The following is a 72089-nucleotide window of genomic DNA, read 5'->3' as shown; positions in this document are numbered from 1 at the left end:
TGTTTGTTGTTTAGGATGGTTTAATTTAAAATAAGGTCCTTTAATATTACAAGAGAAAAAATATGATGTATTCAACTGTTCAATTGTTCAGTGTTTGTCTGTTGACTACTCTCTGTTGCTGTGTGCTAAGAGTCAAGCCTGTGCATGGGGTTACAGAGAAACTGAAAGAAGCAGTAAGCATGAAAAAGCAGACATTTTTTATAAATTGTAATAAAGCAGCTGTTCACACACAGGACCTGGTGGGAGTCATCTCTGCAAATCTCCGAGGTACAAAACACAGTAGCCACAAATGACCCTGATTCCAATTAAGACTGCAATGTCCCACAATATTAGAATGGAACTTGAATATACTCCTAAAGCTCAAGCAGTTTTCAATGAAAGGAAACATTTTCTTGAACTGATTTTGAGCATAGTCATTGTGAACTATAACTTCAAAGTTTATTTGGTGGTGAAATTTTTGATTCTGAAACTACCAAGTATTTTATATTTTAATTTATTTAAGAATATAGGTTTTGACAGAACCTTGTAAAAGCGTTATTTTAGTGTTGTTGGTACTACTACAATTCTAGTACGGGCCATCTGCCACGTTATCTGAAGTAGAGTAACTTCACTACTTGGCAAGGCTGCCATTTTGTAGACAGAGGCTTAGTAGGTTGTAGTCACGCAGTTCTGTCCCACCCAGTTTAATGTATTTTCTCAGGTGAAGCAAGATACAGTAAAAGATGTGATAACCTCACAATTACGTTTGTCACTCCAGCTGACTCAAAAAGAGACAGACTCACTGGGATCAGGGAATTGTTTGATTTTTTAAAAAACAATGAGACTATTTTACTATTTTGCTTTAACAACTACCCTTGCACACGTGGACAGACGGTAAATTTACCCTTCAAATTATAAAGAAAAAGCATGTTGTGCCTTTAAAAAGGATATTTCAATTGATTTGAAATTGCCAAACTCAATTTCTTACCTAGTATAGCATGGTAAATACCATTGTATGCTTCTGGATCTTCTCTGCAATTGTACACGTACCAGGCTGACAACGCAATCCATCAAAGACTTTCGCTGAACTCAGTTAATGGAGCACAACTACTGAGCAATATAATACGGACTGTGCTGAAGGGCCTCTTGATAATTCACACTTAGACAGAGGATCAAACTGCATAATTTCTTCATATTTTTGCATCCAGGTTAAGACAAATTATTGTCCTTTAAATTGTACTAATCAATCTCCACTGTAACTTGTCCTGCACCAAGTGTATGAAATGGATTACCTTCGTTTGTATACTATGATGCTGACTGTTAAAGCGACCTAACACCCATGTGATCTCTGGCAGATTGAAATGTTTATGCTGGGTGCTATATAACTGATATTAACAACATATTAAAATGTATGTTCTCCACTCTTTCACATCTGGAAACTAATAAAATATTAAATAATGAAAGAAAAAAGAGGTGATCTTTCCCTTACTTGTTAAACAAAGATTGACATTGCAGCCCCGATCTTAGCTGGGGAGGGATTTATAAGCAGGATTGGGGAGAAGTCTTATTGATTTCCAAGAAAGCTGTGGAGTATTAAATCCTCGACACCTGTACCTTTATCCCCAACAGGATCCCTGCCCGAAAGCTAGCCTGATTGACAGATTTGATTTGTCAGGTGGAAATGTTGTGGCACCGGATACAGCCCAGGAGCAGGTCAGTTTCCTGCTGCTGAGGAGAGATCACAAGTGGGAGAAGTGTGGTACAGCATGGGTTGTAGGGCCAAGGGATCGAGGGCTGATGCTCCTGGTCTGAGGGTCGGTGATTATGGGATGGGGGGTTGCGGGTCACTGATGTCATGGAGTGATGGCATCTGATCGTGTAGAAGATGGGGACCGATTGGAGGGGATGGGTGAGTCTAGGACCACAGGGCATAATCTAGACAGAGGTGAGGAGGAATTTCTTCTATCAGAAGGTAGTGAACCTGTGGAATTCTTTACCGCAGAAGGTTGTAGAGGTTGGGTCATTAAGTATCTTCAAGGCTGAGAGAGACAGATTTTTAATTAGTATGGGAATCAAGGGTTATGAGGAAAAGGCAGGAAAGTGGAGTTGAGGATTATCCGATCAGCCATGATCTCATTGAATGGAGGAGCAGACTCGATGGGCCAAATGTCCTACTTCTGATCTTGCATCTTATGGTCTTATGGGTGGAAAGCACATTAGCATCCCATGAAAAAATAATTTAAAAAAATTTCTATAGTTCTACAGAATACAATCAATTTGCTCTCTATCATTTTTGCTTAATCACCACCATGTTTGCACCAAATAAGACTCCTAATTCACTCTATGCAATGTGATTTGATTCACATCATTTGGATCACCATCTTACTTGATAAAAGTAGATGGCAAAAGCATGATCTGTGGTTTTAGAGCCAGCTTAACTAAGGCACAGGTTCCCAAATAGTGACTTCTCAGTCTTGAAGGAGGTTTATTCAGTATTGTTATAGTCACAGATGTCAAGAAACGTCAGGATATTTCACCATTTATTAATGCGCGTGGAAAGAACTGAATCATTACTATTTCAATGGTATCATTCTTATTAAGAATGATGAATATGGCTTCACCAAATGCTTACACATAGTAGATGAAGAGCAACTAACTGGGGACTATATATTTTCTTTCTCCATAAGCATCAAAGGACCTGATTAACATATTAATAAATTTACTTTTAGTTAATCCGTTCACATGCAGAAAAATCGCTTCAGCCTTAATTGCTTTCTCCTCAAAGTACATAGTAATTATGAGAAATCAACCATCATTTTCCCCCTTTTTCCAACCTACACTCTGCTATTAGATACACAGTTCTCTTCCTTATCAGTATTTAAACAGTTGAGATGACTTACTGTTGAAATATGCCTGTAATCATAGGCCAGTTTGACACTTACTGTAATCTTCATACCATTTATTCTCTTCTATTATTTATTTTCACCATTCCTGCTTTACTTGTAATTTATTTTTGTGTAATTATGTTGCACAGCTTGGCCTACATTATTATTAATCATGCCAATCTTCATCTTGTAGCAAAGACCTCATTGTAACCCAGCTGTTCTCAGCTAAATTAAGATGCTTTCGGAAAAAAAATTAACACTATAGACCCAAATAAGTTTTAAAAACATAGATAATCACTGAATCTTGCAACAACATAATGTAAAATAGAATGTTCCCAAATTTGAATGAAATTCCAGTGTCAATCCTTAAAGAGTCATCAGTTTCCATACAAACGGAGATCCCTGACATTCAGACCTTATTACAATTTTACAAGTTGGCCGCTTGTGGGAATCTATAAGGATAAATAAATATTGATATATTCATGTATTATTCATCAGTCCTTCACTTGTTCATTTGTCTCTGACATTTTGTGCATCTCCTGCCCCTTTGTTCCACCTTTGGAGGTCATACTTTTCAGCAACTTAAGGGTGAATTTTAAAATTGAGGAACCTGTGAGTTTAGGTGCAGGTGAGGAGTTAAATTTGGTGAAAATGTCTCTATGTCTAGAAGCCAGCTCCAATGTGTGGATTTAATTCAGGGACCATTGGGCTGAGCCCAGGAGCCCCGAAAAATTTAAGGCTTGAGTGAGTTTTCTGAGTGTAAACAGATTTACTGAAATTAAGTTTATTAATATGTTAATTAGGTCCTTTGATGCTTTTAGAACACAAAAGGATATATATAATCCCCAGTTAGTTGTGCTTCATCTACCATGTGTAAGCATTGGGTGAAGCTATATTCATCACTCTTCTCATCATTGAAACCATGGCGGTTGAAGAACAGCAATTCTTGGAGGTCATGAAAAGTCAGGCATACGCTCAGTCTTCACAGTTGCATTCTTATCTTTCACTGGGAAAGGGTTTGTTGAGAGTAAAATCAGAAAACGCTAGAAATCTTCAGCAAATCTGCTGACATCTGTATAGAGAGAAAGGTCATCGACCTGAAATGTTAACCCTGTTTTTCTCTCTCCACAGATACTGCCTGACCTGTTGAGTCCAGCATTTTCTGTTTTCTCCAGCATCTGACACATTTTTTCTTTGTACTTGTTGGAATTACTTGTGTTGAGAGGCTAATTTCTGTACTTTGAAAGTATTGAGACTAGAGATCAGGATGGGTGGCATCATTGATACTTTAGATTAAACCTTGGAACAAGGATCATGATGACTATCAGCAGCAATAACAGCCTAACATGGAGATACCTTTAAGTGGTCAACTTCCATCTCCATGCAGGACCTCCTAACTCCCCCAAATTCCATCTTTGAACTGGCCGTTCATATTGCCCAGCTGAGATTACATCATGCGAACCACACACTTGAGGCCAAATCCAGAACTAATGCCATAGTTAGTTGACTTCATTAAAATGTCACAGACAGATACACTGAAAGTTCTTCTGGGTTTTCCATCTGATATTACACTCAGCTGCTCTAAAAATGACTCGGGGCCATTGTCGGACCCAAGACCACACATTCTGGAATTCCCTTCCTGAAGCCTATTGTCTCTCCACCTCCATCAAGTACTTTGCCTCTTCATCCTCCCCCCCTCCCCCCTCTTCTTTAAGACCCACTTTAAAACTCGCCTCTTTAACCAATTTATTTGTCACCTTTCCTTTTCTGGATCAATGGCCCTGTTTTCAATTGTGAAGCACTTGAGGTGTTTTTCAACATTAAAGGCACTATAAAAATGCAAGTTGTTCTCGTTTACATTTCTTGTATTGTCTCGAGTTTAGATGTTTGAGGGCTGCTATAACTGAAGTAATTTCAACGGTAAAGTGATTCTGTAGGATAATTACTAAGAAATTGTTTTCTTGTGATTAAACTGCAAAATAAGGAGGCACAATCTTAAAATTAGGACTAGGCCATTCAGAAGTGAAATTAGAAAGTACTTTTTCACACAAAATGTAATAGAAGTCTCGAACATTGGGTGGAATCTTATTGCCTTTGTAAATATTCTTCCATCGTGGAGAAATGAGGGTCCAGCTGTCCCCAGTGATTAATAAGAACTGCAACTGAAAGTGACCATTTAAAAAATTATTTTATGGGATGTCAGCGCCACTGGCAAGGTCAGGATTTGTCGCCCAACCCTAATTTCCCTTGAAGTGGTGAGCTGTCTTCTTGAACCATTGCAGTCCATCTCATGTAGGTACACCCACAATGCTGTTAGGAAGAGAGCTTCAGGATTTTGATCCAGTGTCAGTGAAGGAACGGCAATATAGTTCCAAGTCAGGATGGTGTGTGGCTTGGAGGGGAACTTGCAGGTGGTGGTGGTGTTCCCATGCATCTGCTGCCCTTGTCCTTCTAGGAGGTAGAGGTTGCAGTTTGGAAGGTGCTGGAGAGTTGCTGCAGCGCAATTTGTTTATGGGAAATGTTGTTGTCACTGTCCACTGTGTGGAGGGACTGAACGTTTAAATTGGTTGGTGGGGTGCCGATCGAGCGGGTTACATTGTCCTGGATGATGTTGAGCTTCTTGAGTGTTGTTGGAGCTGCACTCATCCAGGCAAATGGAGAGTATTCCATCACACTCCTGACTTGTGGCTTGTAGATAGTGGACAGGCTTTCAGGAGTTGGGAGGTGAATTACATGCCGCAGAATTCCCAGCTCCTGACTTGCTCTTTTAGAAACAGCATTTATATGGCTGGTCCAGTTCTTGTCAAAGTTAAACCAGGATGTTGATAGTGAGGGATTTAGCAATGTTATTGCCATTTAATTTCAAGGGGAGATCTTCAGATACTCACTTGTTAGAGACTGTTGTTGCCTAGCATGTTGGGTGGCACGAATGTTACTTGCCACTTAAAAGCCCAAGCCTGAAAGTGATTGAATCTTACTGCATTTGGACATGGGCTGTTTTGGTACCTGAAGAGTCGCGAATGGTGCTGAACATTGTGCAATCATCAGCGAACATCCCCACATCTGACCTTATGATGGTAGGGAAGTCATTGATGAAGCAGCTGAAGATGGTTTGGCCTAGCATATTACCCTGAGGAACTCCTGCAGCAATGTCCTGGGGCTGAAATGACTGGCCTCTAACAACCACAGCCATCTTCCTTTGTGCCAGGAATGACTCCAACCAGTGAGTGTTTTCCCAATGAAACTACTGATTCCCAATGACTTCAATTTTGCAAGGACTCCTTAATGCCACACTTGGTCAAATGTTGCTTGGATATCAAGGGCAGTCACTTTCACCTCACCTCTTGTGTTCAACTCTTTTGTTCATATTTGGACTAAGGCTGTAATGGGGTCAGGAGCTGAGTGCCCTGACAGAACCCAAACTGAGCATCAATGAGCAGGTCATTGCTATGTTTAATGCTTGATAGCACTGTCAACAACATCATCCATCACTTTGCTGATGATCGAAAGTAGACTTTTTGGGGTGGTAATTGGCCAGATTAGATATGTCCTGTTTTTTGTGGACAGGAAATATCCAGAATTTTCCACATTGCTGAATATAATGCCAGTGTTGCAGCTGTACTGGAACAGCTAGGCTAGGGCCAGGGCTAGTTCTTGAGTTCAAGTCTTCAGCACTATTGCTGAAGGCCCATTGCCTTTGCTGATACCAATCTCTTCAGCCATTTCTTGATATCACATGGAGTGGATTGAATTGGCTGAAGAGCTGGCAAGCCAGTAGGAGGCCAAGATGGATCAGCAACTCAGCACTTCAGGCTGAAGATGGCTGAAAATGCTTCAGCTTCCTCCTTTGCGCTGATGTGCTTGGATCGCCCATCATTGAGGATGGGGATATTTGTGGAGCATCTCCCATGATTAGCTATTTAATTATCCATTAGCATTCACAACTGGGTGTGGGAGGATTCCAGAGTTTAGATCTTATCTGTTGGTGGTTGGGTCACTTAACTTTGTCTATCACATTCTGCTTCCGCTGTTTGGAATGCAAGTAGTCCTGTGTTGTAGCTTCACCAGGTTGACACCTCATTATTAGGTATACCTGGTGCTGCCCTGAGCATGCACCCCCCCCACCCCCCCCAACCGCCCCCACCCCTGCACTCTTCATTAAACCACCCAGCTTACCACCCAGCTTGAAGGTAATGGTAGACTGGAGGATAAGCTGGGCTGTGAGGTTACAGATTAAGGTTGTATACCATTCTGCTGCTGCTGATGGCTACTGCACTTCATGGGTGCCCAGATTTGAGTTTCTAGATCCATTCAAAATCTATCCCATTTAGCACGGTGGTACTGCCACACAACATGATTGAGTGTATCCTCAATGTGGGAATTCGTTTTCACAAGGACTGTGCAGTGGTAACTCCTACCAATACTGTCATGAGCAGATGCATCCGTGACAGGTAGATCGGTGAGGATGAGGTCAAGTAGTTTTTTTCCCTCTTGTCGATTCCCTCACCGCCTGGTCTAGCATCTATGTCCTTCAGGACTTGGCTTACTCAGTCAATAGTTGTGTTACCGAGCCACAGCTCTCGGTGATGGACATTGAAGTTCCCCACCTAGAGTACATTCTGTGGCCTTGCCACCCTCAGTGCCTCTTCCAATTGCTGTTCAAGATGGAGAAGTACTGATTCATCAGCTGATGTGCGGGGAGGAGTACGGGTGGAAGTGGTGGAGGTGGTGGGGTGGTGGCTGAGGAGCAGGAAGTTTCCTTCCCATGTTTGACCTGATCCCATGAGACTTCATCAGGGCCAGTGTCAATATTGAGGACTCCTAGGGTAACTCCCTCCTGACTGTATACCACTTCCCACCACCTTGCTGGGTTTGTCCTGCTGGTGGGACAGGACAGGACACCCAAGGATGATAATGATGGTGTCTGGGACATTGTCTGGAAGGTATGATTTGGGGAGTAGTCAGGCTGGTGCTTGATAGTCTATGGGGCAGCTCTCCCAACTTTGGCACAAGCCCTAGATGTTAGTAAGGAGGACTTTGCAGGGTTGATAGGGCCAGGTGTGCTGTTGTCATTTCTTGTTCCTGGGTGGATAGCAGGTAGTCTGTCCAGTTTTATTCCTTTTTGACTTTTCTGTAGTAGTTTGGTACAGCTGAGTGTTCTGCTAGGTCATTTCAGAGGTCAACTACATTGCTCTGGATCTGGAGTCACATGTAGCCCAGTCCAGGTAAGGATGGCAGTTCATTTTCCCTAGTGGACAGAAGTGAGCCTGGCAGGTTTTTGCAACTATCGATGATAGTTTCATGGAACTATTACTAAAACTAGGAATTTTGAGTTTGGCGATCAGGCACAGTTAGCGGACCCGGGATCGGCTGGGAAATAGGCTAATGCCTACGATTGACCCCTGGCCACGATTTCAGGCTGGCAGGCCTAAACGCGGCTCCCCACTGGTCGGGAAGGGCCAAGTGAGGGCGGAGGCCTGTCGGCCACCCAGTCAAATGGTGACCCAGCGGCCGGTTTTAAAATGGCACAGGTAATCTCTGGAAGGTGCCACAGAAGAACGTCTGTTCTGCATTAGCAAACTCGAGCATGGCTGGAGACATGGTGGGAGGGCAGGCCGGGTGGACACGCGGCCCTCCGCTTTTTGAATGAGTGCCTCGCGATCCTCCTGGAGGAGGTGGCTGCCAAGAGGGACAACCTTGTCCCCAGAGATGGCAGGAGGAGGCTCCCACACCTCACAAAGAGGGCATGGGAGGAGGCTGCAGCACTGGTTAGCAGCCGTGACGTGGTGTGGCACACATGCGTGCAGTGCTGGAAGAGGTTCAATGACCTGCTGCGCTCAGGGAGAGTGAGTACCATGCTGGCATGGGTCAGTGTGTAGAAGTATTAAGGTGTGGCCGTTCCCCCCGTGGACCTCAGGGGTGTTAGAGTCTAAATGCAAACTGTCAATGATGCTGGAGCTGGCCAAGGGGGTGAGCCCTGGCTGCTTGGACTGAGTGCCTTGCGGCTTGAGGGCCACGACTCGGATGTGCCCTGGAAGGTGTTCCTCAGCTTCAGTCGGCCAGGCTGCAATATCACTGCAGGTAGAGAGTGGACTAATCAATGCTCCTCTGCCCTTTCAGGAGAAGACAAGCCATAACCAATATAACCAATCAGAGAAGTCACGTACAAGCAGAGGTCCGCCCAACCTGCTGCTGTTCACCAGGTTCAAGCAGGACGCCCTTGAGCTGAAGAGCCGGCAAACTCCACATGCAACCAGGCGTGGAGAGGCAGGGGTGCCAGACGAAGGTAAGAACGCAGTGCACAGAGGTGAGAGTTTCAGATTGTGCAACCATTTTAGTGTAACCTCTTCATTAATGGGAGCCTCAAATTTGGAGTCCCCACTGATCATTGAAAGACGAGGGCACCATGATGCAGGTCTCCATTGTCTCACCAGGGCACCTGGCATGCACAGTGACAGTGTGATGACTTTAACTAATGACACGTTCTTGCTCTCCCTTAGATTTGCCATCATGCACTTGCTCTCTGGACCCTGAAGGGCCACCCCTGACACCGGAGGACCACTGGGCTTCATTTGCACCTGTGTCACACCCGCTCTCTGAATCAGACTCCAGTCAGCCGAGTCAGCAGGCTGTCTCTAATGCTGGTGCCAGTGAGGGGAGGGATCACACCAAGACATAGCACTCGGAAACGTAAAGTAAAGGCACCATGAGCACAAGAGGGTCAGTTCACGGGTGGTTTTCTGTTCATTTCTGTTTGATTTACATGTCTGCTGGTGTGGACATCAACACCAATAATGATAATGTCATTATGCATTCAACGTGACAATAACATTGAATCAGCTTTGGTTCTGATGTCCTGAGTATGCTTCACCTTTTTTCTTTCTGGTGCAAGGTACGCCAGTATGTAATGCTGGACCTGAGTGGCTGGATACTTTATTGCACAGGCTCTGAGTGGACTTTGGGTGCAAATGAAAGGGCCATTTCAGACATCCAGAATGGAGGCAGCAGCGCTGGAATGAGGTGGAGGCAGATCTTTGGTAGCCTAGATGAAGGAGCTAGATCAAGGATCAAGGCATCCCTACCTCCCTGGAATTTACAGAGGTCTACCTCCACGCCCTCAGTGTTCTCCTCACCATGCTCCTCTTCTGACTCACTACTGGATTCATCATCTGCGGCCTGTGTAGCTGCGCCAAGTTCCTATTCCTCTCGTGAGTGCCTCCTTGCCAGTGTCAGATTGTGGAGAGCGCAGCATGCAACCACTATCAGTGACACCTGCTCTGGGGGTATTGTTGTCCTCTCTACCACAACCCTTGTGGAGGCATGACTCCTTTTGTAACGCTGCTCTGCCTCTGATCTTGGGTGGCGGAGAAGCATCATAAGCCACCTTTTGAGGGGATAGCCCTTGTCACCCAGCAGCCATCCATCCAGTCGGGCTGGAACACTGAAGAGCCTTGGCACCTGGGAGTCTCTCAGGATGTAAGCATCATGGGAGCTTCCAGGGTACCTTGCACAGACTTGCAGAATCTGCATCCTGTGGTCACACACTATCTGCACGTCCATGGGGTGAATCCCTTCCTGTTGACGAAGGCACCCGGCTGACCAGCTGGTGCCTTGATGGCCACGTTTGTGCAGTTGATGGCACACTGGATGCGGGGAACCCAGCAATCACTGCAAAGCCTCTGGCTCGCTCAGCCTGGCTGGCCTTGTCCGTACGGTAAAGAATAAAGGTCAGTTCCTGCCTGAACAGAGCTTCTGTCACCAGCTTCATGCAACTGTGGACAGCTGATTGGGAGACTCCACACAGATCCCCCACTGAGCCCTGGAAAGAGCCGGCTGTCCAATGGGGTGTGCAGGAGGATCTGGCGGAGATCCATGAGGGTTTGTGTGCCACGGTCTCCGTTGTGGAGGAGTCCATGCAGAGCATGAGCACTGCGTTGACCCTCATGCCAAGTGCACTGCCTCCTCCATTGAGAGAGTGGCGACTCTTGTGGACAGGCAGCTCCAGGGACAGAATCAGGGGTTCCTGGGGTTGCACTCAGACATGCAAGCCCTCACACAGGCACTGACTTAAGGTGGTATAGACGTTGAGGGCAACTGTGACCTTCAAAGCCACTGGCATTGGGTATCCACCCGCATAGTTGGAGCTGATCTCAGGCCCAATCATCTGACAAATGGAGGTCACTGTCTCCCTTGAGAGATGGAGCCTCCTTAAGCATTACACCTCAGACATATTGTTGTAGCTGCGTTGCCGCCTGCGAACCCTGGCAGCCGGATAGTGGCGTCTTCTGTGGCTCCTTCCGCCTTGGACTTCTTGCTGCCCTGTCCCCCTTGTACCTGCGCCTCTCCTCCCACAGATCCCTACTCTGGAAGCAGCATTGGGACACCGGACCTCCTCCCCCTTCTGCCCCTCTCTTTCTCCTCAGAGGAAGTGCCACCAGCGGAGAGCACAATCCCCATTACCACGGTAAAGGAAGGCTGTCTGATACCTGGAAGGATCCACATGGTCTGAATTCTTCAGGGGCCTCGGAGACACCAATAAACCCTGAAATTAAGCCTGGAAATGCTAACAATGAAGCCCCAAACAGAGATGAAGCTGCTAAGTACCAATAAGCAACCAGCAGCAAACTATCTCCTAAACTCTTCACTACTCACAATGGCAATGATGCCGACCCTTTTTATCCCGCCCTTGGATGAGGTTTAACAAATTGTCGGTTGCCCGCCTTCCCGTTTTGACCATACAACAAGTGCGATATCGCACGGGCAACGTAAAATCTACCTTAATTGCCTTTCCAATGGCCTTAACTTGCCTCATTATTGATGGCGGATGCGGTTCTGACTCCCACACGTTGGCTGACCTAAATATCGCGCAAGTGCGCAATGATGCCGGGACACTCGCCCGATATCATCACGCGCTATTTCATGCTCGAGCGGGTCGGGCGTGCGCCCATCTGCTCAGTGAAAAATTCTGCCGTAGCCCTCAATTTCAGATTTTTTATTAATGAATTGAATTTATTAATTAATTGAATTTAAATTCCACCAGCTGCCACGTGCCCAGAGCATTAGCCTGGGTCTCTGTTAACTAGTCCAGTAATATAATTGCACCACAGTCTCCTCTAATTAAAAGGTCCAATCAGAGGCCTGCAGCTTTAGAAGGTCGGCAACCTCACCAGGAGTGTTGGCTGCTACTCAGCAATAGGGAGAGCATGAGGGTCCCACAACATGGAGGTGCCCTCGGAGGGATGCAACAGTTATAAATGATGAAGGCTGAAGTCAGTAGGTCCCTCAGTCCTGCAAAAACCCCTCTGATGTATTTATTTTGCTACAGGTGCGGCCTTTTCTAACTGTGGTACTATCACTGGGGCAAGAATCCTTAGGCTCCTTTAGCCACCCAGCTGGCAGGCTACTCCCACTGAACTTTTATCCTCTATCTCACAAAAGGCTGTGGCCAATTGGAATTTTCAACACTGAGAGAGATTTTTGTTCGGTAAGGATGTGGACCAAAGATGGGTAAATGGATTTGAGCAACAGAAACTGTGACCTGAATGAATGATAACACAGGCTCAAGTAACAAAAAGGTCTACTCCTGTCATTAAGTCTTATATGTTTCTCTTTCTCTTCCCTCTTCTCAAGGCTCCTTCATAACCAACACCCATTTGGGACCCTCCACCCCTGCTTGTCCCTCCATCCCCACCCCATCTTCCAAACCCAGCCCCAGCCATGTATTCACCATACCTCCTGACCTTCCCCTCTCCGATGCTGAACGTTCAGTGCTCAGCAAAGGATTTAGTTTCATACCCTTACACCCTCATCTCCATGAATTTCGGGCTCGGCATGATGCTGAACTCTTCTTTCGCCGCCTTAGTCTCCGTGCTCACTTCTTTGGGCAGGAGTCCTCTCCCCGTTCAACGGATCCTTTTACCCACCTCCAATATTCTCCCTCCACCTGGACCCCTCCCTCTGGATTCTTACCTTCTCTTGATCTTTTCATTGAGAACTGTCGGCGTGACATTAGCCGTCTCAATTTCTCTGCTCCTCTCACCCATTCTAATCTGTCTCTCTCTGAACTTACTGCACTCCGTTCTCTCAGGTCCAACCCCAACATTGTCATCAAACCCGCTGACAAGGGTGGTGCTGTTGTTGTCTGGCGCACTGACATCTACCTCGCGGAGGCTGAGCGTCAACTCGCAGACACTTCCTCCTACCTCTCCCTGGACCATGACCCCACCACAGAACATCAAGCCATTGTTTCCAGGACTGTCACTGACCTCATCTCCTCTGGAGATCTTCCTCCCACAGCTTCCAACCTGATAGTCGCCCAACCTCGGACGGCCCGCTTCTACCTCCTACCCAAAATCCACAAACAGAACTGTCCCGGCAGACCGATCGTGTCAGCCTGTTCCTGCCCCACGGAACTCATTTCTCGTTATCTTGACTCCCTTCTCTCTCCCCTTGTCCAGTCCCTTCCCACCTACATCTGTGATTCCTCTGACACCTTACGCCACATCAACAATTTCCAGTTCCCTGGCCCCAACCGCTTCCTCTTCACCATGGACGTCCAATCCCTCTACACCTCCATTCCCCACCAGCATAGTCTGAGGGCCCTTAGCTCCTTCCTTGAACAGAGGCCCGGACAATCCCCATCCACTACTACTCTCCTCCATATGACTGAACTTGTTCCCACACTGAACAATTTCTCCTTTAACTCCTCTCACTTCCTCCAAATAAAAGGTGTGGCTATGGGTACCCGCATGGGCCCCAGCTATGCCTGTCTCTTTATGGGGTATGTGGAACATTCCTTGTTCCAGTCCTACTCCGGCCCCCTCCCACAACTCTTTCTCCGGTACATCGATGATTACTTCGGTGCGGCTTCATGCTCTCGTCTGGACCTGGAAAAATTTATTAATTTTGCTTCCAATCTCCACCCCTCCATCATTTTCACATGGTCCATCTCTGACACTTCTCTTCCCTTCCTTGACCTCTCTCTCTCAATTTCTGGTGATAGACTGTCCACCAATATCCATTACAAGCCTACCGACTCCCACAGCCAGCTCGACTACAGCTCCTCACACCCCGCTTCCTGTAAGGACTCCATCCCATTCTCTCAGTTCCTTCGCCTCTGTCGCATCTGTTCTGATGACGCTACCTTCAAAAACAGTTCCTCTGACATGTCCTCCTTCTTCCTTAACCGAGGTTTTCCACCCACGGTCATTGACAGGGCCCTCAACCGTTTCCGGCCCATCTCCCGCGCATCCGCCCTCACGCCTTCTCCTCCCTCCCAGAAACGTGATAGGGTCCTCCTTGTCCTCACTTATCACCCCACCAGTCTCCGCATTCAAAGGATCATCCTCCGCCATTTCCGCCAACTCCAGCATGATGCCACCACCAAACACATCTTCCCTTCACCACCCCTGGCGGCATTCCATAGGGATCGTTCCCTCCAGGACACCCCGGTCCACTCCTCCATCACCCCCTACTCCTCAACCCCCACCTATGGCACCTCCCCATGCCCACGCAGAAGATGCAACACCTGCCCCTTCACTTCCTCTCTCCTCACCGTCCAAGGGCCCAAACACTCCTTTCAAGTGAAGCAGCATTTCACTTGCATTTCCCCTAACTTAGTCTACTGCATTCGTTGCTCCCAATGTGGTCTCCTCTACATTGGAGAGACCAAACGCAAACTGGGCGACCGCTTTGCAGAACACCTGCGGTCTGTCCGCAAGAAAGACCCAAACCTCCCTGTCGCATGCCATTTTAACACTCCACCCTGCTCTCTTGCCCACATGTCTGTCCTTGGCTTGCTGCATTGTTCCAGTGAAGCCCAACACAAACTGGAGGAACAGCACCTCATCTTCCGACTAGGCACTTTACAGCCTTCTGGGCTGAATATTGAATTCAACAACTTTAGATCTTAAACTCCCTCCCCCCATCCCCACCCCGTTTCTTTCCCCTCCCTTTTGTTTTTTTCAATAATTTATATAGATTTTTCTTTTCCCACCTATTTCCATTATTTTTAAATCTACAACTAATACCTTGTCAGTCTTTCCACCCCCACCCCACTAGAGCTGTACCTTGAGTGTCCTGCCATCCATTCTTAATTAGCACATTTTCTTAGATAATATCACCACCTTCAACACCTCTTTGATCCTTTTGTCTGTGACATCTTTTGATTATCTGCACCTATCACTGCTTGCTTGTCCCCACAACCACCCCCACCCCAACTTCTCTCCCCCCACCCTGCCCCCCCCACCCCCCACCCTCCCCCCACCTTAAACCTGCTTATATTTCACCGCTCTCCTAACTATACTCAGTTCTGCTGAAGGGTCATGAGGACTCAAAACGTCAACTCTTTTCTTCTCCGCCGATGCTGCCAGACCTGCTGAGTTTTTCCAGGTAATTCTGTTTTTGTTTTCCCTCATAACTCAGTTCTCTAAAGTTAGAGATCCACTTCTTGTCTGTACCATCTCCAGGGCTTGGATGCTTTTCTTATGATTTGGTGACCAAATTGGATGAAATATTCAAGGTGAAGTTTGTCCTGATCAATATGCTGTTTAGCAAGGCATCTTCCAACATACATTCTACTATTTAGCTATTAGTTTTAAATTCTATTATTTTGCTAATAGTGATTCTCAGCTGGAGATGTCTACAGGCAGTTTATTCATGTTTCTAGATCTCATTGATTTCACCCTTGTCTATTTCAAAATTACTGTTTGCTTCCTCCCAATATGCAATACTTTGACACTTACGTATACTTTCAACTGTTGCTAGCATGATTGCAATAGAAGCAAATGCAATTTCCATTCTAGAAGGTATCAGCAGCTGCAAGATGTGTGCTTTAAAATGGAGATTTAATTGAGGCTTTCTTGTATGAGACCCCCAGTTGACAGAATGATCTGAATAGCACTAATGTTCAGCCCTCAGCTTAAAATATTTGACAACCATATGGCAAGCTATTGTTAAATAGGTTGAGAATTTGAAGCAGATGGCTTGACGTAATTAGCAGCAGGGAGTCCATATGGGTTTGTCTGAGCCACGTCATATCTCTGTCTAGTAGCTTCAGATGTATTCTGAGATACAAGGCACTGTGGATAACATCTGACAATTGAAACACATTTGCTATTGTCTCAGTGTCAATGCAAACATACAAAAAGACAGACAAGGAAAGATGAGATGATCCATCAAGCCTGTCCCAAACAGCCATGCTGCAACAAAACATCATGACCCACAGTGTTCCCTCCCACCAGCAGTCATGTAATCACCCGGAAACTTCTCCAGCTCCTTTCTGAACTGCTGCATCAAATCTACATTCGCCTGCAACCTGTTCCAAGGGTTTATGGTCTTCTGCATAAAGGAAGTCCTCCTGACATCTTACCTAGTTCTGTGCTTATGTAACTTCTATGCACACTCATTTTGTTCAATAGATTGTTCACATCAGCACAGTTTAATCTCGCCATCATTTTAAATCCTTATGGATTCAGCTCTCTAAGCCTATTGTGATAGTGAAGGGCTTTAAACTAGGATCCTCCTTAGAACCTTTCTCAGGGCTTCCACATCACTCACAATGTGAGGGAAACAGATAAGGCCTAACCAGGGCTGTCTGCTGTAAACCAACAATACTGTCTATGTACTGTACCAGACAGGAGATCATTCATCTCCAGTATTTGCAGCTTCCTGGTAGCACACACATTTACCCAGATCTGTGCATGTGCTTATGTGGTCTGCACCATAGTAAATGGGCCACCTATTTATTTTCATCTCTGCTATTATCAGCAAACTGAGTACCTCTCTCTGGAGAAAATAATTTCAACAGACACTTTAGATCAAAAAAGTAAGAGCATCTCCATACCAATTTTTAGACAACTCAGCATGGCAAGTCAAGACATCTAGCTAGCAAAGTTACTTTGAACAAAAATATTATCACATTAGGTCTTGAAAACAGAAAATGCTGGAAATACTCAGCAGCTCTGGCAGAATCTGTGTAAAAATGAAAGAGTTAATGTTTCAGGTTGATGACCTTTCATCAGATCACAGTTCTGAAATGTTGGGCTGAACTTAATGGCCGCAGTAGTAGCCCCATCCACTGGCCAAAGAGCCAGTGGGAACACCGCTGTGGCCATTTCCAGGAGCCCCAGCAGGATTAAATTCCAATCAGGCACTTACTTGCCTGCCGTTGGGATACTCTGGGCCGTCAGGATGAATGTCCCGCTTCCAAGCGTTGTCAGCCAATCAATGGGCCAGCAGCTCTACGGAACCAGCAGTGCCAATGGGAGCAGTGGCCACTGCTGGAACTGCAAGAAGCCCAACACGAGGAGCAACCACAGTGGGCCCAGAACTCAGCCAAGTGAAGTGGACTTTTAAAGCCAGTCAGGCAGACAAAGTGCAATCCAAAAAGTCCACAGCGGCAAAACAGGCAATGGAAGTCTATACATTTCATTGGCTATGAAGGCGGAAGAGGGCTGCAATAGCAAGGTGGTCCCGGTCATGATGACTTGACATGTCACTGACGTCAAATCACCAACCAACAAGTTCAAGTGGACAATGATGGCGTCCCAAGGTCCCCGTGTTAAATGAAGTCATGCGCAGGCTTCTACCAGGGTCCAACCCTTGGCAGGAACCCACGACCCTTAGACATCATCCTCGAATTGAGGGACATCCGATGATGACATTGATAGCTTACTGCTGTACCAACTGAAAGGCTGAAGAATTTAAAATTAGTGACATCATTCCCCATTAATTTGATATTGAATTGCTGAAATAAAACATGCTCTATTTCAAAATACATCCTGTTCAACATTGCTTTTATGTTCTTGTATTTTTGCCTAGGGATATGTAATGGCTATTTCTTAGGTATTCCTCTTTGACAATGGAGATCATTCTTATACTGTGAGAGAAAATAAATTCCCACCCTCATTGATTGCACAATTGTTTCCTTTCATTGATAAAGCTTGTTGGAGAGTCAAAATGTAATTAGGGTCAGTACTGATGTTAGTCCATCAATAATGTCCAAAAATGGGACAATTATTTCTCATTTAATTAACCCCGAGAGAGAGTTCTTCAAGCAGCAGAAAAGGAAAGGTCGTTCTTTCCAGAACCACGAGGGCATGAATCAGCCACACAAGGTACAGACATGTAACTGAAGTAATTAAAGAAACAAGAGATAATGAGCTGGTCTACCACAGCTATACGGTCTTTGGCAGAAAATTTACAACCCTGAATTTCAGTAACTTCTGTGAATGAACCCAAGACTTCACATTCAAAAAAGGAAATGAAATGCATTTACAGGCACATTCAAGAGGATGCACAATTCAGTCCAAATTTTGACTTTATTTCTTGCTGAAATTTGTAATCTTCCAGAACAACCTATTCAAATTAACTCTTATCAGATTAACCTGGTGATGGAAGATGTGCTCCATTCTGCTGCAAGTTATAACATTTCAGAATTATATATATGTTTTGTGTGAGGTATTTGCAGGTGTATGACTCTGGTCTTTGATTTGTCGATCAGATAAACTGTAGGGCTAAATTATGTGGGCCCTTTGGGGATGGACTGGGAGGTGAGAAGGCTGAAAAAATGGTGGCGGAAGGCATTGGAAACGGAGCCTGATGTCTTGCTGCCACCATGCAATATTGCCAGGAGTGGGAACAGCTCAGCTGCCCACTGGGTGGCCAGTTGAGCCACTTATCACATTAAAGGCCACTTCCTGCCTCCATGGGCATTTTGCATGCATCAGGAAGACCCGCTGCAGGTTGGAGAGACCCCCAGGTGAAACCTGGCAGCCTCCCAGTGGATTCCAGGAGAGGGGGTGCACTCCTTTGTAGGCACTCTTTGGCCCACAGAAGGTCCCAACAGTGGTGATGGCTGCCCTCACAGCAATGGTGCCACTGCTGTGCAATGACCCCACCCAACCTCCTGCCAACCTCCCACTCCCCCCCCCCCGCCCCCCCCTCCCACCAATCACTGGGGCTTGACTGCCTGGCTCCATTGGCCCCAACCAAATTTGCCTTTATTTGAGGATGCTCCGCCATTCAGTCACCCTCTCCCTGGAGCTACAGCCTCAGCACAGGCCTCCACTTGTGGTAGGGCTGCTGAGGCTGCCGAGCTGCTGGCCCTCTGGTTTGACCAGCAAGCAAAGCCACCTCTTAGTTTCATCCCCAGCAGCAGGATTTCACTATAACCAGCAAAATTCAGCCATAAGAGGTTTTAACTCCAATTTTAATTAGGGGTGAGAAACAGAGACATGAGCCAGAAATTTTTATGCCAGCATGTGGGGGCGGGCCCGACACACCGGTGCATAAAATGACCGACGGTGACATCGGGCGTGCATCCCGACGTCACCGCGCGCCATCGTGATATTTTGGTGGACGGGCGCGCTATGATCTCTGATGCACACCCGCCATTAATTAACAGGCCAATTAAGGCTCTTGAGCAATTAACAGATGGCTATTTTTCGGGGCCCGTACAATCTTCAGATCGTCGCACGGGCGCAACGGGTGGGCAGGCCACATTTTTATAAACCACATCCACGGGTGGGATAAGAGGGGTGAGTGAGGTCGCGAGTGGTCTTTGGTAGACAGTTAATGTTTAAACTTACTCCTACTTGCCTGTGTGAGCAGGAAAACTTCAAATCTCTTCACAGCTGCTTGGACAGGAGTAACAGGCTTCAGGTCAGGACTCGGGGGTAAACATCATTTCTGGGGCCTTGCAGGTTTCAGGAAGCCTTCCCTTAGCCTGGGAATGGGAGTTGTGCTCTCCACTGGAGGCACCTCCTCTGAGGAGGAAGGGAGGGCCAGAAGGGGGAGGAGGAAGCCAGGGGTCCATATTCAGCCTCCAGGGAAGTCACCTTTGGGAGGACAGGCGCAGGCACAAGGGGTGCAGGGCCAACAGGAAGTGCAAGGCGGAAGGGGCCTCAGAAGACACCACTATCCTTCTGCCAGAGTTTATAGGCAGTGATGCAGCTTCCTCAATATGTCTGAGGTGCAATGCCGAAGGAGGCTCCGTCTCTCAAGGGAGAAAGTGACTTCCATCTGTCAGAGGATTGGCCCTGAGATCTGCAGCAACTTTGTGGGTGGGCACCCCATGCCAGTGGCGTTGAAGGTCATGAGTGCCCTCAACTTCTATGACTCCGGCTCTTTCCAGGAGTCGGTGGGTGATCTTTGCGGAGCCTCCCTATCAGCTGTCCGCACTTGTGTCAAGCAGGTGACACATTCAGGCGTGCATTGAATTGCATTCACTATCGCTGGGACGAGGTCAGCCAGACACAGTGAGCCAGAGACTTCGCAGCGATTGCTGGCTTCCCCCGCATCCAGGGTGCAATAGACTGCACACATGTGGCCATCAAGGTGCCAGCAGGTGAACCCGGTGCCTTTGTCAACAGGAAGGGATTCCACTCCATGAACGTGCAGATAGTGTGTGATCAAAGGATGCAGACTCCGCAAGTCTGTGCAAGGTACCCAGGCAGCTCCCATGACGCATACATCCTCAGACACCACTAGGTGCCGAGGTTCTTCAGTGCTCTAGCCCGGCTGGATGAATGGCTGCTGGGTGACAAGGGCTATTCCCTCAAAAGGTGGCTCATGACGACCCTCTGTCATCCAAAAACAGAGGCCAAGCAGCGGTACAATAGAAGACATGCCTGCACAAGGGCTGTGGTAGAGAGAACCATTGGTCTTCTCAAGATGCGCTTCCGATGCCTGGACCATTCAGGGGGCGCACTGCAATACCCCCGAGATCGTGTGTTGCTGATAGTGGTTGCATGCTGTGCTCTCTACAATCTGGTGCTGGAAAGGGGGGGACGCAGTGGAAGAGGAAGACATAGACGCAGATGCTCTGGCTGCACACGATGAGTCCAGCAGTGAGTCCAAGGATAAGCACGTACAGGAGAACGCTGAGGGGGTAGACACTGACCCAGGTAACCTCCAGGGAGGCAGGGACACCCGGGAGGCTTTAATCCAATGAACCTTCAGCTAACACACCACAGATGGACCTCCAACACATGCCAGGGCTGCAGGCTCCATACTCGATACCTGAGAGCAACATCTGCCTGGTTAGGAACATTAACTATGTGCCTTGTCAATAAAGCTCAATGACAATCAAGTCACTCATAACATCATGGGTTCCCGTCCACCTGCAGAAGTAATGAAACATCCTGAGCCTTGTTCACAAATAAAGTATTTAATGAATTTACAAAATAAAACAGAAAAGAAACTTAATTCAAAGGTGTTGAGCTGCACACCAAATTATAATCAACTAATGCTGGGGCACCATAAAACTACCAGTGAGAAGCCCATGGTGTGCCTAAGGTGGTTTATATTTTCGGTTGTGACGTCTAGGTGCTCCCCCTCGCTGGCACCAGCATTGGAGACAGCCTGCTACCTGTGCTGTGCTGTTGGCCTTGATGACTTTGGCATGTGTCCTCTGGCCCGTGGAGCCTGTGATGGCCTTACCTGGGAGGGAGTGGCCAGTTCCACAACTGGAATCTCCATAGTCGCCGCAGCCTCATCAGATACCACGGTCACTGACAAAGGGGTGGAGGAGCTGCTGCCCTCATCCAGAGCGCCCTGAGAGGATCCCACAGAGATGACAGGCTGCTCATCTGCCAACGTGAGGTCGCTTCAGACCTCCCTACTCACCATTGATGGATGGGCACCTAGCTGGGATAATGGGTGCCCAATCCATCTCCCAAACTGATGCTGACCAGCTGAGGTCAATGCCGCTGTGAGGGCTTGCAGGCCTGAACGCATCCCCAGGAACTCCTGATTGTTCTCCTGGAGGAGCCTCTCCATGAGAGTCATCACTCTCTCCATGAAGGCTGCAGCGCGCTCAGCCATGAGGGTCATTGCATTGCTCATGGTTTGCATGGACTCCTCCACAATGGGGACCATGGCACGCATTCCCTCATGTATCTCTGCCAGATCCTCCTGCAGACCCTCCTGGACTTCCAGCGTCTGCTGCCTCAGGGACGACTCCAGAGGCACATCATTAGCCCCCGACTGAGCATGTTCCTGGTCCCCTGCAGTCCTCCGACTGCTGGCACCATGGGCACTTTCTGTCTCTGCCTGCACCTCAAGCGAGTGTGAAGTGCCCTCACCGCTGTGCCCCGGGATGCTAGCCGACGATCTAATCCCCACTGAGGTGCTAGTATCTGCACTGGTGCCTGCCTGGCAGAGATGGTGTGACACTGGTGCTTGCAATTCATCAGGGCCCTCAGGTGTTCGTGGCGGCCCCTCTGCCTCCTCCTCTCAGCCCTGCTCCAGTGAGGCTGAAATGAAGAACAAGGACACTTGATTAGTTGAAGTCGAGACACTGTCAAAGTGCATGCCTGGCCCCCGGATCAGGATGCGCTCATCCTTCCATAATCGATGGGAAACCCATGTTGGAAGCTTAATTCACTAAACAGTCAACATTGCAAAGGTTGCAAGGACAGACGTGGTGACCTCAGTGCACGGCACTCTTACCTCCCCCTGGCAACCCAGCCTCACCGCTACCAGTGGACCTGGGCACATGGCACCTCTCCATGTTGAGGGCCTCCTGCTCGTATCTGGTGAGAATCGCCAACTGTGCCTGGCCTCCGCCAGTCCGCATCCGCTCTGAGTTATTATGTGTGATCTTCTCCTGAAAAGGAGAGAAGAGCATTGATTAGTCCATCCTGTACCTGGATTGCCATTCCATCCCTGCCACCCCCATCTGAGTGAAACATTGCAGGGCTCCAGTGAATCGTGACCCTGGAGCCGCCATACGCTCACACCAAGAAGCCAGGGCTGACCCCCCCCTTGCCCACATGCTGCCTCCATCACATTTTCCACCCACGCTGTATGACCATTCAAAGCAAAGAAGCACAACCATGTAGAACACTAAGGGAAGCAGATGGATGGGTGCCCCGCCACCTGGAAGTTCCCCTCCCAGTCAGTCAGCACCCTGTCTTTGACATGTTTTGGAGTTCCAGCACTGCGCCTAGGTGAAGATGCTTGAGGTAGCCCCGAAAACAGTACTGCGAGTGTAAGTCTACCACATGCAGCTGATACAGAAACCAGCTCAGTGCCACCCTCTCAGGGTGAACTAGGCATGGGCAATAAATGCTGGTCCACCCAGCGAAGGTCACATGCCGTGAATGATTCAATGCAGCAACTGCATTCAGAGTTGGGTGGGGGGGCTGCGTGGGGGTGGGGGGTGCAGGGGGGAAAACGTAACTGCTGTGTTAAACGACCCATGTCAACACGGTACTTGCCCTTCCTGATCGCAAGAGCGTTAAGGCGCTTGCGGCACTGAACCCAGGTGTGTCGCACCACAATGTGCACGCTGACCCCTTTTGCCACCTCCTCCCAGGCACGTTTCGTCATGTGGGGGGGGCCTCCTCCTCCTGTCCCTTGGCAAAAGGATATCACGCCGTGCTGCCACATCTGCAAGGAGGGCAACAAGGCACTCGTCTGAGAAGCAAGGGGTACAGTGCCCCGCCGACCTGCCCTCCTCTCTGGCCTCTCGGGAGCCCTTCTGCTGGCCGTGGCTGACAGCCTTTGGAAGGCTGCCTGCGCACTCTTTAAACCGGCTGTTGGGTCGTCATTGGACCCGGCGGCCATCGCAGTCCCGCCACCGCCCGCCCTCTCCCGCTGTCCTCGGGAGTCGCTAATCACACTGGGCGGGCCTTAATTGGCCCACCCGTGTAAAATGGCAGCACAGGGCTGATCACAGGTGGCAATCGGCTCCACGCCCGCCCACACCCGCTCCCAGCCAGCCCGCCTGCCCGACAGACAGAAAATTCTGCCCATGGGGAGCAAAGTGTGAGAACCAAGAGATTTTAACTCACTGACACATAAAGCCTGAAAATGGTAAGTTCTGTATCAAAAGGCAGATGTTAACATTCGTGGTGAGCAGGCTGCTGTTGGGGCCCGCAGAAACAGTCACCAGCAAGGTGACTAAAGTAGGGAATGCTTCCACATCAGAAATCACCATTGACTCTTTCCAGGTTATCTAATTCTTTTTGTGATGCAAATCTGAATGTCCACAGTCAAATTAAGTCACCTTCATTAGTGGTGCTAATAGGCTAGGTTTACACAGAAGGCGCAACCATTGATACGTGCCTCTGGGTTAAATGCATTATTTGTTTTTATTGGAGAAAAATAATCAATTACCATGTTTACTCTTATAAGCTCTTGTATGTATTTACAATTATGGTCACATGTATAATAGAAATGGTTGCAGTTGTGACAAAAGAGTGGTTTAGTTCTGGCTGATGACGTGATAAATATATTGCAGTGATGAATCTGTATACTGCCCCCAAAAGTGGATCCAGCTAACTGTAATTTTATAGACAGGAAATATTATATTGAATTGTTAATGGTTCTACTATCTTTACCCCCTGGGAAGGTAAACGTTCCCAGTCAAACTTATTGCTAACTTAAAAGCTCAACCAAGAGAAATTTCAGACTATAAAAGAACTTAATCAGCTTTACCAGCTATAGACTGGGTCCTGCAATGAAATGTCCTCCCTCCTAGTAGTTTTCAAACTAGCAAAGTTATCTCAGTGTAGAATATATCTACAGGTATATTATAACAGAAACAAGTGTTATGATGCAGCAGATGATGTGTGCAGGTGGACCAAATCCACAAGGGAAATTTGGCCCCGCTATCACAACGGTTCTGAAATTTGTATTTATTTCGAGATGTGTGCACTGAATTCAGAAGTAATAAGTCCACCAAGACCTTTAGAGATTTTAACAATTATTAAAATATTTATTAACAAAATAAAAGATTTCAAACATTTACATAAGACTACAATTACTTAATACTATAACAAATCCTAAAATTCCTAATTAACCTGACTTTCAGTTACACAACCCCTTTAAGGCAACAGTCCAACATAGATTTTAGATTTAAACCCAACAAGTTAAAACAACATCCACTTGACAGTGGTATTCCAAATGGCTTTCTCCCACTTCAGTTACTGGACACAGCCAACTTATACACAAATGGCTGGAGGCTTTTTGATGGCTGTTTCACACACTCCTGTTAGATCTTACATAGCCCTCTCCTCACATAGCCTTTCATTCTCCTTTATATATGTTTCTCTATTTTTAATATGTAAATCCTAATGTTCCACATGCTTATGGAATGGTACCTTTCCCATAATATAAAACTTTCATGCTGCCAATATTGTCAGTAACCTTTGGGGAAAATAAACACACTCCTTAGCCTTGCTTATCTGATTAGTTATACACAGACTAACATCCCTTTTAAATCCAAACAATCCTTTCACTTATCTAAAAATGCAAATTCCCTTCATACTTTACCTGCTAAGCCAGCATCCATGTTTACTCATTAGCATTTCCAACACATTTCTACACCTAGCTTCTTCTGATAATTCCAAGCTTGCAGTCTACCTGACACCAAATGTAATTAAAGTGCACGGACAGGACCAACTATACTCACACCCATAAACCTACTTTACAATAAACCAGAAAAATATTACGAAAATTGTTATATTTTTGTAACACAAATCTTTTTACGTTTACCAACGTCAGCACTTAGAATCCTAACTTAAGAGTTGTAGGATTTTGTTATCTATATGTGGGCTCATGAGGATATAATTATGAGACTATAACTCTTTTATACTTGCTTATGAATATTTATTAAAAGAATCAATTATAGATTACATTATAGTAATGAATACTATATCATAGAATATACAGTACTTAAAGACAAACACTTCACATATACAGATAGTGACTATTCTAAGAAGTAAATATTCAATACTGTATTCCCTTAATAATGAATGTTAGCTATAGTCAATCAAAGATGATTATAACATGACTATTATACTTTAAATGTACATACAATGTCTAAATCCACCTGAATAAATAATTGGATATTCAAACAAATATTGTACTCAATGCCCTTATTAATAAAGCCTAAGATACTATATGCTTTATTAACTACTCTCTTAACATGCCCTGCCATCTTCTATGACCTATGTAAGTATTCACTGAGGTCTTACACCTCCTTTAGAGGCTCTCCCTTTATTTTACACAGTCTCACCATATCTTTCATGCCAAAACGAATCGCCTCACACTTCTCTGCATTGAACTTCATCGGCCACTTGTCTTCCCAATCCGCCAACATGTCTATGTCCTTTTGAAGTTCAAGACTATCCTCATCACAGTTGACAACATTTCTAATCTTTGTATTATCTGCAAATTTTGAAATCATGCCCTGCACACCACTATCTAGGTCATTAATATATATCAGGAAGAGCAAGGGTTCCAAAACTGACCCCTGAGGAACTCCACTACAAACCTTCCTCCAGTCTGAAAAACAGCCATTTATCACTTGTGGGTAAGGGTACTCACTGAATCGCTGGCTGATGACACTGGTACGTTTCCCTCTCAGTCATTCTGAGGAGAGATATGTAACATCTTGAGCCCAACATGGAATGCTAAAGTTTCATTGAGATGATTGACCCATCCTAGCTCTATGCACCAAACTCTGATGTGGCATATTAATGACCAATGATTTGCTCATGGGCATTGAGTGGATGACCTTTGGCCTATTAGGAGTGTCAAATCTGGTGAACATGTGACAGGCCTTCATTGATGATGCAGCTGTGTTTTCTTCACTATTGCCTGCACTCCCAAATTCTACCTTCCCATGCGTTACTCTTGAGATGCAGTGATTTTGATGTGAAGCCTCTGAGTCCTGAGTTGCCCTTTGACAGTGCAAATGAAGCCATTGGCTTTCAGTGCCTTCATCGCAAGGAGGTCTTCCTCCTTTCCTTCTCAGCAGATTCCTGTTCACTCCTGAGGCAACAACAAGTTATAGGGTGACCTCAGAAAGGCCCTTTCGTGTTTTCTCTTCCCCCTCACAACAGCCTTCCCTCCCCTTTGCCCCCTCATGTTTGCCCTTCCCCTTCACAGCCCTGCCACAGCTTTCCTCCCTCAATTTCCACCTTGAGTTCATCAGCCCCACCCTCGCTTCACACCCCACCCCTGGTTGAAGTGCTAGTTTCTGAAAGTGGAATTCTGCCTGACTACCACTGCACAGTGGTGTCCTGTGGACAAAGGTTTCAGCTACCAGGAGTAGAAGGCCCCTGCACTTCCCAGCCCCGTCCACAGTACTGGTCACTGTCTGACAGTGGAGGTCTGCATGAGTAACACAGCACAACATAAACAAAGGGCAGGAGCAGACCAACCCTACAGCCCCAGCAGAGTGGCATTCAACAAGACCAATGCAGCGCTATAGCAGGTAGGCTATGTATATTCCACTCACCTTGAAGTAACCAGCAAACTGATTCATGCACGCCACCCCTTTTCAAGCGGGTTTGAGGCCGACGTGATTTCCTGCTGGGGTGATGCAACATTGGAAAGCGTGACAAGACTCTGGCAAGCAGTTGTTTTAATGAGCATTCATGAGATGTTAATGAATGCAAATGGTGTTCACGCCAATAGTGGGCAGCATAACTGATCCACCATGAACCCACCATCGGGAGAATTGCAAACTGTTTTTACTCCGGCGAATTTCCGACTTTTTGCCTGCCGCTGGATTCTCCGTTCCCGCCTGCCACAAAGCCCGCCACAGGCAGGATGGGAAAATTCCACCCAATATATTATTAGATTTTTAATGACTACCTTATATTCATGCCCCTTTCATATTCATGATCCCTCCAACATGCGAAAACATCTTCCTTATGTCTACCTTACTGAACCCAATAATAAATCATCCATCAGGCTAATACTTTTCAGGAGAAAAGAGCCCCAGCTATTTCAATCTTTCTTCTCACTTCAGGTTATCATCCTTATTAAATAAGAAGACTACACATTTGTTAGCAAATTTGAAGTGATTTTTTTAAAAATCAGGATAACAACATTAAACTCAAAAAATACAATGGATATTTTTGGAACATACTTGTCAAACTTGCACAGTTGCAAACAATTGAAATTGTAATGCAAGTTCAACTGGCATCACATTATAATTTCTTAAAATGTCATATAGACATAAGATTTAAAAAAAAACCAGGATTTATCTTGTTTACTTCCTGCTAATCTGGAAGTCATATACTACAACAATAATATAGTTGTTGACTGATTATGACAATCAATCTCTGCTATTTAATTTATAACAGACTCAGGAATGAGGCAAGGGACACCCCAGAGGTGGCAAGCATTGGAAAACCTGGTTCCAAAGTCACCTAGTCGGTTCAAACTTGCTATACTTTCCACATACCCTGTTTCAAATTATTCAATCACTCAAAACCAAAACATTGCATGATTTTCTACCATTATCTCCCAAGGCAGCTTATTCTATATTTTGACCATTGTTCATTGAAATAATAGCCTTTATCTTGGCTGTAGCAGGCTTTCTGAATGAGAATGAAGAGTTGTGCATGGGCCTACAAGTTGTGGAGCTTGTTCCATAGCATATGCCTTTCTTTTTTAGCCTCCTGTTCGCTGACTAAAAGACAGCCTGATTTGCAGGCTTGTCTCCCTGTCAGGTGGGGATCATTCTAGAGGAGGATGTAGGCCATAAGCAGATAGTGAGCCTGCTACGGGAGTATTAATAGCATGGGTGGAGGGCTCCAATCTGAGGGCTCTAGTCCTGGGGTTGTCCAAAATTGGGATGGGGTCCAGTCCTTGGGGATCTGATAGTGGGGTGGCATCTAATCCTGGGGAGCCCAAACCTGTGAGGCACCCAATGCTGGGGTGGGGGGTCCAATTCTGGGCTGGTCTGATCTGGGGGGTTCAATCCTGGACGGTGGGTGGCTCTAATCATTGGGAGGGTCCAGTCCTGGGGGCTGGGTCTGAGTCTGGAAGGGAGAGGAGGAAAGTTGGAAATCCAGGGTGGGAGGTGTTGGGTGATCAGATATTTGGGTGGGGAGGTGGTCAATGGTTCTAGGCGATGGTTGGGGTGGGGGAAGTCAATGATTCTAGGTGGGTGGAGGCCACCTCCTCGAGGAGGTTTTGGTGATCTGTAGCTGAGGAGGAAACAGGTTTGTTTGGGCATCTGGAGGGAAGCACTCCATCTTCTCCTAATCCGCAAGCACTTCTGGAAAGCTGCTTATCTCTACCACACAGCAGGCCTTGCCTCCCTTTAGCTGCCAGGTTTCCCAAGGCACTGGAAACACATCCAGTCAGTGTTAAACCTGAAAACAGATAATATATGAGGAAGACAGCCTCACTATATATGTAAATGGCCAACCCATCTCCTGGGAGAGGGTCTGTTACCCTTCCCCATGTTCAACCTCCATTAAAACTTTGTAGTAGCATAATGGTTAGCTACTGGACTAGTAATCCCTAAATCTAGACTAATGACCTTGAGGCATGAGCTCAAATCCCACCATAGCAGTTATGGAATGTAAATTCTATTAATTAAATAAACCTAGAATTTTTAAAAATCATATATGTAAAGGTGACCATGGAAATATTGGATTGTTGTAAAAAAAACTCATGTAGGAAAAAAAATCTGCCATCCTTATCTTGTCAGGGATACAGGTGTCTCCAGATCCACAGCAATGTGGTTGGCCTTTAACTGCCTTCTAAAATGGTCTGGCAGGCTATTCACTTTTAATCCAGACTACCGCCTTCTCAAGAGCAATTAGGAATTGGTACATTGCCAGCAATGCCCACATCCAGGGCATGAATTTAAAACAATGTAGATTGGTTGGAGTCAGGTTTGTGCTTTTTAAAAATGTTCACATCTCACCCAAACAAAATCCATCTGTTGAGGGGGCTAAGAAACTCTCCTAATGTTTCTGCAGATTGGTTTCGAATTTACTCCTCTTTGAGCATAGGCTGTGTCCTCTGGTTAGAATGTACTGGACAAGGTGAAATAAATTTGTCATGGTCTACATTATTTAGTCCCTTTAGAATACTAAAAATAGGAACTATATCACCTCACAACCTTATTTTTCCCAGTGAGTACATACTAAATTTACACAATTTTTCCTAATAACATAATCCCTCAGTTTTTCTGGTTGCTCTCTTCAGTCTCCTTTCAGTTGCAGCAAGATCCTTTCTGAATTGCCGTGGCCAGAACCGCACATAGTGTTCTAAGTGCAGTTACATCAGTGATTTATAAAGTGGCACGATTCCCTCACTGCATTAATCTTTCAATACATCTCAACATCTGAATTGTTTTATTTGTGACCACCCCAACACTGTTGCTATGGCTTCAATTTATTGTCATTGAGGTCCCCCAGATTTCTTTCATTTTCCATGCACTTTATTTCCATTGAAGTAATGGTCCCTTCCTGGATTTCTTTTTTTGTTCCTATGTGAAACATTTTGCTTTTCTCTGAATTGTATTTTGTCCACCCAATTCCCAAGAAAGTTCAAATCCTGTAGCTTGTTCAAATTATATGCAAGCACAGCTTTATTTCCCCTTTTAGATGCCATTCTAGGAATCATTTGAAAAAATATTTAGGGCCCAAACTTCTGGGGAGTGCTCCTTTTTACTCACCTTATTAGGGAGCTGCACATTTCATGCCTGACCTTCTGACTGTGGGGCCTAGTGAGAAATGTGCAGTGCGATAAGTTCCTGAGGCCTTCAGTGCAGGGCAGTAGCATCGGAGGAAAGGATTTTAACAATATGACCTGCCGTAAAACAGGTAAGTTTTAAAGTCCCAGCCGCTTTGAGAAAGCAGGGAGAAGTGTGTAAGGGAGGTGGGTAGGATGGGGAGGGGATAGGATCGTCGGTGGGGGGGGGAGTCAGGTGTGGTCAGGTAGGATGGGTGGAGAGTAATTGGGGATAGTCAGGGGGTCGGAGTGAACAGAGAGGTTTCGGCAGGGGGGGTGGTCAGTGCTATAGTTACCGAGGAGTTACAAGTGGTTTTAATCCTTCTAATCCTTTCCAGGGTAACTATTCTTCCAAGAGAGTCCGAACCATCCGAAGTCTCTGATTTAAATTTGAGTATCGGATTGTTTCGGGTGCAGTGTAATTTCTGATCACAAGTTTGAACTTCCTGGACAATTCCCATGGAGTCCTTACGTGGGGACTTCCAGGGATCCCCCAGCACATCTTCTGGGGTAACTCCCAGGTATGGCCCCCTGAAGATCGAAAGTTCTGAGCCACAGTATTTAATAGTGTTTCATCCTGGATCAAAATAGAAAAAGGGTATTGATTGGTTGAGAATCAGTCTATAAACCTAACAAGCTTGGTACCTTTTTGCTATTTCATTTTTGATTCTTCTAAATTGGAATTGCTTCTCTACAATCAGCAGAATAATGGAGAAAGTAAATAGAAAAGATGTTGAAGAAAACAAAGAACCATAATCAAAGTGATACTTTCATATGTGTTTAAGTGCAATGTTAGCATTTGACTTCATCCAGAACCTTTGAAACAGAACCTTCACACAATTGAATCCATTATTCTCCGGCTGCATTGCTAGAGAATTGGGATGAATTTTAATAATGACAAGCCAATGGATTCAGCTCAGCTCAGATGTTACAGTTTAATACAGCTGATACCCAACCAAAACCCACCTCCAACCTGCCCATTTGTAGGTATAATGGAGGTGGTACAAGGGACAAATAGCCAACATGTCCCTAACAGGTGGGTTGGCAACTTAAATATTTTAATGAGACTGACAGCTTCTGACTTAACCCTCTTTGCAGGATTAATGGCAGTCAGATAGGTTTCCCAGGTCTTGGGAACCTAAACAACTGAAGGTAAGCAAGGACAGCTTCAGAGAGAAGCTAAGTGGCTTTAAAGCTCAGCTTGTGGGTCAAGAGTAGCAGTAAATCTTCCCCACAGCCTAACAAGCTCCCTTCCATCAGAACCATATATACAAAGACATCCCAGGCTGGGGATTGGACCCCATCTGGGGTTGTAAAGCAGAACACCCCAGGATTGGAATGCCTGGGGTCAGGAATCAGAGTCCCCACCCCCAGGATCAGGCTACCTTCATCAAGGTCAGAGATTGGAAACCCTCTGGAATTGGACAAACCCTGGAATCAATGCTTGAAAATACAATGGGATCAAACAACCACCGGAATCAGGGGTTGGACTCCTACAGAGGTCAGGAGTTTAATACCTCCCGGCATTTGAATCCATCCCCCCCTCCTGGGGTTTTGGGAAGCCTACCCAAGGTCATGGGTCAGACCTTCCTACCACAGCCTCCTCTTGAGTCCTTCCTGCCTGACTGGAAGCCATATCTGCCAATGAGGCTGATTCCCAAGAGGGAACTTATCAAGGGCAAAAGATACAGTCCGTAGGGTTCAAACTCCACAACATGCAGGGAAACTGGACTTCTGGATTTCACATCCAAAACTCTGTCCTCCCCACCATCCCCATCCTGTGCATATACAACCTGCCCTTTTAATATCCAGATCCTTGAACCAGTTTCTATTATAAACTGTTGTAAAAGCTTTTCTTGAAATTAAAATGCTATTCCCATTATTGTGTGCAGACCAACACTGGTGGGTAGATTTTCCAATTGGTTACATTTGTTAAATGAGAATAAATTTGGGAGTGACCATTTGGAAACTTGGGTGGGCATTGCTTCTGCTAGTCCCAGCCCATTTAATACCCAGTGTCATTAATGATTTGGGTGTTCACAGAATGCTGGAGTGCTTCCCATCAACTTCCCAGTGCAACATTTAAATGAGGCTCATGATCTCACTATCAAGTAATTTCCCACAATCATGAACCTGACTTTATAAAATGGCTGCCGAGGGTTGTTAGGTGCTGCTATGCTCCATGCAGAAGTGCATTTATAGAGTCCGAATAAAAACTTAGGCCCAATTTTCCAGCACAAATATGTCTGAACTCTTCCATGTTAAAAGTTTCTGTAATAAACTTGGTGTACAGGACAGGTTTCCCACTTGAAACAGCTAACTTTATTACAGAGCTCTTTTAGAAGCTGCATGCTTGAGCCAGGTCCACGACTAGAAAAACTCCACCCCTAAGATTACCCGTGCTTAGGGCTGATTCGTCAGTACAATAACGTGACCCCTAAAGCAGGAGGAAAGATTATAGCTACAATCACTACATTTCCTCCCCCTTTAGTTTTTCCTTTACATTTCTTATTTACAAAGGCTAAGTCTCTGAGATGGTTTTCTAATTCGGTTAGAGAAGCATAGCTCTACCACTTGAGATTCTCCCACTGGATCGACATGATCAGGAACTGCAACATCAGGAACATCCTTAGACAATGGCAGGGATTAGCTAATTCAACAGAGACATCAGGTATATCTATTCTAGGTTGATCTGTTACCTCAGGGATTAAAGACTCAAAATCAATTACAGGCAGAATAGCTGGTTGTTTGAATATCTATCTACTCCTTAGATGATCCACATGGTTTCAAACAATCCGGTCTTCCACTTCCACTTGGTATAACTAAAGGTCCATTTTCAGAGACAATTATACCAGGAACCCAATTAGGTCCATTTCCAAAATTCAGCACGAAAACTGTATCTCCCACAGTAAATCTTCAAGCTTTGCTATGAATATTGTAAAGAATATTTTTTTTTATTTTTCGTGGACTGTGACTTTAAGATTGGACTGTGGCCTTAAAAACCTAAAGTGGCTGCAATTTTAAAAAAACATGTTCCCTGAAGCAGGAAGAGAAAATCTACAATGTTGTTACTTCTTGGAACAGTGTGCGCCAGGCTAGATGATGGTGCCGAAAAAGAGAACTGCCTTTGATTGACTCCTGACCAGTTGACCAGGGTTTTGTGAAAGCAGTAGCCATCAAAAGAATCCCAACCTGCCAAGAGGAAAGACCTAAAAATCCTCTCTCTCCTCTGTTTTTGGTAAAACTCCAATAATTCTGTCATACTAATTAGCTGGCTTTTAATGTCTAGAGACATTAAAAGTAGGTTTTCAACTAGTAAGCTACAGGCTGGAAGCACTGAAAGGTCACCTCGTGTTAGCAGTACAAATCTGCAAGGAACTTGGAAGACTTCAAGCAAAATCAACTCATCTAACCCTGTACTCCGGATTGGTGCTACTGAACTGTTTTTACCTCACCCTTTAAATCCTTCTTATGTGTGTGCATGTGTTTCTGTACAAGGGTTAAAAAGGGATAGAGTAAGTTATAGGGTTAAGAGTTAGCAGTTCATATTTCTTTCTTTTGTCATTGGTTAAAAACAATTTGTTTAATAAACAGTTAATAACTTGTTAAATTTACAAACCTGGTGCTCGTATTCTGTTAATCTAAATTAAATTAAATTACACAGTTAGGTAAAATTGGGGCGGTTTGTTGGTCTGATTAAACTTTCTCACATTTGTCGCAGCTTGGGGAGCAGTGGGGCTTGACATTACAGCACACTATCCCCAGTGAGTTGTCACAGTGCCATGATTCAATTTCTGACTACTCTGGTTCTTCTCTATCTTCCCCTCTAAATTTGGAAACACCAGACTTAACCTTGTACGAAGGCAGCGTTTCATCAGTAATTCAGACGGTGTCGAACCAGAAGTTGCATGAGGAGACATACGATAATTGAAGAAGATGACGTGAAATTCGAGCTTCTAATACATTTTCAGATAACATCTTCATTCCTGATTTGAAAGTTCGCACTGCTCTTTCTGCTAACCCATTTGATGAGGGATGATATGGTGCTGTTTCAACATGTTTGATTCCATTTAAACTCATGAATCTCTGAAATTCTGTACTAGTGAAGACAGTGCCATTATCCGAAACAATGGCTTCGGGTGGGCCATGTATACTAAAACACTGTGCAACTTTTCAATACCATGTCAGTGATCTAACTTCATATAAGTCCATCCACTTAGAATGCGTATTGATGATCAATAAAAACATGGTACCTAAAAATGGACCTACACAACCTGTATGTAGTCTAACTCAGGGTCGACCAGGCCACTCCCACAGATGCAGTGGAGCTGAAATGGGCAACTTCTGTTGCTGCTGACACTGGAGACAGTGCTTGACCATTCTTTCTATGTCACTATCTATATCCAGCCACCAGACATAGCTTCGCGCAAGCATGTTCATCTTGGAAATGCCTGGATGTGCACTGTGAAGCTCTTTCAAGGGTGGTTCTCTTCCTTACAAAGGGACTATGACCCTTGATCCCCACAACAAGATTCCATCTTGACAACTTAACTCAGTTTTACGGGCATAGAATAGTTTAATCTCTTAAGACACTGGTGAATTCGACCACCCCTTGCAATGCCTGGTCTCAGTCTTTTGACAAAATTGGATCCCGGTTTGTCCAATTCTTTATTTGCTTCATACAGACTGGCGAGGAGTCAAAGAAATTCAACACAAGTACAACTTCTTGGGGCACTGCAGCATGTACAATGCTATTTGATAACGGAAGATGACTGAGGACGTCTGCATTTGCAAATGCACACCGGGATGATGCATAAAGGTGTACTCATACTCCAATAACATTTTAGCCCAACCCTAAAACTCTGGCTAAGGCTATCGACGGAATGGTTTTATTTTCACTAAATAAACCTATTAATGGTTTACGATCTGACACAATGGTGAAATTTCGACCACGGAGATACTGATGGAATTACTTCACTCCAAATCTTACTGATAAACCTTCTTTCTCAAGTTGTTAATAAGCCTTCTCGGCTGCAGGGAGGCTTCTGGAGACATCCTATTGGCCTTTCAGAACCATCTTCCATCCTATGTGACAACACAGCTCCCACCCCGTAAGGAGATGTGTCACAAGTTAATATTAATTCTTTTGATGGGTCATAATGTACAAGTGAACATGATGAGTGTAATAGCTTCTTGACCTTTATGAAGGCTTCTTCTTGATGTGCCTTCCATGACCAACGATGGTCCTTTATCAATAGTAAGTATAAAGGTGCAAACACTGTTAACAAGTTTGGCAAGAAACGACTGTAATAATTTATCGTGCCCAAAAAAGACTTGGAGAAGAATTTTCTACCCGTTGGGGGGGAAGTGCAGGAGCGGGCACGGCAGGCACACCTTCAATTGGGGGTGCGCCGTCATTTTACGTGGGCGGACCAATTAAGGCTTGCCCAGTGTGACGTCTGCATGGAAGCGCTGTGCACTCCCTGTGCGGGCGGGGTGGGGGGGAGGGATTCCCTCAGCCAAGAGTGCGCTCTTTCACGCATGCGCACGAAAGAGCGCACTCATCTCGCTGAGGCTAAGTGTTGCCTCAGGGAGATCGGCTCCAAATGGAAAAATGGTAAAGGTACAGAAACAAAATTTCCCTGACATGTCCCCTCATGTGACACTCTCACATGAGTTGGGACATGTCCATCACTTTAAATCAAACATTTATTAAATTTTTTAAAACCCTCATGAAACCTCATCCCGCCCATGGATGAGTTTTCATGCTTTTACTGAAGCCCGCCAGGGCTCCCGGCCTGCCCGCCAGCCCTAAGGTTGGACGGGTAGGTCCATTAATGAGGTGAATGACTTTATCAATGGCCTCAGTAGGCCATTGACATGTCGGCGGGTCGCACGGCTGATTCGGCTGCGCCCCCACTGACCTGGAATTTTAAATGACGCGGGGTGACATCAGGAGTTCCGCCTGCCGTCATCCTGCGTCATTTTATGCGTTGATGAGCAGGCCCTGCCCCCCGCTCGCCGTCCTAAAGGCCCTGCTCTTCAGTTCAGCGACACTGGTAGGAGAGGATGCCACCTTGATTGCTCTGACTTTCTCCTCTTATGGATGCAACCCCTGGGCATCCAGTCGGTGACCCAATTAAGTGACTTCAGTTGCTTGGAAAGTGCACTTCCCTTTCTTCAAGCGAACACCCGCTTCCAAAAACCTTCTTAAAACCTCTTCCAGGTTGGCCAAATGTTCGTCTTCCATTGATCCTGTGATCAGGACATCATCTAGGTACACTACTACTCGAGGAAGTCCTTGCAATAGGCTTTCCATGGTTCTTTGGAAGATTGCATAGGCAGACGATACACCAAAGGATAGGCGTGTATATTGGTACAGGCCCTTGTGTGTGTTGATGATTATGTACCCTCTATATGTGCTGTCCAGCTCTAGCTGTTGGTATGCATGGCTCATGTCCAGTTTGGTGTAGGACTTTCCTTCAGCTAGCTTAGCGTACAAATCTTCAATCCTCGGGATAGGATATTTATCCAGTTTAGCAGCCTTGTTCACAGTTAATTTGTAGTCTCCACAGATGCGAATAAGTTTGATTAGGTTGCATCACAGGGACTATGGGCACTGACCATTCTGAAAATTGGACTGGCTGGATGATGCCCAGTGTCTCTAAGTGGAAACATTCTGCATCCGCCTTCTCCTTTAGGGTACAAGGCAGAGGCCTGGCCTTTATGAACTGGGGTGTCGCCTCCGAATCTACATATATTTTTGTTTGCAAGCCTTTTGTCTTTCCCAACTTGTCATGAAATATGCTGTAGTACTTCCTTAACAGCTCAGGAATTCCTCCTGTTCTCTGGAAAACTTCTGACCAGTTGAGCCTAATTTTTTGTAACCAATCGCGGCCTAGAAGACTAGGTCCTTCACCAGTTACAATGATCACTGGAAGCTGGGCTGTCTGTTGCTTATAGGACACAGATACTGTGGTGATGCCTTTTACCTATATTGAATCTCTAGTCTTCAGCTGAGCTGTGGTTTGCTCCAGATTCAGTGGCTGGTCACCTTCATTTGGTATTTAAATGTGTGTTCTCCCACCATTGTGGCTGAGGCTCCTTTGTCTACCTCCATGACTAGAGGCTTCTCATTCACTTGAAGGGTGTTGGTGACTGGTTCAGTTTTTACTGCTTTGACATTGTATAGGGAATAGATATCAGTATCAGCAGCTTCTGGTTTTGTTATATTGTGCACTTCCACTATCTTGGTCTGCAGTCTGATTGGTTGTCTCGATTTTGCCTGTACTGCTTTTTTATATGCCACGAGGACCTCAGTGATTCTTTGTAGTCCTGGAAATACTGTCACCTGGTGAAAGCTCTGTATCTTTCCACAGTGACAAAGATGTTGCCCATTTGCAAATGTAGCATTTGCCACATTCCTGATGCTTGTGTGCATTTCAGACTGTCTGATGTGGCAGACATACCTGAGGTACATATGCTGGTTCCAAAGATTTCCTAAAAGTCATATTGCAACAGATTATATACCTATTTAACAGCCATTCTTGTGAAACCAATGCCTTCTCTAAAAATGTGGGAACCAGTGTAGTGATGAAAGTGAACAAAATGCCTCGGTGTAGTTGCTTCTGCATTTATTGGCCACAAACTAATCTTGTTTGTCTAAATCATGCTGCACTTTTCAGTACAAGTACCCATGATGGCCATTTCAGATGATGATTTAAATGCTAGACAGTAAATTAACATAATGGAGGAAAGTATTAGCAGGGAGAGATCCAATAAATACAACAACAGCAACTTATATTTATATGTTACCTTTAACATATTAAAATGTCCTAAGGTACTTCAGAAGAGTGCTATCAAACAAAATTAGACACCAAGTCACATAAGGCGACATTAGGACTGGAGGCCAAATGCTTGGTCAAAGAGATAGTCCTCAAATCGTGTCTTAAAGGGAGAAAGAGACACCGAGAATCGGAGAGGTTTAGGGGGAAAATTCTAGAGTTTAGTGGCAAAGTAGTTGAAGGCATGGCCACCAGGGATGCTCAAGGGAATAGAATTAAATGAGTGGAGATATCATGGTGGGCTGAAGGAGATTACAGAGATAACGAGGATCGAGGTTATGGAGGGATTGAAATTAAGGATGAGAATGTTAAAATCAAGCTTTTGCTTGACTGGTGGCCCGTAAGTCAGCAAGTGATAGGTGCATAGGAGTTGATGCAAGTAAGTAGACAGGCAATAGAGTTCTGGATGACCTCAAGTTTTTGGAGGGTAGAATTTGGGAGACCAGCCACCAGTGCACTGAAATAGTTAAGTCTAGAGGGAACAAAGACATGAATGAGGGCTTTAGCAGCAGATGAGCTGAGGCAAGGGCTAAATCAGATGATAATATGGAGGTGGGAATAGGTAGACTTAGCGATGATGTAGATATGTGGTCTGGAGCTCACCTCAGGTCCAAATATGACAGCAGGGTTCTGAACAGTCTGGTTTAGCCTCCAACAGTTGCAAGGGAGAAGGGTGGAGTCCATAGTTAGGAATGGAGTTGGAGTGGAGCCCAAAGACAATTGCTTCAGCCTTCCAATGTTTATTTGGGAGAAATTTCTGCATATCCAGTACTGGATGTTGGATTAACAGTCTGATGATAGTTGAGGGTAGAGGGTGGTGGTGGTGGTGTCATCAGTGTACATGTGAAAACTAACACTATGCTTCAGATGATGGCATCGAGGGGGTAACATGAATAGGTGGGGGGGGGCCAAGGTAATTGAGCAAGAGTGTGAAGATAAGCCATTGCAAGTGACCCTCCGGCTATGATTAGATAGATAAGAATGGAACCAGATAAGTGCAATCCCACCCTGTTGGATGACAATGGCGAGGCATTGGAAGAAGATGGTGTGGTCAACTGTGTCAAAGGCTACAGAAGAGGGCAAGAAGGACAAAAAGAGAAAGTTTACCTTTATTACCATCACACGGGATGCCATTTGTGAATTTGATAAGAGCCATTTCAGTACTGTGGCAGAGGCAGAAACCTGATTCGTGGATTCAAACAAGGAGTTCCAGGAAAGATGGCACATATTTTGGAGCAGACAACGTGTTCAAGGACTTTGGAGAGGAAAGGCCAGTTGGAGATAGGGCTGTAATTTGTTAGGTTAGTGGGGTCAAGGGTAGGTTTTTTCAGGAGAAGGGTGATGATTGCAGCTTTAAAGAAGAGCGGGACAGGTCATGGTTATGGGAGTCTTTAGAGGAAGTTTGGCCTGTTGGACTTGTGAAAGTGAGGGAAAGGGCAGAGGTTGCTGACAAAGAAATCCCTGAGTTTCTTGCACTTATTTTTGGAGGTGAGGATGGAGAACACAGGGAAGAGGCAATTAACAAGATGGTCTGCAGTGGAGAAAAGAAGCCACGGGTTATCTTTGCATTCCAGGAAATTTCCTGGAATAGTGAGCAGTTTTAGCAAATGAGAGCAGGACCTGATATTGCTTTATGTGGTCCACTCAGATCTGCCGGTGAATTGCTAAACCAGTTGCCTGCCATGTTCCCTTGGATGTAAGGGAGTGGAGATGAGGGCCTATGTGGGGGTGGGGGTAGGGTGCTCGGTGGGGTGAATGGCTAGGGTGATAGACAGTGATGATTTTACTTGGAACTAGAGTATCAAAGTTGGAAGTGAAGATGGGGCTGAACAAATCAATAGCTGCAGAAATGTTGTGGTGATTGAAGGGCCAAAGATTAAACGGTTGGGTTTTTGAAAGTTCAGTTGTAACTGAGGATTACTTTATTCCAGTGACGGGTGTAAGGCGTGGAAAGGGGAACGGGTGGAGAATAATATAAAGAAGTGCTCAGAGTTGGCCTTGTCTGTGATTGAAATATTAAATACATAAATATTTGTAGTTAAATGTAAAAATATAAGATTCAACAGCAAACTGTAAATTAGCAAAATATAATTGAAAACACACAAATCACACTTTTACGATCAACGGAAACCACAAATCACTTTATAAGAAGATTACTTGGTCTTAACATGCTCTATGTAGCGATTGTATGGGTGAGCTGGACATTGTGGGTAGAACCTCCCCTGAAATCAACAGATTTAAATAAGGCATGGTTTAGCACAGTTCAGCAATACAAACAATACCCTCCCATATCTGCAGTGAGCCCTTAGTTTCTTACCTCAAGTCACTGGTCAGAAAATTGGTGGGAAAAGTAGCAGACCCACTTACCTCAATGTAACCCAATGTACTACAGGTCCAGCTTTGGAAAATGGGGATTATTGTTGTATTACATTTCAAGATTGATTCTCTTGTTTTTTTTCTTGTTTATTGATTTTTTTCCCTTCTCATGCCCTAATTACTTTGGAAGTTTTGTACCAAGATATTTTGGAATTCCTGTTTTCCTGACTTAGTCCATATGCAGTCTTCTCCTGCAGTAAATACACCAGTCATTCTGGGATATTGTTCTCAGGTGCCCCTGAAAAACAACTGGCAGTAAACAATTTTAACCCTTTATGTGCCATGGTTATGCTTAGCAAGGTACTGCAATGGTTTGTTGTTGCCATTTGCAAGTTGCAGTGCTCAACTAACAACAGCTTGAATCCCTGCTGTCACATCATTTGAACCAGGTTTCTGCCAGCCATGAAGATCCACAGCCTTGCTTCCACAATGGCTTCACTGTAACCCTGGCATGGGACCCTTCCAGTGACTATCAGCCAGGTCAGCTGAACCTGGGTTCACAAAAGGGCAGGGTCGACCACACCTGGCGACTCTCCAGATACCCCTGCTACTCTGAATCCCCGAATGCTGTATCACTTCAATTTTGACATATGGAAGTGAGTGCTGGACGATCAGTAAAGTAATGCAGGGAAGAATTGAGTCTGCAGAGTTGTGTTTTTTGAGGCGAATAATGAAGATATTTTGGACAAGTCAGACTGCCAATGAAGAGGTGCTAGTAAAATCTGAGACCAAAAGAACCCTGCTGACCAAGATCAGGAAGAGAGAGTTGGAATTCCTTGGGCACATAAAAAGAAATCATGTGTTAGAAAGTCTGATGCTGATGGGAAAGATTGGTGGTAAAAGGGATCGAGGTAGACAAAGAAAATTGGGCCTTGGAAACTGATTGGATGCACCACCAATGAAGATGATCCATGCCTCCAGAGCAAGATTAACATGGAGGTCCATGGAGACCAACACCCTCTTAGGGCATGGTACTTGAAGAGAGAGAGAGCTAGAGATGTGCCATGACCAGCAGAAGTAATTCAATGAATAATTTGTTGTCGCCAAAATGTGTCATTTTGGCAACACCAGCTTGTGGGCAACAATGACTGAATCTTCTCAGTGAATCAGTCTGTGACCCAAAAAACATTGCTGACTGAGAAGTTATTAATTTTTTTTTTCATAGAAAACAACCTAAATTTTCATTTTTTTTCTAATCAAAATGGATGTAACACAAGGTAATGAGAAACTATTCTAACCACGCAGTGCATTTAAGTGAACTAATATACTCATTCCACTTTTTTGCAAATCATAGTATAATGCTATGCATTGATTCTTCGGTAATATTTGTTCAACCATTCAAGATTTTTATTCAATCTACATTTCCTTCAAAACCTGTTGTCATATGACACCTAGTGGAAGGAATAAAGTGAAACATTGAAAGAAATACCTTTGAACATACAATCCAGCAAGACATCTGATTATGTGATCCCCTTTTACTCTTTACGGTTAATTAATTTGGAAGATGAATGTGTCATTGATTACATTTAGGATCCATTAAGGTGAGGCAAAACTTGTGTCCAAGACATAATCCTAAAATCGACACTGAATAATCAGCACATCAGGCAAGTTTTCTTTATTCTTTCATCTTATTCTTTCGCTGCTAAGACCAGTATTTGTTGCTCATCCTTAATTGTCCTTGAGAAGGTGTTGGAAGCTGCCTTCTAGAACCACTGCAGTACATCTTGTGTAGGTAAACTTACAGTGCTATTAGGGAGGGAGTTCCCGGATTTTGACGCAGTGACAGTGAAGCAAAAGTGATATAATTCCAAGTCAGGGTGGTGTGGAGCGTGGAGGGGATAAGCAGATGGCAGTTCTTATGCATCTGCTGCTCTTATTTCTAAGTGATAGAGGTCATGGGCTTGGAAGATGCTTTCAAAGGCACTTCCCAGTACTGAATGACCTTTTGCTGTTTTCAAAGTTGGATATGATTTTCATCAGATAATTTCTACAAGAGGGTTCATTTATGTGTGGGTAAATGCTTCAAAACCACAGTGGGGTTTTACTATCGGAATGCACTTCTGCTCCAATATAGTCTTAAATGCACACACAATGCCTTTCACTACACCCAGGTCCACAGTGAGGAATTAAGCAATGAAAATTGCTACCAAGGTAAAATCTAACAAATGATGTTCTTCATGATGAGACAAGGATGAGGAATTGAAATGTAATCAGAGAATCCAATTAAAAGAACATTACTGTATACCGAGGGATAGAAATTGTTTCAGACCCATTTTCAGATTTGAAAGAAGCTTGGAAGATATGCCAGAAGCCCAAGGCCAATTCCAATTTGGGCCACAGATCATGCCAGCATGTTTCCAGCAAGCTGCGTATGCTAATCAGGCATGAAGAGGCAGCTTGCAGGTACAAGACCTGCCAATTTGGACTGGCTGCCTCACCTGTAATAGCCAGCAGATAAGTCCAAAGTGGGGGAGGGGAGTTGGTGTGGGCAACAGGAGGGGGAGTTGGGAAGAGTCTGGGGTGTAATCACAATGACTGCGGTGGAGTTGGGGAGAATTGGTGCTCCTCCTGATTCCACATGGAGGTTTTTTTTTTAGATTTAAAAAATTCATGCAAGTGATAAATCGCTGGCACCACTGAAGAATCCTGAGCAAGGCAGGTTTTAGGCCCCTTATTTGCATATCTAATGATTGTTAGCAATGGCTGTCAGGAATGCTTGGAAAATAGCTGGAGTCAGACATTTTTCTGACTTACCAGGTCACTGAAAGAGACTCAAAGCGATCCAATTTCCACCACAAAGCATCTAACATCTTCCACGTAAGCATTAAATTTGTGAACATTATTGCAAATGTTATTCAGGTGATAACTGAGACATGAAGGAGCAGTGCTGCAGGCACACTGTGGGGGTCTTCATCAGGTTCAGAGAAGTACACCACAGCCAAAACACTGAGAAACCATACTATAAAAATGGCAAGTGACAGAAAAGCAGCAAGGTATTGAAGAGGAACGAAACATTAATCAAACCAATTCCATAAGATGCCAACATCTTTGATGTGTCAGTGAGTAAGGGGTGATCAGTGAACAGGAGTTGGTGCAAGTTAGGATGTGAGCAGGCGAGCTCTGGATGAGCAGAAATTTATGTAGGGTGGAAGATGGGAGGCCTTCCGGGATAGCATAGGAATTGTCAAGTCCTGAGGTAACAAAGACATGGATGAGGGTTCCAGCAGTGGATGAGCAGAGGCAGGGCAAAGTCAAGGTAATGTTACGGAGGTGGAAATAAGTGGTCTTGCAGCAGATATGCGATCCAGTGTTATACTCCCGATAGCCAGCTGGTAAAGGAAGAAACCAGAGCCAGTCTTTACTTGAAATAGATTTATTCACAGAGTGGAACATTGCAGGGTCATATCTCCTGACTCCACTCTACTCTTGTGTCAGTAAGTGTCTCTTTATATATCGTTAAGTGACCATCCGATCAATGCCCTCTACTTGTGTTAACTTAACCTTAACTGATACAATTACAGTAAGAAGCCCATCTCAGGGCCATATATAACACCAAGGTTATGAACAGTGTGGATCAGCCTCAGTTTATTGGCAGGAGGAAATTGGAATTGGTGGTTGAAGAACAGAATTTGTGACAGGGACTGAAGACTATAGCCTGGGTCTTTCCAATATTTAGTTTGAGGCGTAATAGATTGTGGACAAGCAGTGTTACTAATCATGGACCATGAAGAGCTTGAGAGAGGTGTTGCTGAGGTAGAGTTGGGTGTTAGTGTATGTGTGGAACTGACATTGTGGTGATCTCTTCCAGAGCAGCACGTAGATCAGAAATCGGAGTCGGGTAGGGGGAAAAGATGAATCCTTGGGAGATTCCAGAGTTAGTGCAGGGTCAGAAGAGAAATCATTGCACATGATTTCCTGGCTATGATTCAATAGACAAGCATGGAACGAGAGAAAGGCAGTCCTACCCAGCTGGATAACAGAGAAGAGATGTAGGCGAAGGATGGCATAGTCAAACATGCCAAAGGAAAGTCAAGGAGGATGAGAATTGATAGTTTACCTTCATCACAGTCACATAGAATGTCATTGATAAGTGTCATTATGGTAATGTGGAAGGAGCGGACACCTGAGTAGAGGGATTCAAACATGGAGTTGCGGGAAAGATGGGCATAGATTTGGAGGGGTGACAACACATGCAAGGACTTTGGAGAAAAAAGGAAATTTGGAGCTGGAGTGATAGATTTTAAAGACAGGGGTTTGGGTAGGTTTTTTGAGGAGAAGAATGAGTATGGCAGATTTAAAGGGGGAAGGGGAGAAACAGTACCTGAGGCAATGAACCTTAACAACAAACATGGCAGCTACAAAGGAAAATTGGGTGTTCAGCAATTTGACAGAAATTGGGTCGAGGGAACAGGAGGTGATTCTCACTGATAAGATAAGCTTGAAGAGGATATGAGAGGAGAGAAATTATAGAGGAATGTGAGTTTTGGGCTGGGATCGGGGGAACCTTAGGTTAAGTTTGGCCTGGTGGGCTAGGGAAGGACATGAAGTGGTAGAGGCAGCAAATCAGCCGGTCACAATCTCAGTGGCAATGAAATTCATGAGCTCCTCCCACTTGTGAGAGTTGAAGGTGAAGGAGGCAGGGGAGGGTGTTTTAGGAGATGGTTTGTAATGGAGAAGGGAAAGTCAGGGTTGTCTTGTAGTCAATGATGCAAAAACTTGTAACAATTATTATTTGCTGGCCGTGATCTTGTTGAATAGTGGTGCAAGCTCAATGAGTTGAATGGCCTATTCCTGCTCCTTTTCTTATGACTGTATGATCAGACTTCAAGTCAGTGTAAGTGAATGGATTTTGAATATGTTAAAATCAGACCCTAATGGTTTAAGAATGATTGGAGGAATAATTCCTGTAACTATTTATATTAAGTGTGGAACCAACAGCACCAACTGTAAGTGTTTTAAAATGATTATTGTAATACCTTTTATATATGATTACAACCTTCAGTAGAAAGACGTCAGGGTACTAAGCCTTATCTTCCTTTCAATTTATAAACGTTTGTTATGCAATGAATAACTAAAGGTAAACAGAACCTTCAACAGACTGGGCCTTATACTTTTTCACATGAGCTATAATTGACAGAGAGTCCATATGCACTCAGTTTACAGTTCATTTAAGAGCAAATGATGCCTTACACAACCATCTTCTCTTCCTGTTCTGGTTCATTGTTAAGACCCATTTACGAATAAATTGAACTGGGATTATTATTTGAACAAAATGTAAACTTTTATGCTACGTTAACCCTTTTAACACAAACTGGTTGAAATCATAAGGCAAATATTTTTTTAAAAAAGAACACATAAAGTTGTTTGACCCAAGTAGTTGGCAGTTACAATGCTTTGTGCTTTATATTAGGATCTGAGGTAAAGGTGAATGAATTGCATTTGTACTTGTGTAAGGGCTATGCTTCAAAAGAGATAAGGGCTAGAAACTCAACTTCTTATTGTCCACATTTTTGTCGCTACAGGTGCTGTTTTGTGTCCAAAATGGTGCCTGCGCTGCATGCATACAATTCTCATGTGCGCTGTGCTGATGCCATTTCAGTAGGGGCAAAATGAGAGCTGTCCTTTACTTACACAGAAGCAGCCATTAGGCCAACATACGCAAACAGAGGGCCTTAGCTTCTGCTTCCTCTTGCATCTTTGGCTTACACCTAAGGCAGCCAGCACTAGTGCTGAATGCCTCTGTAAAAACAAAGGCTGAGCAGCACAGAATGAAAAAAAGTTAGTAATCATCTTAATCATCACCATTCCCGACCTTGAGATCTTCGATTTTCCATGTCTGATCTTCAGACCCCACAATCTCCCTCCTGTCCCTGACCTCCTAATATCTGCCCCCTCGCAATCACACTTCAAGGCCCAGACAACAATACTGCAGACCCACATGATGTTCTTTCCCAACCTCCAAGCACCTGCCTCAATTGCATACCGAAGCCCAACCATCCTCCAGACCCACGACCGGACACTGTCACTGACCTGTATTGATGCATGAACCTGTGTGGGCTTTTATCAGAGGGCCTTTTACATTACAATACGGTCCCAGACCCAAAACCGCAGCCATCCTTAGATCTCCCCATTTGAGTGCAGGCTATTAATGCTCCGCAGATGAGGTTCCTAAAAATGGACTCTGCCAAAATTTTAGGCCTACATGTATTGTGCAATCTAAATGCATTTGCCCTGCTTTCATTATGATGTGAAGTGGTTTACAATATTCAATGACATGAAAACATCAGCCTTTAACTTGGGAATTGGGAGGTGATCTGTCTTCTTGTTGAACTATAGTCTGGAGGTGTGAGTCCTCCTACAGAAAGTTGTTTTACAAAGCCTGGGATTCACATCTTGGACTAAGGTGTAGTTAAAGCCTGGTTCAAATCAAAAATGTAAAAATTTACAAGTCATACATTGAAAGGCTTACTTTATTATAGCTGCATCAAATGTAAGGCATAACCTGCAGCATAACCTAGCCAGCTGCAAATTGACCTCATTTTGGTGTCTCTAGTGTAACAGTATACATCCAGAGCTAACATCTATCAACTTAGGTTCAAGAGAATTAGTTTGATTGAAGTATCTGGGAGATGGAGACCAAAGGACTGATTTTCCTCTGCTTTGCAATGGAGCATCATCATACAGGTGAAAGGGCAAAGACCCATGAGACTGGATCTCTGGCCCTTTACAATACTTATGATCTTCTAGTCACAGGCCTGTAAATCCCCTGGCGATTAGGCAAGGCAGCACTGACATCACTGTGCCACATGCCTCCTTTTTCTGGATAGTGGGCCTTATTGCTAGTGGAAACTGCTCAGAACAGAGGATTTAAGAAACGGCTGGAAGTGAGGTATCAGAGCCCAAAAATTGATTAATATATCAATGGCAAAGAAGTAACCTAAATGTTCTTGGCAATGGGCCTTTTGGCTCCTGTTTTTAGATAGAATATCTTAAAGTTGGTGATCATTACGACTGCCAAAGTCCAGCAGCAGCAATTCTATTTTCATTCTTTCAAGGGATGTGGGCATCACTGGCTAGGCCAGCATTTATTACCCATCCCTAATTGCCCTTTAGCATGTGGTGGTGAGCTGCCTTCTCGAACTGTTGCAGCCCATGTGGTGTAGTTACGCCCACAGTGCTGTTAGGGCGGATGTTCCAGGATTTTGACCCAGCGACAATGAAGGAACGGCAATATATTTCCTAGTCAGGATGGTGAGTGGCTTGGAGGGGAACTTGCAAGTGGTGGTGTTCCCATGTATTTGCTGCCCTTGTCTTTTTAGGTGGTGGGGGTTGTGGGTTTGGAAGATGCCTTGGTGCGTTTCTGCAGTACATCTTGTAGACGGTACACACTGCTGCACTGTGTGTTACATAGAAACATAGAAAATTGGAGCAGGAGTAGGCCATTTGGCCCTTCAAGCCTGCTCCACCATTCTTTATGATCATGGCTGATCATCCAACTCAATAGCCTGCTCCTGCTTTCTCCCCATATCCTTTGATCCCTTTCACCTAAAGAGCTATATCTAACTCCTTCTTAAAAACATACAATGTTTTGGCCTCAACTACTTTTTGTGGTAGCGAATGCCACAGGCTCACCACTCTCTAGGTGAAGAAATTTCTCCTCATCTCAGTCCTAAATGGTCTACCCTGTATCCTCAGACTGTGACCCCTGGTTCTGGACTCCCCCACCATCAGGAACATCCTTCCTGCATCTACCTTTCTAGTCCTGTTAGAATTTTGTAAGTTTCTATGTGATCCCCCCTCATTCTTCTGAACTCCAGCGAATATAATCCTATCCGACTCAATGTCTCTTCATATGCCAGTCCCACCATCCCAAGAATCAGTCTGTTAAACCTTTGCTGCACTCCCTCTACATCAAGAACATCCTTCTTGGCCGGGTAGATGCCAGTGTTGTAGCTGTACTGGAACAGCTACAACAGCTAGCTCTGGAGCATAAATTTTAGGTACTATTGTGGGAACATTGTCAGGGCCCATAGCCTTTGCAGTGTCTGGTGCCTTCAGCCATTTCATGATATCACGTGGAGTGAATCAAATTGGCTAAAGATTGACACCTGTGATGCTAGATGTAAAAACAGTCTGGGTGGAGCTAAGAAGCAACAAGGGATGGAAAATATTAGTGGAAGTTGTCTGTAAGGCTCCAAACAGTAGTGGTAAGGTAGGGGATGGCATTAAACAGGAAATTAGAGTTGCATGTAACAAGGGTGCTACAGTGAACATTTGTGATTTTGATCTACATATAGATTGGGCAAACCAAATTAGCAATAATACTGTGGCGGATGAATTCCTGGAGTGTGTACGAGATGGTTTTTTAGACCAGTATGTCGCGGAACTGACTAGGGAACAGGCTATCCTAGATTTGGTATTGTGCAATGAGAAGGGTTTAATTAATAATCTTGTTGTGTGGGGTCCTTTAGAGAACAGTGACCATTACATGATAGAATTCTTCATTAGGATGGAAAGTGAAGTAGTCTGATCTGAAACCAGTGTCCTAATTCTTAACAAAGGAAACTACAAAGGTGTGAGGCATGAGTTGGCCAAGATAGATTGGGAAACTTCATTAAAAGAAATGACGGTGGATAGGCAATGGTTAATATTTAAGGAACGAATGTATGCATTGCAACAGTTATACATTCCTTTCTGGCACAAAAACACACCAGGAAAAGCAGTCCAACCATGGCTAACAAAAGAAATTAAGGGTAGTATTAGATCCAAAGAGTTGTCATCTAAAGTTGCTAGAAAAAAATAGCAAGCCTGAGCATTGGGAGCAATTTAGAATTCAGCCAAGGAGGACCAAGAGATTGACGAAGAGGGGAAAAATAGAGCCTGAAAGTAAACTTGCAAGGAATATAAAAGCTGACTGTAAAAGCTTCTATAAATATGTAAAAAGAAAAAGATTAGAGAAGACAAATGTAAGTACCTTATAGCTTGAAAGGGGAGGATTTATAATTGAGAACAAGGAAATGGCAGAGCTATTTTAGTTCTGTCTTCACAGAGGAAGACACAAATAACTTCCCAGAAATACTAGGAAACCAAGGGTCTGGTGAGAAGGAGGAATTGAAGGAAATTAATATTATTAAAACAATAGTGTTGGACAAATTAATGGGACTGAAAGCCGATAAATCCCCAGGGCCCGATAATCTACATCCAAGGATATTAAAGGAGGTGGCCATAGAAATAGCGGATGCATTGATAGACATCTTTCAAAATTCTGTAGATTCTGGAACAGTCCCAGCAGATTGGAGGGTGGCAAATGTAACCCCACTATTTAACTAAGGAGGGAGCGATAAAACACGGAATTACAGACCGGTTAGCCTAACATCAGTGGTAGGGAAAATGCTAGAGTCTATTATAAAGGATGTGATAACAGGACACATAAAATATATCAATGGGATTAGACAAAGTCAACATGGAGTTATGAAAGGGAGATCATAATCATGTAGAAACGTTCCCACAATAGTACTGAAAAGTTATGCTTCAGAGCTGGCTGTTGTAGCTGTTCCAGTGTGGAAAACTGCCCAGGTATGTCCTGCACACAAAAAGCAAAATGACTCCAACCCAACCAATTACTGCCCCTTTACTCTACTCTTGATCATCAGCAAATCATGTTTGACAAACCTCCTGGAGTTTTCTGAGGGCGTAACTAGCAGTATAGATAAGGGAGAACCAGTGGATGTGGTGTATTTGGATTTTCAAAAAGCTTTTGATAAAGTCCCACATAAGGGGTTATTGTGTAAAATTAAAGCACATGGGAGTAGGGATAATACACTGGCGTGGATTGGGAATTGGTTAGCAGACAGGAAACAGAGAGTAAGAATAAATGGGTCTCTTTCAGAGTGGCGGGCAGTGACTAGTGGGATACCGCAGGGATCAGTGCTTGAGCCCCAGCTATTCACAATATATGTCAATGATTTGGATGAGGGAACCAAATGTAATATTTCCAAGTTTGCTGATGACACAAAACTTCATGGGAATGTGAGCGATGAGCAGGGTGTTAAGAGGCTTCAAGGCAATTTAGACAGGTTGATTGAGTGGGCAAATACATGGCAGATGCAATATAACATGGATAAGTGTGAAGTTATCCACTTCGGTAGGAAAAACAGAATAGCTGAGTATTATTTAAATGATAATAGATTGGGAAATGTTGATATACAAAGGGACCTTGGTGTCCTTATATATCAATCACTGAAAGCAAGCATGCAAGTGCAATAAGAAGTTAAGAAGGCCTTCATTGCAAGAGGACTTGAGTACAGGAGGAAAGATGTCTTACTGCAGCTGTACAAGACCTTGGTGAGACCACACCTTGAGTATTCTATACAGTTTTGGTCTCCTTACCTAAGAAAGAATATACTTATCATAGAGGGAGTGCAGCGAAGGCACACCAGACTTATTCCTGGGATGGCAGGATTGTCGTATGAGGAGAGATTGGGCTGACTAGACCTGTATTCATTGGAGTTTAGAAGAATGAGAGGAGATCTCATTGAAACATATAAAATTCTGACAAGGATGGACAGACTGGATGTAGGGATGATATTTCCTCTGGCTGGGGGTCTAGAGCAGATGGTCACAATCTCAGGATACTAGGTAGACCATTTAGGACTGAGATGAGGAGAAACTTCTTCACTCAGAGGGTGGTGAAACTATGGAATTTTCTACCACATAGGATTGTGGAGGTCAAGTCACTGATTTTATTTGAGAAGGAAATAGATAGATTTCTGGACTCTAAAGGCATCAAGGGGTATGGGGAGAGTGGTGTTTAGATAGAAGATCAGCCATGATCATAATGAATGCGGAGCAGGTTCGAAGGGCCAAATTATCTACTCCAGCTCCTACTTTCCACGTTTCTATGTCCTCCAGAGGAGGCCGAGATGGATCATCCACTCTGCACTTCTGGCTGAAGATGGTCATGAATGCTTCAGCCTTATCTTTTGCACTGATGTGCTAGGCTAGCCCATCATTGAGGATGGTGATTTTTATGGATCCTCCTCCTCCAGTGAGTTCTTTAGTTGTCCACCATCATTCACGACTGGATATGGCAGGACTGCAGAGCTTGGATCTGATCCGTTGGTTGTGGGATTGCTTAGCTCTATCACTTGCTGCTTTTGCTATTTGGAATGCAAGTAGTCCTGTGTTGAAGCTTCACTAAGTTGACACCTCATTTTTAGGTATGCTTGGTGCTGCTCCTGACCTACCTGCACTCTTCATTGAACCAGGGTTGATCCCATGGTATGATGGTAGTGGTAGAGTGGAAGTTATGTAAGGCCATGAGGTTACAAATTGTAGTTGCATAAAATATGCTGCTGCTGCTTGCCCACATTGCCTCATGGATGCCCAGTCTTGAGTTGTTAGATCTGTTCGAAATCTATCCCATTTAGCAATGTGGTAGTGCTGCACAACATGATGGAGGGTATCCTCAATGTTTAGTTGGGCCTACTTCTCCAAAAGGACTGTGCAGTGTTCACTCCTACTGATACTGTCATGGGAAGATGCATCTGCTACAGGTAGATTGGTGAGAACAAGGTCAGGTAGGTTTTTCCTTGTTGTTGGTTCCCTCACCACCTGCCACAGACCTTATCCTGCAGCTATGTCCTTTAGGACTTGACCAGCTCTGTCAGTAGTGGTGCTATTGAGCAATTTTTGGTGATGGACATTGAAGTCCCCCATCCAGAGTATATCCTGTGCCTTTGCCACCCTTAGTGCTTCTTCCAATTGGTGTTCAACATGGAGGAGTACTGATTCATAAGCTGAGGTTGGGGTGGAGGGGGTAGAGGGTGTCAGGTATTGTGGTAGGCGGTAATCATCAGGAGGTTTCCCTGTCCATGTTTGACTTGATGCCATGAGATTTCATGGAGTTCACAGTCAATGTTGAGGACTCCCAGGGCAACTCCCTCCCGACTGTATACCACTGTGCTGCCACCTCTGGTGATGATGGTGTCTGGGGCATTGTCTGTAAGGTATGATTCTGTGAGTATGATGAAAGCAGGCTATTGCTTGACAGCTCTCCAATTTCATTCCCTTTTGCAGCTAACTAGGCCATTTCAGAAGGTTTGTAAGAGTCAACCACATTGTGGGTCTGGAGTAACATGCAGACAGCAAATTTCCCTTCCCTGAATTGAACCAGATGGGTTCATAGTCAGCGTTACCAAGACTAGCTTTTTAATTCCAGATTTATTAACTGAATTGAATTATGGTAGGATTCAAACCTTTGTCCCCATGCATTAGCTGGGCCTCTGGATTAATAGCCCAGTGATATTACCACTACGCTACCACCTCCCCCATTGGCTTTCCTCTTTACTTTTTGATGATAAGTCCACTGTTTACAAGTTTCATAAATATTTTATAGAATGGAATATTTTTGAAGGTGTCTAAGTTGGTGGAGGTCACCAAATTAAGTGCAGTGACCAATGGCACTAATGTGTGATAACCTAAAGGATTCTGGACAGGCAGAGATGAGGCTAAAGGAGCTCAACACAAAATAAATCTAAAGTCGTGAGATTCAGAAAAAATGATAATGCTAATATGTTTGAGGAACAGACCAGAAGAGAGATCTAGGAGTTGTGGCAAATAGGTTATAAGTATTGTTGATTTAGAATTTACAAGGGAAGAAAGCAAATAAAACCTTAAGACGTAAGTTAAAAATCTGAGGAACTGATATTAACTTTTGGTGATAATGTAAACTGGGCAATATCAGGTTGATTGACTGTTCTACACCTCACCTGACTTTCTTTCCACAGAACTTTAACAGCGCAGAAGGAGGCCATCCAGCCCATCGTGTCTGCACCAGCTCTCCAAATGAGCATTATGACCTAGTGCCATTGCCCTGCCTTTTCCCCATACCCTTGCACATTGTTTCAAATAATCATCTAATGCCCTATTGAATACCTCGATTGAACTTGCCTCCACCACAATTCTAGGCAATGCATTCCAGACGCAAACCACTCGTTGTGTGAAAAGGTTTTTCCCACGTCAATTCATTTTTCTATTCACTTCAAAGTTAAAATTGCCCTCATTATGTCCAGTTTTAGTCTCTGTGTTGCAGGAGAGATGTAAAATTATTGGAGGGTGTTCAGAAAAGGGATTGGAGCTTGATTCATGTAAAGGGTTAAGTTTTGAGGGAAGATGGCTTGCTCTGAAACTCTACTCTCTGCAGAAGAGGAGGATGAGAAAGTAATTAATACAGGTTTGTAAGAACTTCATTGTGCAGAGAAGTTTGTCTGCTGGGTACAGAATTTGAAAACAAAATTTAAAGTTAAGCATACTGAAAGAAAACTTTCGTTAAGCATTTTATAACATTGTGGACCAGGAAAGTCATGGCATGTTTCAGGGAAAGAATAGGCCCAGGGTTAGCAAACTACTGGGTGATTTGGAAGGGTAAATTAAATGGACCAATTCCCTTGCCAAATTATTATGTCACTATGTACATTACATATTACTGCCAGTAAGAAAAATACAATGTAAGCTAACAACTTGACATGGCAAGCAAACTAAAAATCCAACTAATCTTATCATTCCGAAACAAACACAATGAAGTATATGTGGAATTTATTGATGCATGAGGAAATATTCCTTTTAGAATCAATATTCTGATTGACTAGATTCTCTTTAAATGGTAATTTTTGTATAACACAAATTACACATTTTGCTCACTTTTATTACTAAATAAATACATTCCTTTGAAAGTGCAAATTGCATACTTTTATCCTGGTAGTCCATGCTAATATTGTTGGCTGTATCTCTAAAATGTGTAAGTTTATTTTTAATTGTTAATCAGTACATTGTCCTAATAGAATGCTTTGAAATTGAGCAATTTGAATGCAGAGTATTAGAGTTTTGAGCTGTTTGAGAATAAAGTAATGATTTCTGTTAATCCATAATTACAGTAAGCAACCTAGCAATAGCATTTAAAGCCTTAAACGCTTTAATGGATACAGGTTTAAACCATCTTATATATATACTTTAGAAACATAAAAACATAGAAACTAGGAGCAGGAGTAGGCCACTCGGCCCTTCGAACCTGCTCCGCCATTCAATATGATCATGGCTGATCCTCTATCTCAATGCCATATTCCCGCTTTCCCTCCATACCCCTTGATGCACCTAATAGCCAAAAGTTTATCAATTTCTTTCTTGAATATACTCAGTGACCCGGCCTCCACAACCTTCTGTGGGAAAGAATTCCACAGGTTGACCACCCTCTGGGTGAAGAGATTTTTCCTCATCTCAGTCCTAAATGGCCTGCCCCATATCCTGAGACTTTTGTCCCTGGTTCTAGACTCCCCAACTAGGGGAAACATGTTCCCTGCAGCTAGTCTGTCTAGCTCTGTTAGAATTGTATATGTTTCAATCAGATCCCCTCTCATTCTCCTAAACTGTAGTGAATACAGGCCCAGTCGAACCAATCTCTCCTCATACAACAGTCCTGCCATCCCTGATATCAGCCTAGTGAACCTTCGCTGTACTCCCTTGATGGAGTGTATATTCTTTCTTAGGTAGGGAGACCAAAACTTCATGCAATACTCCTAGTGTGGTCTCACCTGGGTCCTCTATATCTGCAGTAAGATGTCCCTATTTCTGAACTCAAATCCTCTTGCAATGAAGGCCAACACACCATTTGCCTTCCTAATTGCTTTCTGTACCTGCCTATTTACTTTCATTGACTGGTGTACAAGGACACCCAGATTCCTTTGCACATCCACATTTCCCCAATATACCACCATTTAAGTAATACTCTGCCTTTCTGTTTTTCACAACGAAGCATATAACTTCACATTTATCCATGTTATACTGCATTTGCTACGTGTTTGTCCACACACACAACTTGCCTAAATCTCTTTGAAGCCTCCTTGCATCCTCCTCACAATCCCACCCAGTTTTGTGTCATCAGCAAACTTGGAAATATTGCATTTGGTTTCTTCATCCAAATCATTTATATATATTGTGAATAGTTGGGGCCCAAGCACTGATCCCTGTGGTACACCACTAGTCACTACCTGCCACGCGGAAAAAGACCCGTTTGTTCCCACTCTTTGGCCAGAATTTTGACTTTGGCTTGCAAGGGCGGGCCCGACATGGCGGCATGCAAAATGACGCGATATGATGTTGGGTGTGCGTCCCGACGTCATCGCACATAATTTAGATCTTTCATTCTCCGATGTGCACCCGCCGAACTGTCAAAGGCCTATTAAGGCCATTAGGGAAGTAGTTTAGATAAGTAACAACGCTACCCATACTACCTTCAGGTTGGTGGGCAGGCGAAGAGCCCAAACGGCCTTCACGTTTTTCAGGAAACCTCATCCACGGGCAGGATGAGGTTTCCTGAAGGTTGTATTAAATAAATAAATTTTGCACAATTCATAAACATGTCCCAGCTCCTGTGACACGATCATATGAGGGGACAAGTCTAAATAATTTTTAACTTTATGATTTATGAACTTGTATTATGTACTTAATCTCTCTGAGGCAGCTCTGTGCCTCAGGGAGATTTCTGCGCACATTTGACTCTTCTTCCTCCCCCCCACCCGCACAGGTAGCACTGAGTGCCACCATCCATGCGTCACTCTGGGTGGGCCTTACTTGGCCTGTCCACGTAAAATGGCAGCATGCAGCTGATCGCAGACGGCGATCAGCTCCCCGCCAGTCCACCCGTGCCCACTCTCGACCGACCCACCCGACATTCAGTAAATTCTCCCCTCTTTTTCCAGTCTGTTAACCAATTCTCAATCCATGCCAGTATATTAGCCCCATTCCCCTGTGCTTTAATTTTTCCCACAAGCCTCTTATGTGAGATCTTAACAAAAGCCTTCTTGAAATCCAAATACACCAAATCCAATGGTTCTCCCTTATCTATTCTACTAGTTACATCCTCAAAAAACTCCAGTAGATTAGTTAAGCATGATTTCCCTTTCATAAACCCATGCTGACTTTGTCTAATCCCCTTTATGCTTTCCAAGTGTTCTGTTACCACGTCTTTTATAATAGACTCTAGCATTTTCCCCACTACTGATGTTAGGCTAACTGGTCTGTAATTCGCTGGTTTTTCTCTCCCTCCTTTCTTAAATAGTGGGGTTACTTTTGCCACCCTACAATCTGTAGGAATTGCTCCAGAGTCTATAGAATTTTGGAAGATGACTACCAATGCATCCAATATTTCCAGTGCCACTTCCTTTAGTACTCTGGAATGTAGATTATCAGGCCCTGGGGACTTTTCAGCCTTTAACCCCATTAATTTCTCTAGCAACATTATTTTACTAATACTGGTTTTCTTCAATTCCTCCCTCTCACTAGATCCTTGGTTCCCTAACATTTCTGGGAAATTATCTGTGTCCTCTTTTGTGAAGACAGAGCCAAAATATGTGTTCAATTCTTCTGCCATTTCTTTGTTCCCCATTATAATTTCCCCCGTTTCTGACTGTAAGGGACCTATGCTTGTCTTCGCTAATCTTTTTCTCTTCACATATTTATAGAAGCTTTTATAGTCAGTTGTTATCTTCCTTCCACGTTTACTCTCATATCCTGTTTTCCCTTTCTTGATCAATCTTTTTGTCCACTTTTGCTGAATTCTAAACTGCTCTCAATCCTCAGACTTGCTGCTTTTTCTAGCATATTTTATATGTTTCCTCATTGGATCTATTGCTATTCCTCATTTCTTTTGTAAGCCATGGTTGAGCCACCTTTCCTGTTTTATTTTTGTGCCAGACAAGAATGAATAATTGTTGTAATTCAAGCATACATTCCTTAAATATTAGCTATTGCCTATCCACTGTCAACTATTTTAGTAAGGTTCCCCAACCTATCATTGCTAAACTGTGCCTCATACCTTCGTAGTTCCCTTTATTCCCTATATTCAGGACCCTAGTTTTGGATTCAACTTTTTCACTCTCCATCCTAATGAACAACTCTATCATTTTATGGTCGCCCTTCCCCAAGGACAAGCACAACAAGATTGTTAATTAATCCTTTCTCATTGCACAATACCCAGTCTAGGATAGCCTGCTCTCTAGTTGGTTCCTCAACGTACTGGTCCAAAAAACCATCACACACACACTCCAGGAAATCCTCCTCCAGAGTACTGTTGCTAGTTTGGTTTGTCCAATCTATATGTAGATTAAAGTCACCCATGATTACAGTTGTACCCTTATTGTATGCATCTCTAATTTCCTGCTTAATGCCCTCCTTACATCTCCATTACTATTTTGGGGCATATAAACAACCCCCACCAAACTTTTCTACCCCTTGGTATTTCTTAATTCCACCCAGATTCCACATCATGATGTTCTGAGCCAATATCCTTCCTCACTATTGTAATGATTTCCTCCTTTACTAACAGTGCTACCCCACCTCCTTTCCCTATTTGTCTGTTCTTCCTAAATATTGAATACCTCTGGATGATCAGTTCCCATCCTTGGTCACCCTGCAGCCATGTCTCCGTAATTGCAACTACATCATAACTGTTTATATCTATTTGCGCTGTTAATTCTTGCAAATGCTCCGCTCATTAAGATACAATGCCTTTAGACTTGTCTTTTTAACCTTGTTAATCATCTTAGCTTTATTTTGCACTATGATCCCATTTGTCTTTCGCCCTTGTTTTTTCTGCCTTCCATTTTTGCTTTTTACTTTTCCGTCTTTTTTTTCTAGCCTTGTTTCCCCCCTTCTCTGTCTCCCTGCTCAGGTTCCCATCCTCCTGCCATTTTAGTTTAAACCCTCTCCGACTGCGCTAGCAAACAACATCCCCCCCCATCCCCCCCATCCCGCCCTGAGGACATTGGTCCCAGTCCTGCCGAGGTGCAACCCATCCAGTTTGTACTGGTCCCACCTTCCCCAGAACCGGTCCCAATGTCCCATTTTAATGAAAGGACTATTTTAATGAAAGGCCTGAATGTTGTGCATTCATCTGACATTCATTTACAGTGCACACTTCTCATTTAATTGAATCACTTTTCAATAGCTAGATATCTGAAAAATTTATTTTACAAGGTTTCCTTCCACTTTAGATTTTATAAATTATTAAACCACACTTGCAGCAAAATAAAACGGACTCATTATTACAAGTGAGCAACCAAACCTTCAGCAACATGTGCAGCACACGCTATTTTATGAGACAAGAAACATGAAAGTTTCTACAACAAATATTGTAAAAATAAAACCCACAAATGTAAATTAACCCTGATCATTTTAGTTAGAGGTCATTGGCTTCTCCATTGCTAAGGAAGAAATCTACCATAGAAACCATTTATTCCATGTAAGATTATTTAAATTTCAGAAGGACACTTGCACTCATTTATCATTCAACAGAGTCACATGGTCCTTATATAAAATCAAAATACATCGGATGCTGGAAACCTGAAACAAAAACAGAAAATGCTAGAAAAACTCAGCAGGTCTAGCAGCATCTGTGGTGAGAGAAACATCGTTAACGTTTCAGGTCCTTATGACCGTTCTTCAGAGCTGAAGAGAAGTGAAAAAAAATCCTTATACCCACATTCGCCCTCTTGGCTGTAAATAGTCCTTAGATCACAAAAGGATGAGGGGCTATGGATTGGTGGCCGAGATGGAGCGAGGAGTGTCTTTCCTCATACTTTTGTTTCTCATTCATTATTATTTATTTACTTATTTTTGCCTAATATTTACATATCCATGAATCATCTAAATCAAGGGTTTCTACTTCCTGAGCCCTGGAAGTCTCAAGCAAAGATGTGGCATTCCCACAATCTACACATGCGCCGATGTCGGTGCAAGGTAGTTTATTGAGAAGTCAAGAGCACTGTCCTTGTGAACAATGTGCAAGCTCCATTAAATGTGTTGGTCCTGGAGGAAGTGTCATCCAGTCTATGATAAGTTCATCATTTTCTAGTTTCCACTCAAGGACCGGAGATTTCTGCTCCCGTTGGCGGCGGGCGTCATGTCGGGCTGGTGGGGGGGAGGCGGGGGTGGGGGGAGAATTCAGCAGGAGGGGCAGAAATCGGTTTCATGTTGGCGAGAAATCACAGTGGGATTATCCAATGGTGTCCACCATGGTGGATCACAAATCCCACTGGAAGCTGGTGTGAACCCACTTTGCAGCCCGCGAATGGGATGCTAAGTAAGTCCCAACAGGAATCATCCCCCCACGCCCGACTTACCATTACGCCGGCAGGGAAACACGCTGGCCCAGAACATCTGTACAAGTGTGACGTGCAGAAGTCGGGACTTACCTTTAGGGCCTAGCTCAAATCACGGACATCCGAGGAGAAGAAGGTGCTGGAGGCCTCCAGCTACTGGGGGAACACGTGCATTGCATGGTGGGTGGATCCTCATGCACATGGCTTTGCCACGAAGCAGCACTAGGAAGGTGAGAGGTCTCCACACAGCAGCTTCAACTTTGCTGAGGCTTCAGAACTTCACGGACTTCACCATGGGCTCACACCGTCTTTCAAGGTCTCTGTTAACACTCCGGACTTGCCTCGAAACTTCAAGGACTTTATCATGGGCTGGTACGGGCGATTGGCAAAGGGGTGGGAAGCGGGAGAGGAAGGGCTAAGAGTGAGTGGGGACAGGAAGGTGTAGTGGGTGGGGTGAGGTTAGGAGAATGGGGCGAAGGTGTCGGTGGGGGGGAGGTTGGTGGGGGATGGGGAAGCTGTTGGTTGTGAGGTTAGGAGGGAGGCCGAAGGTGTCAGGGTGGTGGGGTTGGGGGAGGTGAAGGTATCAGGACAGATGAGGTTGGGGGGGGAAGATGTCATGTGGGTGAGGTTGGGAGGGTGTCCAGGGGGAGGAGGGAGTACGGAGGGGATGAGGATTAAGGGGGAGGAGGGAGCGTGGAGGAGGTGGGAATATGGGGAGAAGAGGGACTACGGGGAGGAGGGAATCTAGAGGGGGGAAGGTGTAACTGTGGGGGAGCGATTTAAGTGGGGAGGTAGGTGTCAAGGGAGAGGAAGGTGTAATGGTGGAAGTTCAGACGGGGGGAAGGTGTCCTAGGGGGAGGAGGGAGTCCGGAGGGGTGAAGGTGTCCAGGGGGAAGAGGAAGTGGGGGTAGGAAGGAGTAAGGGTGGAGGAAGGAGTAAGGGTGGAGGAAGGAGTAAGGGTGGAGGAAGGTGTAAGGGGGGAGGAAGGTGTAAGGGGGGAGGAAGGTGTAAGGGGGGAGGAAGGTGTTGGAGGGGGTGGAATGTCCAAGTGAACGTGCAAGGGAGGGGTCTGTGGAATCAATGACTGCCTCCTGGGGACTAAACACAGGGTGGGTGTGGTAGGAGGAGATTGTTAGAGTAATGGGGGCAGAGGGGGTTGGTAGGATAGGAGGGTGAGGGTGCCACGGTATCGCTAGAAGGGGCAGCGAGGGTAAGGACATGGAGGTTAACATGGACATGAGCAGGGGTGGGACTTGGAGGTCAAAAGTTCAATGTGGAGAGGGATGGGATTATCAGGATGGTAGGGAATGTGCACGTTCACCTGGACATCCTGGAATGACAAGAGTTTAGGCTGGAATGTTACTGTCAGGAATTTGAAAGTTATACCAGAGGGGTCTATGGTTATGGGGGAAAGGACATGGGTGATTTGGGAAGGGGAAAGGAAGGGGGGGATCATGAGGAATTTGATCACTACCATGTTTCCTAAATCAAAAGTGAGCAGAACTTCATGCTGGATGGGCACAGGTACTGCATGGGAGTGTGAGCAGTGGGTGGGCAGAGATGCAGGTCAGCTCAGATAGACAACTGAAAAGGAACCCCAGCAGCAGCATTGAAAATGCTGGGGACATTGAGATGAGTGTGATGGATGAAGGTTCTTCATTCATGGGAGAGTGCTTGCACAAGGCTCCAAAAAACCCTGCCACATAAACTTCTTCCTCTAGAATCACTCGTGGTCCAGCTGCATGCAGCTATCCTGCTAATGGTGGTGGTGAATGCAAGGGCAACACTCCTGGAGCCTGTTAATGAAGCTGAAAGACAACCAATTACACATTTTTCAGTGAAACTGAATATATTTTCAGATTATAAAGTGACAGAATGTGTTCATCCATGCAACCACTTGTGATCAGAATTTCTTACATTTTCTAGGCCTACCACTTCCTCTAGGTGCTACCCTGACATCCACAGCAGTGGTGGAGACAGCCTATGCAATGGTTGTCCCTGTTGTCTCTAATAATTTTGTCGTCCATCCTCTGGAGAGCCTGCTCTAAATCTAGGTCCCACTGAGGTGTGTGTCTCTGCTCTGGTGGAGGGTGTGGGTAAGCTCTGTGATGGGTCTTCCAGGCTGCTTGTTTCCAGCTCTTCAATGGAGGAGGCGTCCTCTTCGCTGGAGGTGAGGACCTGAATGGAGATGAGGGACTGGCTGGCTGAGGGTGTCAGTCGCTTGGCAGAGCTCCCTGTGAACCTAAGTAGAGATAATTAGTGCATGGCAGCAGAATTAAAAACAAGAGAGAGAGCACTCACGTTTGCCATGAGAGAGGGGTGATCTGGTGCAGGATCCTCACATGGGTGTTCGCCGCCAACCTCACCGTTGCCTCAGGCACGGTCCATGACTTCACTAGTCAGTACAATGGCACACTCCTCAAAGTGAGTGAGGGGCCTAATTTAAGCCACTCCACCCCAAGTCTGGGACCTCTCCCTCCTGTTGTGAGCTAGCTTCTCCTGCATCAAAACAGATGGAGAGAGTGTGAGCAGAACACATGGCACTGCATGGAATGTTTGTGTGGTGAATGGAGCCATGGATGGGATGAGGACAGGAGCTCCAGAGGATATGAGCCTGTTGGAGATGTGGCGGTGTGTGTGAGATTTAGTCGTATTGCCCCTTGAGGTGTGAGATCCCTGTGGATACGTGATGGGGTTATGAGTGTGTTTTAAGAGCGATGAAGTGATTGACTTACCCTGGCAGATGGATGAGAGCATTCATCCTCTTCGTGCACTGGATGGCTGATCTCCTCTGTGCTCCGTTGGTGCTGACCACCACTGCCACTGCCTCCCAGGCTGGATTGGTGGCTCTGATGGACCTCCTGCGGCCAAAGTGGAGGTAAAGGAGTTTGCTGCCTTCCACTGTGTCCAGCAAGCGTCCCAGAGAGGCATCACTAAATTTAAAGGCTGCTGTCACCTTTGCTTTCGGGGCCATCTGTCCCCTGGAGCAGTCCTGGTCCGTAGACATGAAGCAGGTTGCACTCTGATGTGCTTTAAATATGGTGCCCTGGGTGAGGATGCGCTGAGGTGACGGTGTGGTGGGCAAATCCAAGCCCACCTGCCAGTGATCCAGCGTGTTAGAGAGAATGATAACCTGCCTATGTCGTGGTCCACATTGATACAAATGACTTAGGCAGAAACAGGAATTGTGGTCCTACAGTCAGAATTTAGGGAGCTCGGTAGGAAATTAGCAAGACCTCAAAAGTAGTAATCTCCAGTACCACGCGTAAGTGAGTACAGAAATAGGAGAATAAAGCAGATGAATGCATAGCTGGAAAGATGGTGCATGGGGAGGCCTTTTGATTCTTGGGGCATTGGGACTGGCTCTGGGAGAAATGGGCCTATCCAGGCCTGACGGGTTGCATCTAAATAGAGCTGGGACTGAATTCCTTGCGTGGCGTTTTGATAGTGCTATTGAGGAGGGTCTAAATCAACTTGGTGGGAGTGTGGAAATCAGGAGATAATATCAGAGAGGAATAACAAGGTACACAGAATACTGGGAAAGATTGATAGCGCTAGAATACGAAATATTAAGTTGATAGGTGGGGTCAGAGTAAGGGAGAAAATAATAAAGTCTAAATCAGGGTTACTGTGCATTTATGTGAATGCATGGAGTGTGGTAAATAAGATTGGTGAGTTACAGGCACAGATTGCCATGTGAAAATATGATATTGTGGCTATAACAGAGGCCTGACTGGAAGAACAGCAGGACTGGCTGTTAAATATTCCTGGATACAAAGTGCTCAGGAAAGATAGGAAGGGAAAAAAGTGAGACTGGTGGCGGTATTGATTAAAGACAGCCTTGTACTGCTGGAGGAAGAGGATGTCCCAGGGGAGTCAAAGAGAGAATCTGTTTTGCTAGAGCTAAGGAACAAAAAATGTGTAATTACATTGCTCAGTGTAGTCTATAGACCTCCAAGTAGTGGAAAGGATGTAGAGTGACTGGAGAAGTGCCTTTGTGCAAAGTGGCCATAGGCTTGCCCTGGTTATGTGACCTCTGATGTCATCCTTGATGCATAAAGACTTGAGAGCAGAAGCCAATTCATCCACAGTATGGAACATGGTGTCAGGAGCGTGCAGCTGAAATTGAGTGGATTTTGATAGCTGTAAGAAAGCCAGCAGTTGTAAGAAACAGAAGAGAATAATTAAAACTTCAGTCAGAAACTTTATACAGGTCATTGATCACTGGGTAAGTCAGTATGGCTTTGAACATTTCAGTACCTGTTCCTATGGAGATGAAGGCAGATTTGAAAATAAATTGGAAATTCTTCCAGTCTCATTGGCAAAACTATGAAATTGCCACTGAATTAAAGAAAATATCTGAACAAATAAGGGAGGAATTTTCTGTGCCCAATGGTGTCGGGCGTGATTGGTGGCATGAGCAGACAAAATGGTACAATCGGTTTCACGGCAGCGTGAAACCAGTTCGCGATTGTCCGCTCAGCCCACCGATGGCGGGCCCTGGTTCCTGTCATCGCACATCGGGAACCTCATTGTAATACATCAGCATATCATTATTAGGACAGCCGCTGGATTGTCCATCCACGTTGGTGGGAAAGCACACCAACATGTTTCACAACAGCACATAAACGATGTGCACTTGGCGGCCTGCACTTTGAGGGGAACTCGAGGTGAGTACACACCAACGACGTGCAGCGCTCGCCCGGGTCGCCTGTTGGACTTCAAGTTTCATGGGCGCTGAGTTAAGGGTAGCCCTGCCGTTGAGGCGACTTGTGGAAGGGACGGGTGCCAAGGGCATGCCATTGAAAATAGTGGGCAAGCATTCGGGGTGGGGGGTAGGGTGGGTGAGGGAAGTGGCCACGCATTAGGGAAACCTGTATAAAATGACCATTTCTCTACAACTCAGACAGTTCAAGCGCAACCACATTGATATGATTGGAGCCATGCTTCTAGCTTATCTGCCCACTCAAGCAACACAGAGGCATCAAAGTGCCGCCAAGTGCTCCAAAACCTTTCACCATTGCACCCCCCCACCCCAGCCCCACGCTTGTCACAGACTGCAAAGTCATGAGCATTTTAGTGGACGGCAGAACAGTTGGACAACTGTACATGTTACACAATCTCCTCACTAAAGTTGGCCATGGAGCAGTCACTGCTGGAGACATGAACAGCCCCTTGCAATGTCAACATCCCGGTTTGGACCAGTCTCCCTGATGGTTTAAGCTAACAGTGCAGCCTTGCAGTGTGGGTTAGAAGAATGCCTGTGCCTGAGCTGAGAGCACAGCATGCAGCCCAATGGGCAAAGCTGCTGCCAATTGGTCGGCTGGAGTGGGGCACAGGTGGGTAGGGTTTTGGGCAGCCATGCAGTGTACTAATCTCTGGCCATCCAAGTGGTGGCCAGCACTCTCCGGGAAGCGTTAAGGGGCCTTCACACTTAACCAATACAGGTTCTTAGTACACCCATGCTAACCACGTGTCTCTCTCTCTTCCATCCTGCAGGAGGAGTACATCAAGATCGTGGAGATTGGTGAACTAGCTAAATGCCTGATGGCCTACAGCGAGTGAAGATGATGGAGGAGAGAGCGACTTAGGCTCCTGGCTGCGCAGAGGCAGGAGCAGCAACCTCAGGAAGAAGGGGCAGCTGAGCTCCCACACACGCCGTCCAAGAGTCACAGCAAGCCGTCACAGGCCTGTGCCAAGCGACACCCAGGGTCCATCGGCGCCACCTTTCATTCCTGCTGATGACCGAGAACCAGTGGCGCAAAAGACTGCGCATGTCTAGGGAACTGGTTGCTCACATCTAGCAGCTACTGCAGGATTTGGCGCCACAGGCACATGGAGGGCATCCATTGTCAGTGGCCATGAAAGTGACCACAGAGCTCAATTTCTATGCCAGTGGCTCCTTTCAGAGCTCCACAGGTGACCTCTGTGGGATCTCAAAATCCACCACCCACAAATGCATCCATGAGGTCACAGATGCCATCTTCCCCATGGCACACAACTTTGTGCATTTCACCCGGGACCAGGACAGCCAGGATGCAAGGACCATTGGATTTGCCCAGATCTCGGGTTTCCCACAGGTGCAGGGTACCAACGACTGCACTCACTTGGCGCTCAGATCTCCATCGCAAACATGGTGGAATACATCAACCACAAAGGGTTACATTCGCTGAATGTGCAGTTGGTGTGCGCACGGTTTCCAGGGAGTGTGCACGATGCCTACATCCTCAGTCGGTCACAAATCCCTGGGTCCACAGAAGCTGCAGGGTTGGCTCCTCAGGGACAAAGGTTACCTGCAAAAACCGTGGTTGATGACATCCGTGCGGCGGCCTCAGACTGCAACAAAGCAACGGTATAATGAGGCTCATCCTGCAGCTCACAACTTGGTGAAGCAAACCATCAGGATGCTGAAGGTGCGGTTCCGGTGCCTGGACCCGTCTGGTGGAGCCCTGCAATATAGTCTGCAGAGGGTGTCACGCATCATCATCGTCTGCTGCACTCTTTACAACTTGGCATTGCAACGGTGAACTGATTGAGGAGGAGATGGAGGAGCTGCATATCTCCTCCGATGAGACGGACACCGACGTGGACAAGGTCCTCAGAGGCGACGTTGACGGGAATGAGGGCCTCGCAGTGGCCAGACAGGTCAGGCTCTGGAGGCCCTCATAGCTGCTAGATTTGTGGAGGATGATGACGATATGCAGTGAGGTGATCCCATAGATCCTCACACTGTATCTGTGGATGTTTGACTCCAGTCTGGCTTCTGACAACACAGATACCCTCTGTGAGAATGCTCCTGTCAGGGAGATGCAGTGGAGGCCCTAATAGCCGCTCAATTGCGGTGGAATGATGACGACATGCAGTGAGGACACTCTATAAATCTTCACATAGTCTCTGAGAATGTCTGACTCCTGTCTGGCTGAGGGCAGATTATTTGCGCTCTATGATCAGGATCATATATGGAGACGCAGCCATGAAACTTTAGAAGCATTTCATCCTTTGTCTTCCTTCAGCACCTGAGCCCTTCAGGAGCTGGAGCACAGCATCAGTGGTCACAGATGCTGAACAGATGAGGGCCAGCCCCTCCTTAAAGTTGCTGAGAGCACACAGAGAGAATGAGCGAGCTCTGTAGCGCCTGCCAATTACATTCTAGCAGCAATGACCAGCACCGTCAAGGTGCAGGCATCAGTAATGTTTGCAGGGAGTGTGAGGCCAGACCATCACTTTGGTCTGAAGGTTGCACAGAGAACAGGGAAGAGGCCCTGGCCTGAGACACCTGCCTTTATCTTGTGCAGAAAGGTTTCACATCTGATTGACAAGAACACTACTCATCAGAACAAGGAGCCACAGGCAGGGAAACATTCTTTGGAGTTTATTGACAATAGTGAACAGTATGTACAAGTAATGAACACCTGTGCCCAGGTTGTGCAACTAACTCTCCTTAACTTTCCTAACCCTGTCGCTATGTCTTGGTGCTCCCCCGACATCCACAGCAGAGGTGGAGGCAGCCTGTTGACTACGACGTCCCGTCTGTGATGACCTTGGTGGGCATCCTCTTGAGAGCCGAGACCTGGAGGGCCCCGGCCTGCTTTTGGGGTCCTGCTGTGTGGCGGTGGCACCCTCTTCAGCCTGTGGAGCTGGAGCTGCTGAGGTAACAGGAAGAGGGCAGTCGGATGGGCCGGATACTCTTGGAGTCACCTGGATGGATGGGCCTGGAGTGTGCACATGGTGATACTTCTCCCTTTGAGTGCCCGGGGGCTCCAGGCTGACTCCTTGAGATAGCTGGATTGAGATCGAGCAGCCCGGCACCCCTCTCAAGTACACGCTGTTGGAGGCCAACTATGGCAGCAGTGATGCAGTTGAACGCGTGCAGCAGTGCAGGAGTGAAATCCTGGACCAAGGTCTCCATGGCAGCCGCCATCCTGCCAATGTTGACCTCGGTGTGTTGGCATGCCGGTGCTATCACCTCAGAGTGAAGGAGGACGGACTCCTCCATTGTGCCTTGCAATCTGAGGAGCGCAGCGGACATCCCTTCCTGATGTTCCCGAGCTTGCCTATGCAGCTCCAGCAACTGTGACATGATCGAGTCCAGATCTTCATCATCTGACTCGGACTCAGCAAATTTCTGGCCTGCTGCTGCCTGCTGTGGATCAGAAAGTGCGATGTGCTCACCAGATCGTGATCCCGAGGCTACTCTAAAGGTAAGACCTACTGAGGTGTGTGTCTCTGCGCTGATGGAGGGTGTGGGTGAGCACTGTGATGGGACTTCAAGGAGGGTGCCTCCAGATTTCTGTTCAGAGGTTTCTTCGGGGATTGATTGGAGGCCCTGGGTCATGGACTCCATGGCTGTTTCCTAGATGTGCCTGCAGAAGCAAAGGGAGATACTTAGTGCATGGCAGTGGCCTGTGAAAGCGGACACATCACTCGCAGATAGTTGTCTGATGTATGTTGCACTGCTGGACCTTCACTTGGTACAGCGCCGCCAGCCAGGACCGGTCCATATTGTCACTGGCCAGCTGGATGGCTCTGTTTTAAAAGTTCGTGAGGACCTTGATTTCAGGCATTTCGCCACTGGCCAGTGACCTCTTCCTCTTGTTGTGTGCCAGCTTGCCCTGCATTAATAGAGATGCAGAAAGTGTAAGCAGAATGCCTGCCAGGCCAAATTTTAAGTATGCCTGGCCTGTGTGGGTGGCAAGTGGTCCCATGGATGGGAGGAGAACTATGATAGTGAGTGTGAGAGAATGAATAGTGATGTCCCTTGAACTGGCAGCGAGTGAGATCACTATGGATGTGTAATGGGTTTGTGAGTGTGAGTTGAAAGTGATAAGAAGAGTGACTTACCCTGGCAGAATTGAGGAGATCATTCATCGTCTTGTGGAACTGGGTGGCTGTCCTCTTTAAAGGGCATTGGTACTGAACGCCGCTGCCACCGCCTCCCAAGCTAGGTTAGTGCTGTTGTTGCCCATCCCGGTGGGCCTCCACGGCATCCAAAATGCATTCGAGGGACACGTCACTGAACCTGGGGGTTGCAGTCTTCTTCAATTTCAGGGCCATGTCTTCTATCTGGCAGTGGTGGTCTGGAAGCACTGAGATGTGTGTTTGTGGTTGGACTTTCAATATGGCGTCCAGCATGATGCAAGAGCGGGGTGATCGCAGGCAGGCGAATGAGAGCCCGCTCGACATGGAAGCGGCGTATTCCCCAGGAGTGCATAAATAATGTGGCGGGTTTGGGAAGATATGGCGTGAGAACCCGCCATTGTGGCTGCCAGGAAAAACGTTGTTTTACCCACCCGCTACCGCATTTAGTACAAATCTGGGAAAATTCCACCCTAAGAGTGGCAACTGTTACCAGTGCTGGGAAAAGAGTGCTACAAGTTGTATTGCTTACTAGACCTCACTGAGGGGCAGAAAACCACTCTTGTGAAATTTTGGATGCCTTAAGGACCCACTTTCAGTCCTCTACCAATGTCACTTATGAACACTGCAGAGGGGAGATCATAGATCAGTATGTGACTACACTGAGATGCCTAGCTGAATCTTGTGAGTTTGAGCAACTAAAGGGTGATCTGATCAGAGATAGGATTGCATTAGGAACAAGAGATCCTACCATGAGAGCATGTCTGCTGAGTGAAGAGAAACTTACTCTTAGGAAAGCTATTGACAGGCAGATGCTCTGAAGTAGTAAATCATCAGTTGCAGAGTATTGACGGGAGAACTGGTGAGGCTTTGCATTCTGCTGAGAGTCAGTTCAGGCCATCCAAGCTCAGAACAATGGAGTGAAGGAAGAGCTATGCACAGAAGGGCCAGCAGAAAGATCATGGCTGGAGTACTGGATGTAAATATTGCAGAAGACACCTCACAAAAGTAAAGGAAGCGTGTCTTGCTTGGGAAAGCAGAGCTCTAACTGCAAGAAGCTGAATCACTTCGAATGCAAGTGTTTTGCTGGAAAGAAGAAAAGCAAGCCATCAAGGAATCAAGCCCAGTCTGAGGAAGGCAAGAGAAGTGCTTTACTAGCCAAACATGAGCAATGAGATCAAGGACCATATCAGTCAATGCAGTGATTGTAATGAACATCAAGTCACGCGAGCAATCATGACTCATGAGATCCCAGACTGACCATGGATGAAGCCTGGAGTAGATCTCTCCACTCTCTATAGAACTGGCTATCTAGTCATTGTTGACTATTATTCAGACTATTGGGAGTTAGACAAGTTGATGTCAATGACTACCAGTGAGATCATAAAATGCATGAAAGCACACCAGTCATTATGGCATTCCTGACATCATGATGAGCGACAATGGCCCTCCATTAACAAGCGAAGAATTCAGGCGCTTCATAAATGATTGGGAAATTTAGCATTACACATCATTCCCACACTATCCCCGGTCAAATGGAAAGGTTGAGGCAATGGTGAAAATTGCCAAAGGGATCATCAAAAAATCGAGTAGATCCAGCACAGATGTGTACAAGGCAATCCTGGAGCAGAGAAACACACCTACTGAGGGCATGGAAAGTAATCTGGTTCAGTGACTAATGTCATGCTTGTGGTATTAAGGTTGTAAGGGTTAATATGTGGGACTGTATAAATAGCACCTCCCAAGATGTAGAACACATGACCAAGAGTCCAGGTGAAAATGTTCCTAACTTCAACAGAGTAACACCTAGTCATGTATATCTGTATATAGTTCAGCTATATCTAATAAACTGGTTATTGTTTAGACATACCAATGTATCAACAATCATTCCTCAGTCAGACCAACAAAAATACAACATGGCGGCAGCAGTGATGGACCCCAAAACCCTGAAAGTTCACCTATAAAGAAGATTACAAGTTAGACCTGTAAAAGTGGCTCCAAAATGCAAAACTCAGTAAGGGATAGTTGATGAACTCCAGGGCTGCTCCATAGACAAAGTGGAAGAGTCAGAAAATCAACAATTCAGATCATTGAGGGTTGCACCAAGAACATGGTGGTCCGTGAAGAAAATCCCGATCCACCAATCACAGGCTTTGAGTCGGAGAACCAAGCAAAGATTGTGGAACTGGTGAGCAACCTTACAAAAGGGTAAAAACTTAACTTTAATGGTTCACTAGATAGGCAGCACTGGGCAAACCACAACCCTTGCTAAAGTAGGTTTCATAAGCCCTGCAGTCTGGGTCCATGGTCGATGCCATTCCACATGGTCACCGTAACACAGCATACACAGAAAAAAAATGGCTACAAATACTCAATGCTCCAGGGGAGTGAAAAGATTACTGAAATAACTTCAAGCGAACCAATTTTTAACAGCTTTGCAGAGTTTAAGAAATAAATACCCAGTCTAGCTGAGAGATTCTCCAGGAAGTGGCAATGGCTGCAGCAGGTCTCGCTGAGAAGCTGAATAGTGCAGGAAAGCTGCAACTACTGGAAAGAAAATTTAAAACTTCGGTTAATCCACCTAAAAGTTTAGAGAAGCTATTGATTCTAAATTTATGCTACCTGAGATGTTTGGACACGTGGAAGCACCAAATGAATCTCAAAACTGGGCACTTTGGAGAAAAAGATTCTTGAGGTTCCAAATTGCTTCAGGATTGGACAATAAGTCTGAAGCTGAACAGGGCAACATATTAGTTTACTCCATTGGAACAATAGCAGATGATATTGCAAGATAGGGCATCAATGAGACCACTTATAAATTTGAAGATGTCTTAAAAGCCTTTGATAACTATTTTAACTTAAGGACCAATATGATTCTGGAAAGGGCCAAATTCAAAAAAAAGATCCAGAAACGAGGTGAATCAGTAGATGCTTTTATTAATGATCTTTACAGCCTGGCTGAAGGATATGAGTATGGAGGCCTGAAAACAGAGACTGCATTATATTTGATGCTATCGATGACTCCCTATCAGACTTATTGCAATCAAAGGAAGACCTAACCTTAGAGAAAGCAATACAGCTGATGAGACGGATAGAGGTTCGTAAACAGAACAGGGCAATACTGAGATGTCAAGAAAAACTTTGACTCGGGAACTCTCCAGTGACCATACAGTTCCTTAAGCACAGGAATATAAAAGAAGCATCAGAAAAGAAGGTACAACTTGGAGGGAAAGTACAAGACACAATAAAACTGTGCCAGCACTGTGGCACCAAAAAGACCAACAGCATGAACAGCAAACACTGCAGAATGCTTTCTCTGCAGAAGAACAAGCTATTTTGATAAGATGTGCTGAAATAAAACCTCTAACTTTACAGATATCAAAGAAAAAGTGTTCACGCATGAGACTATTAAAGAAGTGAAAGAATTTCAACCAGAAGAAGAACAAAAATGTTTCCTGGGTGAAATCATTGACACCAATGATGTATTCTGGAATGCAGGC

The sequence above is a fragment of the Cetorhinus maximus genome, chromosome 13 (assembly GCF_964194155.1).
Source record: "Cetorhinus maximus chromosome 13, sCetMax3.hap1.1, whole genome shotgun sequence".
Lineage (NCBI taxonomy): Eukaryota > Metazoa > Chordata > Chondrichthyes > Lamniformes > Cetorhinidae > Cetorhinus > Cetorhinus maximus.
This window is presented reverse-complemented; position numbering follows the sequence as displayed.